Source organism: Salmo salar, chromosome 23 (genome assembly GCF_965601325.2).
Source record: "Salmo salar chromosome 23, fSalSal1, whole genome shotgun sequence".
Taxonomy (NCBI): domain Eukaryota; kingdom Metazoa; phylum Chordata; class Actinopteri; order Salmoniformes; family Salmonidae; genus Salmo; species Salmo salar.
In genome coordinates, this window is record NC_138313.1 from 40,070,531 (window position 1) to 40,142,619 (window position 72,089).

Below are 72,089 nucleotides of genomic sequence, written 5' to 3' on the forward strand. Positions count from 1 at the left end.
AGAGATAGGCTTGGCGATGATAGGGGCAGCATCCTTAAAGAATAAAGCGTCAAACCATCTGACCAAGATGTTTTTTGTGGGGTCAAGTTTAAGAAGCTCCTTTAGCACCTCGGACTCAGTGACCACCTGCAGGAAGAAACTTCGTAGCGGGCAGGGGGAAAAGAGGGAGGAGCATCAGGGCTAGTCACATTAGAAGGGGTTGGACATGAGGAAATGTTGGACAGGCAAGAGGGCATGGCTGAGTCAAATAGGAATCCTGACTTAATGAAGTGGTGATTTAAAGAGCTCAGCCATGTGCTTCTTGTCATTAACAACCACATCATCAACATTAAGGGACATTGGGAGGAGCTATGAGGAGAAGGGTTTATTCTCCAGGTATATTTTCCAGAACTTCTTGGGGTTAGACCCACAGAGAGAGAACTGCTCCTTAAGGTAACTAACTTTGGCCTTCCGATTAGCCTGAGTGCGCTTATTTCACATTTTCCTGAACGAGAGCCAGTCAGCCTGAGTATGCTTGTGCCGAGCCTTTCGCCAAATGCAATTCTTGAGGTGGAGTAACTCTGCAAGAGTCGAGCTGATCAAGCTGATTCTATTCCATTTTACAGAGGCCAGTTCATGAAGGCCCAGCGTCATCCAGGTTTGGCCGGGGTAGGCCGTCATTGTAAATAAGAATCTGTTCTTAACTGACTTGTCTTGTTAAATAAAGGTTCAATTAAAAATAAATACAAAATAAAAATAAATAAAAAATAAATGAAGGAAGGCTTGGTCATGAAAGTTTTTTAGCAAATCAGGACAGGCCGTTTCACTGAGCAGCCAGTATGAACACAGGCTGTAAAACAGTGATCACTAAGGTCATTACAGAAAACACCAGACTGATATCTGTCAGGATTATTTGTGAAGATAACATCAAGGTGAGTACCTTTTCTGGGTGTTTGGAGTAATACCTTGTGGGATTGGTAATAATCTGAGTTTTAGGGAGTCCCATTGCTTTAGGACTTAGGTTTAAGCATGTCCCAGTTTAGGTCACCTAGCAGGACAAATTCAGACTTAGTGTAAGGGGCCAGGAGAGAGCTAAGGGCAGGTAGGGTACAGGCCGGTGCTGATAGAGGACGATAGCACCCAGCAACAGTCATTAAAGAGCTATTTGAAAGTTTAATACTTAAAACCAGCAAATCAAATTGTTTGGGGACAGACTTGGTGGAGACAATCGAGCACTGAAGGTGATCCTTGGCAAAGATTGCCACTCCCCCATCTCCCCCATGAGCTAGTTACTGTTCTTAAACATGTGTACAACTGCTAAATACTCTCCATTGTTGTTTTCCTTCAAGTTGTGTATTTATGACAACTGTCAAGTGCTTAGTTTGGTTGTTTTGTGTTAGTTCCCGTGACTCGGAGCTCAGCTCATCCACACAATTAATTATTTTCTTTAATGATATCTGTCCTATTGAAAATGTAAACCGGTTTAATTGAGAAATACCTGTGAATATTATGTGACGTTTGTGTTCTTCGGCTGCGTTTACAGGCAGCCCAATTCTGATCTTTTGCCCAATTAATAGCGAAAGGGCTGATCTGATTGGTCAAAAATACCAATTAGTAAACAAAATATCAGAAAAGGGCAGCCTTATTTGCATATCTGATACCTATCTGCTATTTTCCCTAATGTGCAAACAGAAACAAAAAGAGCACATGGAATCTGATCTTTTGACTTCGGTTTATTCCACCTCCATATGGCTCCATTTACACAGGCAGCCCAAATCTGATATTTTTTCCACTATTCGGTATTTTCACATCAGATCTTTATCAGAGCTGATCTGACTGGTCAAAATACCAATTAGTGAAAAAAAGATGAGAATTGGGCTACCACACAGCTTTAGTTGATCTGAATCCTGATACAAACCCGATCCTCCCTATGGGACCTCTGTCTGGACATTCAGATTAGATTTTTTTCCTCTGAAGTGGTTTTGTTGCACATGACCTACCATTACCATTAGAACTACTCTAAAATGTAAAGAAACTGTGAAGGGAAATGAGTAACTATCTGTGAGCAACTTCAGTGGCTACATCAGTGTGAATGTGCATATCTGATATGGTTCACATGTAAAACTATATGTGGACAGTTAGAAAAAAATATCAGATATAGAATTTAAATCAGATTTCAGTTCAGCTTGTAAAGAAGGTTTCAACCATTGCTTAGGTGCACCCCTTCTTGTTGAGGCAATGGATTTGCCCAGGACACAAGGTATATGTATTTGACCAAAGAGTATCTATTATATTGACAAGATAGTCGAGTGACCACTCTAACAAAATAAATACATGTCCTCAAAGATGGAAGGCAGGCGGAAGGAGGCGACAGATACAGTATTTTTGGCCCAGCTCAACACGTAGTGATGGCGGCGAGTAGTGACAATGTCGCGATGGAGGACAGGGAGAGAGGTTTGGAGAAGCAACAGCTGCGCTGGAATGCAATCAATATGGTTGATGATATGCGTCGGGAGGATGATGGTCAAGGACCTGAATGGCCTGTAGTGGAAAGTAACACGAAAAAGAGAGACCATGCTACTGAAAGCAGTGGCGCTTCTAGTGCAGAGAGAGTGAAGAGGGTAAAGGTAGGGAACAAGAATAATGATGTGTCGGTGTGGAAATTTCCACTCTAAAATGTGCCGTTTAGTCACCCAAGACAATGCCACAGATGTGTCAAGTTTTGAGCTGTTGCCAGAGAATTTAATGTTCTCTATGATAAGCCTATGTTCTCTATCGCAATGTCGTTTTTGATAATTTGACAGTACGTCTAAACAGTCTCACAACCACAGACCACGAGTAACCACGTCACCCCAGGACCTCCACATCCAGCTACTTCAGCTGCGGGATCGTCTGAGACCAGCCACCCGGACAGCTGATGAAACTGTGGGTTTCCACAACCAAATAATTTCTGCACAGACTGTCAGAAACCATCTCAGGGAAGTTCATCTGCGTGCTCATCGTCCTCACCAGGGTCTTGACCTGATGGCAGTTAGGCTTCGTAACCGGCTTCATGCCGGAGAAGTGTGCTCTTCATGGTTTTAACTGTACCGGGCAGATGGCAGACGTATGTATGGCGTTGTGTGGGCGAGCGGTTTGCTGATGTTAACGTTGTGAACAGTGTGCCCCATGGTGGTGGTGGGGTTATGGTATGGACAAGCAAAAGCTACGGACAACGAACACAATTGCATTTTATCGATAGCAATTTGAATGCACAGAGATACCATGATTAGATCCTGAGGCCCATTGTTGTGCCATTCATCCTCCACCATCACCTCATGTTTCAGCATGATAATGCACGGCCCCATATCACAAGGATCTGTAGACATTTCCAAGAAGCTGAAAATGTCCCAGTTCTTCTATGGTCTGCATACTCACCAGAAATGCTACCCATTGAGCATGTTTGGGATGCTCTGGATCGACGATACTGCTCAAATTCCCGCAAATATCCAGCAACTTTGCACAGCCATTGAAGAGGAGTGGGACAACATTCCACAGGCCACAAACAACAGCCTGATCTACTCTATGCGAAGGTGATGTGTCACACTGCATGAGGCAAATGGTGGTCACAACAGATATTGACTGGTTTTCTGATCCACACCCCTACCTTTTAGGTATTTGTGACCAACATATGCATATAAACTCAGCAAAAAAAGAAACGTCCCTTTTTCAGGACCCTGTCGCTCAAAGATCATTTGTAAAAATCTAAATAACTTCACAGATCTTCATTGTAAAGGGTTTAAACACTGTTTCCCATGCTTCCCATAAACAATTAATGAACATGCACCTGTGGAACGGTCGTTAAGACATTAACAGCTTACAGATGGTAGGCAATTAAGGTCACAGTTATGAAAACTTAGGACACTAAAGAGGCCTTTCTACTGACTCTGAAAAACACCAAAAGAAAGATGCCTAGGGTCCCTGCTCATCTGCGTAAACGTGCCTTAGGCATGCTGCAAGGAGGCATAAGGACTGCAGATGTGGCCAGGGCAATAAATTGCAATGTCCGTACTGTGAGACGCCTAAGACAGCGCTACAGGGAGACAGAACGGACAGCTGATCGCCCTCACAGTGGAAGACCACGTGTAACAACAACTGCACAGGATCGGTACATCCGAACATCACACCTGCAGGACAGGTACAGGATGGCCACAACAACTGCCGAGCAACATCAGGATTGCACAATCCCTCCATCAGTGCTCAGACTGTCTGCAATAGGCTGAGAGAGGCTGGACTGAGGGCTTAAAGGCCTGTTGTAAGGCAGGTCCTCACCAGACATCACCGTCATCAACGTCGCCTATGGGCACAAACCCACCGTCACTGGACCAGACAGGACTGGCAAAAAGTGCTCTTCACTGACGAGTCATGGTTTTGTCTCACCAGGAGTGATAGTCAGATTCGCGTTTATCGTCAAAGGAAGGAGTATTACACCGAGGCCTGTACTCTGGAGCGGGATCGAATTGGAGGTGGAGGGTCCGTCATGGTCTGGGGCGGTGTGTCAGAGCATCATCGGACTAAGCTTGTTGTCATTGCAGGCAATCTCAATGCTGTGTGTTACAGGGAAGACATCCTCCTTCCTTGTGTGGTACCCTTCTTGCAGGCTCATCCTGACATGAGGCTCCAGCATGACAATGCCACCAGCCATACTGCTCGTTCTGTCTGTGCATGATTTCCTGCAAGACAGGAATGTCAGTGTTCTGCCATGGCCAGCGAAGAGCCCGGATCTCAATCCCGTTGAGCACGTCTGGAACTTGTTGGATCGGAGGGTGAGGGCTAGGGCCATTCCCCCCAGAAATGTCCGGGAACTTGCAGGTGCCTTGGTGGAAGAGTGGGGTAACATCTCACAGCAAGAACGGGCAAATCTGGTACAGTCCATGAGGAGGAGATGTACTGCAGTACATAATGCAACTGGTGGCCACACCAGATACTATTACTTTTGATTTTGACCCCCCTTTGTTCAGGGACACATTATTCCATTTCTGTTAGTCACATGTCTGTGGAACTTGTTCAGTTTATGTCTCAGTTGTCGAATCTTGTTATGTTCATACAAATATTTACACGTTAAGTTTGCTGAAAATCTCACTGTCAAATCTCACTGTCAACTGCGTTGATTTTCAGCAAACTTACGCAGTTGACAGTGAGAGGACATTTCTTTTTTTGCTTAGTTTATGTATTCCCAGTCATGTGAAATCCCTAGATTAGAGTCTAATGAATTTATTTCAATTGACTGATTTCCTTGTATGAACTGGAACTCTTTGAAATTGTTGCATGTTGCGTTGATATTTTTAGTTCAGTGTACTAGGCTGATGGAGTTACCATGGCTGTAAGTGGACCTACTGTCAGAACTGGTGCTTCTACTAGTCTGATGGTTTCTGCTGTGTCAAACTTCGATTGTAAACAAAATTGACTTCATAGCTTTGATTGGAAAGTATGTTCGAAGATTATTGTCAATACAGCAACAGAGTTATTAGGGGTAACAGAGGTCACAATTTAACAATATTTTTTAACTGCTGAATATTCCTAAAGATGTATTGTCTCTGCATGAAATAGATAACTTTTGAAGAATTTGTTAGAAGTTATTAGGGATGTGTTTGGTTTTTCTTAGTACTACAGAACTAGACAAATCATAATTGATTGTGTAAAGGATGTCGCACTGTTTGCATACCTTTTCACAAGGACTATAACCAACCTAAGAAGAAAATTGTTCACACACATGGGTAGGCATACACATCATGTTTTTTACCCTCAGATTAACTGGCTAAAACACTGAGAACCACATGATGTGTAAGTCCAAGTAGGCAAGAGATGATTCTGTCATCCTAGAGACATCTCCCTTTGTGGCTGATTGGCACACGCAATGCCATAGTGGGACCACAGGCATGTTGCACAACACGTGAGACCTGCCTCTACAAACAAGGTCCTTCCTGTCACCTGACACAGAAAGGGAAGCCATATGGCAGAAAACACAATGGTTCATTGCCATATAAATTAGATATATGTGGCTCAGTTGGTAGAGCATGGCACTTGTAACGCCAGGTTTGTGGGTTTGATTCCCATGGGGCACCAGTATGAACAAATACAAAAATGTAAGTTGCTCTGGAAAAGAGCGTATGTAAATAATACAAGTATAGTTTTCTGATCCTTATACACCTATTGACCAACTTTAGATACTTTCCCCTGGCTCACCTCTTCGGGAGGTCGAACCATCCCACTAAGTGAAATACTGGCTAAATGCTCGATACTGATGCACAGGCACTGGGCTCTTCCTCAGTGAAATTGCCATTGAATTTTGATTATGTGGCCCTAATAGAAAGTCATGAGAAGGGATTCATGCTCTACTGGCTATGCTTTGAGCAGCATGTGGACCAGTCCTTAGACACAAGCCCCAAGCAAAGAACACCTGATTGGGAGAGACACTTGGGTACAGAGCAGCCCATGCTCTTTCTTCATGGTCGTTCCCTCACAGGCTCTCATTCTGATTGGCTGAAACCTCTGTGGCAGGAATGTGAATTCTAAATACTGCCATCTTTTCCCTCCTCCTCCTTCTCTGCAGTTAGTAGATGAGGTAAAGAGGTCAATGGAACACAGGACGCTGTGAAGCTGTCATTGGCGTACATTCAATATATGTGATTTAACAAAGTGGATTTTTGTCAAATCCATAATGATTTGTGTATTGTAACAGGCCCATAATGTTCTTACTAAATTCTGATTTTGAGATATTGGGCTGTTTTTGCTGCATAATATTTAGAAGTTGTTCCTTTTCAGGTTTTGAAGAAGTGACTGCTAAATGCTAACTCCAATTCGTATGAGCTGGTAGCATAGCTAGCATACAAAAAATTGGTGGTGGTAGTCAAAGCTGTTTTTAGCTGTAATTCAGTTGATTGGTGATGATGACATGAACATACAGTTGAAGTCGCAAGTTTACATACACTTATGTTGGAGTCATTAAAACTCGTTTTTCAACCAGTCCACAAACTTCTTGTTAACCAACTTTTGTTTTGACAAGTCGGTTAGGACATCTACTGTGTGCATGACACAAGTCATTTTTCCAACAATTGTTTACAGACAGATTATTTCACTTATAATTCACTGTATCACAATTCAAGTGGGTCAGAAGTTTACATACACTAAGTTGACTGCCGTTAAACAGCTTGAAAATTCCAGAAAATGATGTCATGGCTTTAGAAGTTTCTGATAGGCTAATTGACACTATTTGAGTCAATTGGAGGTGTACCTGTGGTTGTATTTCAAGGCCTACCTTCAAACAAAGTGACTCTTTGCTTGACATCATGGGAAAATCAAAAGAAATCATCCAAGATCTCAGAACAATTATTGTAGACCTCCACAAGTCTGGTTCATCCTTGGGAACTATTTCCAAACGCCTGAAGGTACCACATTCATCTGTACAAACAATAGTACGCAAGTATAAACACCATGGGACCACGCAGCCGTCATACCGCTCAGGAAGGAGACGCATTCTGTCTCCTAGAGATGAACATACTGTGGTGCAAAAAGTGCAAATCAATCCAAGAACAACTTCAAAGGACCTTGTGAAGATGCTGCAGGAAACAGGTACAAAAGTATCTATATCCACAGTAAAACGAGTCCTTTATCAACATAAACTTAAAGGCCGCACAGCAAAGAAGAAGCTTGGTCTGATGAAACAAAAATAGAACTGTTTAGCCATAATGACCAATGTTATGTTTGGAGGAAAAAGGGGGATGCTTGCAAGCCGAAGAACACCATCCCAACCGTGAAGCACGGGGTGGCAGGATCATGTTGTGGGGGTGCTTTGCTGCCGGAGGAACTAGTGCACTTCACAAAATAGATGGCATCATGAGGTAGGAAAATTATGTGGATCTATTGAAGCAACATCTCAAGACATCAGTCAGGAAGTTAAAGCTTGGTCGCAAATGGGTCTTCCAAATGGACAATGATCCCAAGCATACTTCCAAAGTTGTGGCAAAATGGCTTAAGGACAACAACGTCAAGGTATTGGAATGGCCATCACAAAGCCCTGACCTCAATCCTATAGAAATTTGTGGGCAGAACTGAAAAAGTGTGTGCGAGCAAGGAGACCTACAAACCTGACTCAGTTACACCTGCTCTGTCAGGAGGAATGTGCCAAAATTCAGCCAACTTATTGTGGGAAGCTTGTGGAAGACTACCCGAAAAGTTTGACCCAAGTTAAACAATTTAAAGGCATTTCTACCAAATACTAATTGATTGTATGTAAACTTCTGACCCATTGGGAATGTGATGAAAGAAATAATAGCTGAAATAAATCATTCTCTCTACTATTATTCTGACATTTAACATTCTTAAAATAAAGTGGTGATCCTAGCTGACCTAAGACAGGGAATCTTTCATAGGATTAAATGTCAGGAATTGTGAAAAACTGAGTTTAAATGTATTTGTCTAAGGTGTATGTAAACTTCCGACTTCAACTGTATATCGGGGTTGACATCCATATAAACATTTTACTCAGATTTTTTCCTCAACATAGTGTGAAATACACAAATAAACAATGGCCTAAATGTAGGCCAATTTTGATGGGGGGCAATGAGGATATTCAGAATCTTTCCCCCACACGTTTCCATGTTATTTCCATTGTTTTGGTCAAGCTCCATTGACCTCTTTACCTATACTAGTGATCGATCGGGCTAACCAGCTCCTTCCAGAGCTGTTCCACTGCGCAAAAACTGTTCGAATCAACATTGTTTCCATGTACTTTCATCAAGAAAAAATCTGTGACGTTGTTGAATTGAACGTGGAAAACTGATTGGATTTACAAAAAGTCATCAATGTAAGAGAATTGCGTCTTGTTTACACCCAACTTTCATCCTAAATCCAATGACATGGTCAAATTTTTTGTTGATTTCACATTGAATTCACGTAAGTTGATAAATATAAATCAAAAACTAGATACTGAAATGATGTCTGAGCCTAGTGGGGTGGCTCACTGTAAAATATCACAGTCTAGAAAACTGAACAGAATGAGAGAAGAACAACTGGGAATTCAGAGCCTTGTTACAGTTGAACATAAAAGTCTTTGAGGTATGTGTTAATTCTAAACAATCTGTCACTGTAACTATAGGAATTAGCATCTGTATTTAATCAGCAATTAAGTAACACAGGACTTTACCTATTTAGGGAGTGGGAACTGAAAACGGGTTAAATTAAGACGAAGGGTTGGAACCGGTTCAGGGAACAGAACCCAAAAACTGAAAAATAACTAAATTATTTGAGGAACAGAACCTAAACCGAAAACTAAAGTAATCTATACTGTTCTATAACAGAACTGTTATTTTAAAAGCATGGGAACCGATTAATAACATTATTTTACATTCTGGGCATTTTTTTCCAGGCCCACAAAAATCGCAACAGAGCTCCTATGGAAAGCCCTCACTCTGTCACTCAGAAACTTATTGCAAAATACAAAATGCTCTTAACGACTTTCCTATACAGATTAAATCGCTTACCCGCTCCACAGCAAGCTGCTCTATCCGCACTGATTGGTTAAGTCATTTAATGTAAAGCTAAGTAAAAAACTATACAATCTGAGGTTTTAAAAGGAACCGAAATGAACGATATAAACCAGAATAATTTTTTGCTTCGACCTGGTTCAGAACCTTTTTTTTTCGGCGCAGTGGAACATAATGTCAAAATAATGGTTTTGTTCTGATTGAAAAATTATTTTGGTTCCAACCCCTGATTAAGACCAGCAGCTACTCACTCCATCATAGACCGGTGGACAAGATCCAATGCAGTGACCCCCTAGCTGAAGACCAAACGGATTAAGGCGGCAGCCCTATTCACTATATTAATCATGGGATCAACTGGGTTTTTCAATTGGCTGTGGCTATGCTGCTTTTTCTCCATCTGAATGTGCGGTGATTTCCTGTGAAATCACTAAGCAGGGTCAGTCTTAAGCATACATTAAGCTAGCATAATTACCTCTGCCTTATTAAAGGTCCTCCGGACTCAAAGCTTTTAATGAAGGCTCCAGCGGCAGATAGAGAAAGACGCTAAATCAGTGGAGGCCCTGAGGTGAGGTCTACGTTCACACACCCAAATGTCTGCAGACAGAGAGATATTGATACACGCACACACGCACAAACACACACATGGACACACACATGGACACACACACACACACACAGAAATGCTCACATGAATTTGTTGGATAAAATGTGTCTGCTAAATGGCATATATTAAAAGCATAAGCAGACCCACACACACAGTCATAGTTTTTAGTAGAACCTCTTATCCAGAGCAACTTACAGGAGCCATTAGGGTTAAGTGCCTTGCTCAACAACAGATTTTTCACCTTGTCGGCTCTGGGAATTGAATCAGCAACCTGTCAGTTACTGACCCAAACAATCTTAGCCACTAGGCTACCTGCCACCCAGTCACATGAATGCAAACACAACACAAACATTAACACATGAACACGTTGACATACTTATACATAAGTCATATGGCCATGTGCAGGCAAATATCTTGCTCTCACATATACCCCAGCTATCTTTTGATGAGAAGGCAGTTTCAAGGTTAAAACTTGTATGGCTCTGTTTGCAGCCCAGATGCTTATTAACTGGGTCACTGGGGTGCATACCTCACCTTTACCCTACACTTTAAAAGTAGCATTGTAAAACTGGAGGGCTATCTGGACCCGGGGCACCAGTGAGACCACTAAAGAGACAACCAGGAAAGGCGGAGGCAAATAAAACCCCATGTCTCTGGTGTGAATCGATTCCACAACCTTCGAATCTCTTCACCAATCAAGTGTAGAAGTCCAATGTTATCCATTGCGCCACAGAGCCTATGAGCAGGAAAGGCCAAATAGATGTCCACTAGAGAGAAGATTGAGGGGGAGAGAACACTTCAATAGACAGCTGTAGTTAGGCTCAGTGCCTCTGGCTTCTCCTCATGGCTTCCCAGGGTTTCTGAGATTATACCTATCACTGGCAGGAGAGAGCGAGAGAAAGAGAGCATCTGACAAGATGAAAGAGAGCAACAGAAACACATTGTCAATATTGGCATGGTCCAAATGGTGTTCTCTGGACAGTCCCTGCCCTGCCAAGCCTTTTTACAGACACAGGGCAACACACGTGTACCCACACACACATACACACGCACGCACAGACACACACTCTCACATTGCCTGTAATAAACCCTCTCAAGCAAACAAAGCTCCACCTCCCACTGCCATGATAGCAGTAGACTGCTATCACACAGCCAGGGAATCCATTTTACCAGTCAATCATCTGTGGGATAAATACAGTCCGGGAACAAGTAGTAAATTACACACTGAAAAAAATTACTGTTGTTTTTATGGTAAGCCAGTAAGTTACTGTAAAAAAAAAAACGTTTTACAGTGCACATACAGGTGGACTCCAATGAAGTTTGAGCCTGTGCTAGATGCGAGCGGAGAGCTAAGTAGTAGGGTTCGCAAAGTACGTCTTTAGGTGTGTGTGGCATAGTGAACATCTGTGTATGCCTTTGTGGATGTACTGTGCATTCAGAAAGTATTCAGACCCCTTGAATTCTTCCACATTTTGTGACGTTACAGACGTATTCTAAAATGGATTTATTTCCTCATCAATCTACACACAATACCCCATAATGACAAAGTCGAAACAGGTTTTTAGACATTATTGTAAATACCTTATTTACATAAATATTCAGACCCTTTGCTATGAAACTCGAAATTGAACTCAGGTGCATCCTGTTTCCATTGATCATTTTTGAGATGTTTCTACAACTTCATTGGAGTCCACCTGTGGTAAATTCAATTGATTGGACATGATTTGGAAAGGCACACATCTGTCTATATAATGTCCCACAGTAGACCATGCATGTCAGAGCAAAAAAAAAGCCATGAGGTCGAAGGAACCACCGTAGAGCTCCAAACCAGGATTGTGTCGAGGCACAGATCTGGGGAAGGATACCAACAAATGTCTCCAGTATTGAAAGGTCCCCAAGAACACAGTGGCCTCCATCATTCAGTCACGACTTTCGCCGAGGTCGGTCCCTCTCCTTGTTCGGGCGGTGTTCGGCGGTCGACGTCACTGGCCTTCTAGCCATCGCCGATCCACTTTTCATTTTCCATTTGTTTTGTCCTTGTCTTACACACCTGGTTTCAATCCCCCAATTACTTGTTCATTATTCAACCCTCTGTTCCCCCATGTTTGTTTGTGAGTGATTGTTTATTGTATTGCGGTCCGTTATTGTGGCCTTGGATTTATTTGACGTGTATTTGTGATTATTGTTGAGTAAAATTGCGTACATTACTCATATCTGCTGTCCTGCGCCTGACTCATCTACACCAGCTACACACAGACGCAATACACATTCTGAAATTGATGAAGTTTGGAACCGCAATGACTCTTCCTAGAGCTGGCTAAACAGAGCAATGGGGGAGAAGGGCCTTAATCAGGGAGGTGACCAAGAACCCGATGATCACTCTGACAGAGATCTAGAGTTCCTCTGTGGAGATGGGAGAACCTTCCAGAAGGACAACCATCTCTGCAGGACTCCACCAGTCAGGCCTTTGTGGTAGAGTGGCCAGACAGAAGCCACTCCTCAGTAAAAGGCACATGACAGCCCACTTGGAGTTTGCCAAAAGTTCCCTAAAGACTCCCAGGCACCTCAGATTGCAGCACAAATAAATGCTTCACAGAGTTTAAGTAACAGACACATCTCAACATCAACTGTTCAGAAGAGACTGTGTGAACCAGGTCTTCATGATCGAATTGCTGCAAAGAAATCACTACTAAAGGACACCAATTAGAAGAAGACTTGCTTGGGCCAAGAAACAAGAGCAAGGGACATTAGAACGGTGGAAATCTACTTTAGTCTGATGAGTCCATATCACACCTCCTCCAACCCTGTGTCTTTGTGAGACGTAGAGTAGGTAAACGGATGATCTCCGCATGTGTGGTTCCCACCGTGAAGCATGGAGGAGGAGGTGTGATGGTGTGGGGGTGTTTTGCTGGTGACACTGTCAGTGATTTATTTAGAATTCAAGGCACACTTAACCAGCATGGCTACCACAGCATTCTGCAGCGATACACCATCCCATCTGGTTTACGCTTAGTGCGACAATCATTTGTTTTTCAACAGGACAATGACCCAAAACACACTTCCAGGCTGTGTAAGGGCTAATTGACCAAGAAGGAGAGTGATGGAGTGCTGCATCAGATGACCTGACCTCCACAATCACCCGACCTCAACCCAATTGAGATGGTTTGAGATGAGTTGGATGCAGAGTGAAGGAAAGCAGCCAAAAGTGCTCAGCATATGTGGGAACTGCTTCAAGACTGTTGGAAAAGCATTCCAGGTAAAGCTGGTTGAGAGAATGCCAACAGTGTGCAAAGCTGTCATCAAGGAAAAGGGTGGCTACTTTGAGGAATTTAAAATCCCCCCAAAAAACCTACCGTTCAAAAGTTTGGGGCCAGTTAGAAATGTCCTTGTTTTTGAAAGAAAAGCAATTTTTTTTGTCCATTTAAAATAACTTCAAATTGATCAGAAATACAGTGTAGACATTGTTAATGTTGTAAATGACTATTGTAGCTGGAAACAGCAGATTTTTACTGGAATACAGTGGGGGGGAAAAGTATTTGATCCCCTGCTGATTTTGTACATTTGCCCACTTACAAAGAAATGATCAGTTTATAATTTTAATGGTAGGTTTATATGAACAGTGAGAGACAGAATAACAACAAAAAAATCCAGAAAAACGCATGTCAGAGGTCAGACGTTTCTTGTAGTTGGCCACCTAAGTTTGCACACATCTCAGGAGGGATTTTGTCCCACTCGTCTATGCAGATCTACTCCAAGTCATTAAGGTTTCGAGGCTGACATTTGGCAACTCGAACCTTCAGCTCCCTCCACAGATTTTCTATGGGATTAAGGTCTGGAGACTGGCTAGGCTACTCCAGGACCTTAATGTGCTTCTTCTTGAGCTACTCCTTTGTTGCCTTGGCCGTGTGTTTTGGGTCATTGTCATGCTGGAATACCCATCCACGACCCATTTTCTATGCCCTGGCTGAGGGAAGGAGGTTCTCACCCAAGATTTGACAGTACATGGCCCCGTCAAATGATGCGGTGAAGTTGTCCTGTCCCTTAGCAGAAAAACACCCCCAAAGCATAATGTTTCCACCTCCATGTTTGACGGTGGAGATGGTGTTCTTGGGGTCATAGGCAGCATTCCTCCTCCTCCAAACATGGTGAGTTGAATTAATGCCAAAGAGCTCCATTTTGGTCTCATCTGACCACAACACTTTCACCAGTTGTCCTCTGAATCATTCAGATGTTCATTGGCAAACTTCAGACGGGCATGTATATGTATTCTTGAGCAGGGGGACCTTGCGGGCGCTGCAAGATTTCAGTCCTTCACGGCGTAGTGTGTTACCAATTGTTTGCTTGGTGACAATGGTCCCAGCTGCCTTGAGATCATTGACAAGATCCTCCCGTGTAGTTCTGGGCTGATTCCTCACCATTCTCATGATCATTGCAACCCCACGAGGTGAGATCTTGCATGGAGCCCCAGGCCGAGGGATATTGACAGTTCTTTTGTGTTTCTTCCATTTGCGAATAATCGCACCAAATGTTGTCACCTTCTCACCAAGCTGCTTGGCGATGGTCTTGTAGCCCATTCCAGCCTTGTGTAGGTCTACAATCTAGTCCCTGACATCCTTGGAGAGCTCTTTGGTCTTGGCCATGGTGGAGAGTTTGGGATCTGATTGATTGATTGCTTCTGTGGACATGTGTCTTTTTGACAGGTAATAAGCTGCGGTTAGGAGCACTCCCTTTAAGAGTGTGCTCCTAATCTCAGCTCGTTACCTGTATAAAAGACACCTGGGAGCCAGAAATCTTTCTGATTGAGAGGGGGTCAAATACTTATTTCCCTCATTAAAATGCAAATTAATTTATAACATTGTTGACATGCGTTTTTCTGGATATTTTTGTTGTTATTCTGTCTCTCACTGTTCAAATAAACCTACCATTAAAATTATAGACTGATCCTTTTTTTATCAGTGGGCAAACATACAAAATCAGCAGGGGATCAAATACTTTTTCCCCCCCACTGTATCTACATAGGCCCATTATCATCAACCATCACTCCTGTGTTCCAATAGCACGTTGTGTTAGCTAATCCAAGTTTATCATAGAAGGCCAGCATCCCGGAGTTGTCTCTTCACTGTTGACGTTGAGACTGGTGTTTTGCGGGTACTATTTAATGAAGCTGCCAGTTGAAGACTTGTGAGGTTGTCTGTTTCTCAAACTAGACACTCTAGTGTACGTGTCCTCTTGCTCAGTTGTGCACCGGGGTCTCCCTCTCCTCTTTCTTTTCTGGTTAGAGCCAGTTTGCGCTGTTCTGTGAAGGGAATTGTACACAGTGCTGTACGAGATCTTCAGTTTCTTGGCAATTTCTCGCATGGTATAACCTTCATTTCTCAGATGAGTTTCAGAAGAAAGTTCTTTGTTTCTAGCCATTTTGAGCCTGTAATTGAACCCTCAAATGCTGATGCTCCAGATACTCAACTATTCTAAAGAAGGCCAGTTTTATTGCTTCTTTATCAGCACAACAGTTTTCAGCTGTGCTAACATAATTGCAAAAGGGTTTTCTAATGATCAATTAGCCTTTTAAAATGATAAACTTGGACTAGCTAACACAACATGCCATTGGAACACAGGAGTGATGGTTGCTGATAATGGGCCTCTGTACACCTATAGTATGTAGATATTCTATTCATAATCAGCCGTTTACAGCTACAATAGAGTCATTTACAACATTAACAATGTCTACACGGTATTTCTGATCAATTTGATGTTATTTTAATGGACAAAAAATGTGCTTTTCATTCAAAAACATTTCTAAGTGACCCCAAACGTTTGAACGGTAGTGTATGTTGATTTGTTTAACACTTTTTTTGTTACTATATGATTCCATATGTGTTATTTCATAGCTTTGATGTCTTCACTATCATTCTACAATGTATAAAATAGTACAAATAAAGAGAAACCCTTGAATGAGTAGGTGTGTCCAGACTTTTGACTGATACTGTATTTCTGGTTGTGTTTGCATGTACAGTATGCTTGTTAAAGTTTTTATTGTCATAATAAAATGTGTTATTGTTTTATTCACAAGTACAGTGAAATGCTTAACTTGCATGCTGTACCTGCAAGCTACTACTTGCAAGCTCTATCTTATCCACATGCCCATACTCTGACACAGACCTGTGGGTGGCAGCAACAATACCACATGGAGGTCAAAGCCCTCCCCTCCACCTCCATCCCCGTACGGTATACCCGAAGAGGTCAGGATGAGATGCCAATCAATGCTATCCATGAAACAAATGCACCAACAGGTTTCCAGAAAAGTGTTCGAGCGGGAGCAGATCTCCATAAGTCATTAACATGTTGGCCCTGCTGCCTATGTCAATAAACCTCTTGGGCCTGGCCCACAGAATTGTTTGCCAAATCGAACGGGTGGGGAATGGGATCATCATCTGTGGCCGCTTTATCAGTTTAATTTCATCTCTCAATGAACACATGTTAATCTTCTATTGAGTGATTGTAGAAAGGGCAACCTAATTGAGATACAAATGGTTGTCTCGTCAAATCAGGATGATGTTCCCACTTCACAAAGCCAACTTAAGCAGATGCTTTTAAATCTACAGGTTTGGGATCAGTTCTTCCTGACCAGGAACAAACAACACTCTGACATCACCAAAGAGCATTGACCAATCACAACGCATCATCAGCAAGAAGGCAGTAATGCCCCTGGTGCACTTAAGATAAATAAGGTCTGCTTAAATGTGCTGTTATCATCACCAAATTGGCTGTTTTGAGAAAAAACTCAATGACGTCCGTGCAAAAACCTCTTGCGACATTGAGCTAAATGGTTGCCCTCTTTTTTCCCCTTTCAGTTAGCGAATAATAAATAGGCTGAATAAGCTGCGAAACCTCATTAATATCACTGAAGGTACATTTCAGCGCCTAAGAGCCCCACGAGGCTGCTACTATTTATTGATGAAATTAATACAGAAGGCAGATCAGCCCTGTTTCTCGGACCGTTGCAAATGCTGCAATCTGTCCGCAGCAGCGGTTTATAAATTTTTTGGGGGCGACCTGATTTGAGCCCCACCACCAGTAGGGGCTGTGTGTGTGTGTGTGTGTGTGTGTGTGTGTGTGTGTGTGTGTGTGTGTGTGTGTGTGTGTGTGTGTGTGTGTGTGTGTTCGTGACCTTGGCTCTGGCTAATTATATAGAGGACACTGGGGGAAAACCACGTTTCCCAACCCCTAATGATTCATAAACAATTTTAACAGGCTTGAACTCCATTATGACCTTAATTAGTTTGTGATCTTTCAGTCCAACGAGTCCAATCCCCCCCTCTCCTCGTTTCTCCACCCTTGATCCCACAGCTGGAGGGAGTGGGGGCTTCTGTGGTAGGACTGGTAATCTTACTCAGCATGCAGGAGGGCTGCCTCTATGCACACCTGCAACAGAACTTCAGGCTGCTGACGCTATATCTAGCAGCCACTCTGCCCTCGCTACAACCCTCAGCTTGCTGGTTTCTGTAGGGGGCTAGGCAGTGTCAGGCCTGGTCAGGAGCTGGATGGGGGTTGGAGGGCCAGTAAGGGGCCTTCTGGCCTAAAGCTGAGATCCGCGATAGGTGAAACAGCACACTGGCCACCCCGGGCACATTTGTTATTGTTTTGAGGACATGAGCATCCAGCATTGTGGTAAAAAAAATACAATCGTAGTACATATTCTGCTGTTCAATCGAGCGTGCAATGATGTCAGACGGGGAAAAAAACTGTGTTCGTTGTTTGAAGTAACGTCTTTGTTGTTGTAATATTGCAAACGGACGTGGCAGTTTTCCTGCTATGGATTGCAGCTTTAATAAGTGATCACAAAGCCCTGAGGGCAGTGGCAGGGACCCGTTCTGTACATGTAGTGTATGTTAGCCAGTGTGTTGTTGCCTTTGTTGATCTGTTGGGTGGATGACGGTTGGATAGTTTTGACCTTGTTATGTACGAGAGAATGTAGTCATGTGTGTCCGTTGAGTAAATGCGTATGTTAGTTTGGGTGATCCCAGGATGGGAGACTCTGTATTTGATGTTTTAGGGCATGTGTGCATATGTGTGTGTATTCTCACAACCACTATGTTTGCCTGAATACAAAGCTAATAATCCCCCAGTAACGCTCCCCCTCGCAACACACACACTTCTTGCTGGGAGTCATCTCCTGTATCGACATGAAAAGCAAAGCACTAGCTCTACAGACGACCCAGCATACACCCCCTGGGAATTCTGCCTCCACCTAGCTCTGTGCACTTTAAATATAATGGCATATCGCTTTAGTCCCAGCCAACCACCTACCTGGCAGCACTGTCTATCCAGGAAGTCTCATGGGCCCGTTACATCAAGGCAGGACACAACAGTACGGATGCCTTTATAGGCTTCAATCAATTAGAGACAGAGCGGGGGAGAGAGAGAGACGGAGTATGGAGCAAACGGGCGTCTCACTCCCCCGGGCAAGTGTTTGTGCCCAGTCCTCCTGGGTAAAGGAAACAGCTCCTGACTCAAGAGCAGGAGAGGAATATTCATCAGAGGGAGTGAGAGAGAGAAAAAGAAAACAGGATGGCACACCTCAACACAGGGGACCTTAATAAACACAGGGGACCTTAATAAGCACAGGGGACTTTATTAAACACTACTTTCCTTCGGTCCTTTCTTCTTCTTCTCAATTTCTGGTCAAACACTCACACACAGAGATGGGCAGTATTTAAGTTACATATTTAATTACTTCTGAGTATTTTGTCATTTGTGTTTTTATTTAACTAGGCAATTCAGTTAAGAACAAATTCTAATTTACAATGGCAGTCTACCAGGGAACAGTGGGTTAATTGCCTTGTTCAGGGGCAGAATGACAGATTTTTACCTTGTCAGCTCGGGGTTCAATCTAGCAACCTTTCGGTTACTAGTCCAATGCTCTAACCACTAGGTTACCTACCTGGCCTGAACTACAATCCAATGTATTTTGTAACAAGATTCTTCAAGGCCTGTAATTTGTCATTTTAATATGCTAAATACTTTTCTATGCTGAGAAGAAGGCAGTGGGAATGTAGGCCCCTAAATGGCAGGTAATCCAAAGAAAAAAGAAGAGTGGACGGCCGGTACTTGCAATACATTTTAGTGAACTATTAACATAATATATATACAAAAGAATACATATGGGAGCAGTCAGCCTAGTACATCAGAATGCACAACTGCAATGCATTTCGACTACTAGAGTCTTCTTCAGACGGCTGACTGCTCCCATATGTATTATTTTGTAAATAATTGATGTTAAGTTTATTGCAATTCTATTTAAAAAAAAAATAAAAAAATGTATAGCGGTTCAAAATTGTGTGGCCCCCTTTCACCCTGCATTGGTATCAGAAGTCTGATGGCACTATGGTGTGATAAGAGTACCTGCTAAATGACAAAAATGTTCATGTAATTGTAAAAAACAAACACTTGGGTATTATTATCATGAGCTCCACCCCAAAATGGAAAGACAAATAATAATACCCAGAGCCATATGAAGAGAGAGTTAGGCCAGGTTTTAGAATGGTCGCCATGTTAGAGCCCATATAGAACTTTATTCTTGAAATGTTGGCGATGTAACAATACGAGAGCACCTCCAACAGTTCCCTGTTAAATGACCTGCTGTAAACAAGCAAAACAGAGCAGCAAATTTAACAGACAAATGTATTGATTAGCATTCAGGATAATGTGTATCAAAGTCTTTTGTGTTTGTAGTGTCAACAAATTGCATATCTGCTTTTCACTGAATATCTTCATAGGTTTGGAAAACTATCGGGAGTGTTAATTATCACTTAGCAATGGCTATGGAGGATAAATTGGCGCTCTCAGAACGTTCAACCGCATTGGCCTAACTCTCTTTATATGTCTCTGATAAAACCCAGTGTGCTTTGCAATTGTTCATTTTTACATTTAGGTCATTTAGCAGACACTTTCCTCCAGAGTGACTTAGGTAGATAAACAACCACATGCTGTATCACAGTCATAGCAAGTTGTAGTGAACACGAATACTTGCAAATGTATTTAGTATTTTGTACATTTGAAAAATACAAAATACCTGTATTTTATCTAGATACAATACTTTGCAAAAGTATCTTTTATTTTAGTCTGATACACTGGTTTAATAGTGTATCCTCTACAGGATTCGTGTCCCCCCCCCCCCCCCCCTCGGGACGGTTGAGATAACGTAGGCTAATGTCATTAGCATGAGGTTGTAAGTAACAAGAACATTTCCCAGGACATGGACATATCTGATATGGGCAGAAAGCTTGAATTATTGTTAATCTTACTGTACTGTCCAATTTACAGTAGCTATTACAGTGAAAGAATACCATGCTACTGTTTGAGGAGAGTGCAGAGGTTGAACTTTAAAATGTATTAATAAACCTATTAGGCACATATGGGCAGTCTTGAACAGAAATACAATGGTTCATTGAATCAGTCTAAAACTTTGCACGTACACTGCTGCCATCTAGTGGCCAAAACCTAAATCGAACCTAATGTGGAATTGTACATTGTGATCTTTCTCTTGCATTTCAAAGATGATGAAAAAATGTAAATAAATAAAACACATTATTTTTTCTTTATTATCTTTTACCAGATCTAATGTGTTATATTCAGATTTCCACAAACTTCTAAGTGTTTCCTTTCAAATCGTATAAAGAATATGCATATCCTTGCTTCAGGTCCTGAGCTACAGACAGTTAGATTTGGGTATGTCATTTTAAGCGAAAATTGAAAAAAGGGTCCGATCCTTTAACGTATGTTTTGCCCATTTCTTCTCACACACTAGGTAACACAAACACACTCACATATTTTCACTCAAGCACACAATGTTAAATACACAGGCGCAAGGGCACACACACACACTTCTCTCCAGGGGCCCTCCACACAGTTGTGGCATTAATCAGCCTGTATGCTGGTGGCAGACAGAGGGGGAATCAATTTCCCTTCCTGCCGCCGCTCTCGTCCACTCACTCCCTCACTCGATTCCGCAGCCTCAGTGTTCCGCAGCGCCTCACCCTGCAACACTGGCAACATCCAAATGTTCCAGCTATTTCCTCAGGGAGGACACAAAAGACACAGGGCAGAGAAAAGGGAGGGAGAGGGGATAGGCCAGGGAGAGTATAAGATTTTATCTTGGTCATGATGTGATGACCAACAGACTGTACATATTTAGAACCCTACTGAATGTGTTAGGTGTGTTAATGTTTTTTTTTAATTGTTGTCATGCTTAAGCCAATGCGGAGCTTTTGATGTTGTTATGCCATTATCATCCTGCCGTTCTGATAATGGAACATTTCTTTAGTGAGTTTCTTTGTCTCTTTGGTCTACTTGGGTCCAAGGTCAGTTGAGATTTTGAAGTCAGTTGAGATTTTGAAGGTCAGTTGAGATTTTGAAATGCTCTGAACACTGGCAAAACAAGGGCAAATAAGTTCCACCCTGTCACCTTGATACTTACAGGAAGTGTGGAGCATGCCCAGATGGATGTCTCTGTAGAGAAGTTACCTATTTAATAGTAAGAAAGCAATAACAGCACAACAGAAGTTATACTATTCAGTTTACAATAGGTATTCTAAGGACAATAGCCCAAATAACACGTTTCTCTTCAAGGGGCAAGCTGATTCGACATCATTTTGGACATAATAAACTAAATGCACATTATTGCATGGAGAAACAAAAACCTTGTCCCTGAAACCCAGTTACCGGTTGATTCAGTAAGGCTTTTAAAAGGTTGTTGAGTCACTGGTGGTTTACTCATGCAAGAGTCAAACGCAGTGTCTTCAGAGTTCCTCCTAAGGGCTCATGCTCACTCTCCATCACTTCAGCTCTCATTACAGAGATATGTCAGTAGGGCTCTCACTGTATCCAACTTGACATGACTTATCGGGGGCCTTGGGTTACTCTCATTCAGGAAGTAGGTCAGCCTTCAAATGACGATGAGCAAGACACTTATTAATACATCACTCCTCATGATCTCAGGAAGAGGATGAAACGAGGGAGGCCCTTGTCATGGAGAAGAATCTCGTTGTGCCCTGATCATCATTTTTCAGTGTGAACTTCCACTCCCAGGATTCACTGCTGCTAATGGGGAGGTCCCATGACACCTGAAGCAGAGTGAGAGGAGATTGAGGAAAAGTGGATTAAGTGAATGTTCGACACACAACGTCATTAAGACTGTTCACTGGGGTCTGCAACTCTGGACTTAACGTTTTACGTGTCCCCAACCTATTGTTTTTTTTGTTCGTTTATAACTTATTTGTTTACTTATTTTGTACATAATATTGACGCTACCATCTCTTTTGACCAAAAATAACTTCTAGATTATTCATGGACTAGCAGAATCCTTTTTTTTCATTTCATGACTTTGACGAGCCCGACGCAAAGGATATACTGCTTTCTCGGGAACAGGCCCAGATCCCCGCAATTTGCGTGAAGAGGCGACAGAGAAAAAGTGGCCAAAGGGCGGACTGCCTTCTGAGAATTCATAGGCAATTGAATAAACCCCCACTTCCCTCCATTCTGCTAGCAAACGTGCATTGAGGAGTACACCACATCAGTCATTGGCTTCATCAACAAGTGCATCGATGACGTCATCCCCACAGTGACCGTACGTACATACCCCAACCAGAAGCCATGGATTACAGGTAGCATCCGAACTGAGCTGAAGTCTAGAGCTGCCACTTTCAAGGAGTGGGACTCCAACCCGGAAGCTTATAAGAAATCCCGCTATGCCCTCCGATGAACAATCAAACAGGCAAAGCATCAATACAGGACTAAGATCGACTCATACTACACTCATACTCTGACGCTTGTCGGATGTGGCAGGGCTTGCAAACCATTACAGACTACAAAGGGAAGCACAGCCAAGAGCTGCCCAGTGACACGAGCCTACCGGACGAGCTAAACTACTTCTATTCTCGCTTCGAGGCAAATAACACTGAAACATGCATGAGAGCACCAGCTGTTCCGGAAGACTGTGTGATCATGCTCTCCGGAGTCAATGTGTGTAAGACCTTTAAACATGCACAAGGTAAACAGGTCAACATTTACAAGGCCGCAGAGCCAGATGGACTACCAGGATATGTACTGCGAGCAGGTGCTGACCAACTGGCAAGTGTCTTCACTGACATTTTCAACCTCTCCCTGTCCGTGTCTGTAATACCAACATGTTTTAAGCAGACCGCCATAGTGCCTGTGCCCAAGACACTAAGGTAACCTGCCTAAATTACTACCGGCCCATAGCACTCACATCTGTAGCCATGAAGTGCTTTGAAAGGCTGGTCATGGCTCACATCAACACCATTATCCCAGAAACCCTAGACCCACTCCAATTTGCATACTGCCCCAACAAATCCACAGATGATGCAATCTCTATTGCACTCCACACTACCCTTTCCCAAAAGGACAAAAGGAACACCTATGTGAGAATGCTATTCATTGACTACATCTCAGCGTTCAACACCATAGTGCCCTCAAAGTTTATTAATAAGCTAAGGACCCTGGGACTAAACACCTCCCTCTGCAACTGGATCCTGGACTTCATGATGGGCCACCCCCATGTGTTAAAGGTAGGTAACAACACATCTGCCACGCTGATCCTCAACACATGGGCCCCTCAGGGGTGCATGCTCAGTCCTCTCCTGTACTCCCTGTTCACTCATGACTGCATGGCTAGTCACAACTCCAACACCATCATTAAATTTGCCGATGACATAACAGTGATAGGCCTGATCACCGACAATGACCAGACATCCTATAGGGAGGAGATCAGAGACCTGGCCATGTGGTTCCAGGAGAACAACCTCTCCCTCAACATGATCAGGGAAAAGAGATGATTGTGGACTACAGGAAAAACAGGACCGAGCACACCCACATTCTCATCAACGGGGCTGCAGTGGAGCAGGTCGAGAGCTTCAAGTTCCTTGGTGTCCACATCACCAACAAACTAACATGGTCCAAGCACACAAAGACAGTCGTGAAGAGGGCATGAGAAAACCTATTCCCCCTCAGGAGACTGAAAAGATTTGGCATGGGTCCTCAGATCCTCAAAAGGTTCTACAGGATCACCATCGAGAGCATCCTGACTGGTTGCATCACTGCCTGGTATGGCAAGGCACTACAGAGGGTAGTGCGAGCGGCCCAGTACATTACTGCGGCCAAGCTTCCTGCCATCCAGGACCTCTATACCAGGCAGTGTCAGAGGAAGGGCCTAAAAATTGTCAAAGACTCCAGCCACCCTAGTCAGACTGTTCTCTCTGCTACCGCACAGCAAGCGGTACCGGAGCGCCAAGTCTAGGTCAAAGTGGCTTCTATATAGCTTCTACCCAAGCCATAAGACTCTTGAACATATAATCAAATGGCTACCCAGACTATTTGCATTGCCCCCCCCCCCTCCCCCCAGTGTGCTGGGGCCAGTCTAGCATCTTATCAAAAAGGAAGCTAATTACTGTAGACGTTAGGTTACGAGAGAGAGACGTCATCAGAGCGCACAACAGGACACTGTATTGTCTACACTCGGTTTGTTGTTTACATTAAAACTATCATTCAATTGATTTTAATCCTAACTAAAGTTTTGTTACTAAGGATTCCACAACGCGGTTAGCCTTTTACGGCTGGGACTGCAAGTGTGTGTTCCTTTTTTTGTTGTTGCGTGGATTCTGCGAGTGCTAGCTGGCTGTACTACAGACACCTGTCATCGTGGGAAAGACTCATTGTTATCTTTTCGTAAAACAACTGGTTGCAGTATAGAGCCAATCTGGATACCAAGCAGATCCTGAGGGAAATCGACGAGTACCAACAGCTTTACGCTATGGAGGAACAACATACCCCTTCGTGGAAAGATCCGACCACCTCACAAAATAAATTTAACCCGACAAAAAAAATTAAAAACAGATTCATCTACTGACACGTACGAGTTACTTACTATTGAGGTAGAGGCTAGTGCTCTTGCTGGAATCCATGCAACAATGGGAAAGTTGTATGAGGTAGCAGGGCTGAGGGGGAGTTTGGAGTTCAGCCAGAGTGAAATTCTCAAGCTCCAAAGAGAAAACAAGAAACTCACAGCCAAGGTAAAAATACACGATTCCAACATGGATTGTCTACTCAGGGAAAACAGCGTGATGAAGGAGACGCTACTAGACATACAAAGTCGTAGCATGCATGAAAATCTAATTTTATCAGGTATTCCTGAGGACGTGTCCAATAATCCAGAGGGTGCGATCAGAGAATTCATAAAATCCGCATTGAAACTTCCTATAGAGTGTCACGGTTGTCATCGGGAAATGAGGACCAAAATGTGGATGCTCATCTTTACGCTTTATTAAACTCCAAATGAACATCAAAATAACAAAACGAACTCACGATCACAAAACAGTCTTCTCAGACTCACACACGCTAGACAAGAAACAATCTCCCACAAAACCTACACCAAACAATTACCCATATATAGGACTCTCAATCAGAGGCAACGAGGAAGCACCTGCCTCCAATTGAGAGTCCCAAACCCCCCATTAACCTAACATAGAAATACACTCACTCGACTAAACATAGAAATACGTAAACATAGAACATAAACCAAAACCCGGAAATAATAAATCAAACGCACTTCAACAAACACACCACCCCGAACCACATAAAACAAATACCCTCTGCCACGTCCTGACCAAACTACCATAACAATTAACCCTTATACTGGTCAGGACGTCACATAGAGACTGTAAACAAGGTGGCTTTCCACCGAGTACACAGACTTGGAGCTCGGAGCGACAAGACCAAGGGTTCCCGATCGATCATCGCAAAATTTGAACACTACCAAAAAAAGGAGCTGATCAAAAGCAGAGAAAGGGAGCTTAAAGGGACCAAATTCGGTCTCAATGACCAATTTCCAAAGGACATAAACGAACGTCGTAAGAGACTGTATCCGGTACAAAGACAACAAAGGATGGATGGTAGGCGTGCCTTTATCATTGTGGACAAACTCTTTATAGATGGACAGCTATTCCGAAACAGCTCCATAACACCGTGGCTGTACTAAATTTGATAGGGACTTCAGGTTACAAAAAAAAGGTATGGGAACTGTTTAAATATCTGAACATTATGAAGTGGATATGAACACACACGTACTCAACTACATGCTTGCTTACACATACGGACTTATACATACACACACACACACACACCTGATCTCGCTCTCTTCTCTCACTCTCTCTTTCTCTTCTCTCCCTCTATTGTCGAGAACTGCTTTATAATTTAATGTGTTTATTGTTTGTCTATCTTTTTATGTATTTGTCTACAAGTTTATATATGTTTACAACAAGCAAGGGGAAGATATGAAAATAGGGGCACTGGGGAATAATAACATATTGTACGGAATACATTTGTACTGTAGTGAAGCCGTCTATAGAGTAATTCAAGGTCTCTTTCATGATCATGTGAAACGTCAATTGCTATGGAAATGCTGGGATGTGTTTTTCAATTATGTTAAAGGTAATTATGAAGCAACTATGATGGTGATACGATATGGATTACAATTGTGAATAATAAGGCTATACGCACTACATGTTACACACATAGACACTCAAACATGCAAATTGGCAGAGTTATTTATTTGGACATCACACATTATAGTCTTACTCTTATACAGACATCATACACATTCTCATTATATCATATCCAATATCATACACATCAACCTACTCAGATTTGTTACACACATATGTCGTGTCTTTGGGGGTACCATTAAACTGAAGATATGTTTATCAATTAGCTCCCTGTAATTATTATCACGCGATTAAACTGATTAATCGTTTAATTGTAATTAACTAGGAGATCGGGGCACCAAGGAGAATATTCAGATTACAAAGCTATAATTTTCCTAATATAATTTTCCTGTACTATAATATTATATTCTATTATAGTATAGGCCGATTATCTTCTGGTTTAAATGGTGTATTTTACCTTTAGTCCAGTCTCATTCCAAACGTCGTAAATTGTTGTATCTGCACGAACCCAGTCTTTACTAAAATCATCCATACATCAATTGTCTTAAAATCATTTATTTACTACACTAAGTAATTAACAGAAAACATACAAACAGTAATTATCGTCACAAAGGATTGGTAGAGGAATGTGCCCTTGTGGGCTAAACAGGCAGGTCGGCCTGTTGAACAATGGGTCATAAACGGTCTGCTGAGAAGTTACACAGAGTTCATTAATATTAACAATTGACAATTGAAGGCTCACTCATTCGGGAACAATTGCAATCAATATATATTTACGCTCAGTGTGTCGTTCTGATGGAGAGTTTTGTCCGCGTTCTCTCTCTCTCTCTCTCTCTCTCTCTCTCTCTCTCTCTCTCTCGGTTAGAATGAATCTTTCAGAGCGACATTCATTAATGTCGTCATAGAATGGTTGTTTCGTTGGTCTTCGCGTTCAATGATATATAATTTAATTAGCTGCAGACTAATAATTAATATCAAAGACTTGTTCTTATTCTGTCGGTATCAATAGTCTAAAAGTTAACCACGTGGTATGGTTCACTTTCAGTCGAGGAATTGGATGGTAAAACCTATAGGCCACAGAGTGTAGGCCTGGTCTGAAGAAATGTAAATCGGGGGGTGTTTTATAGTGCCCATCGAACAGGCTTGTCAAATGACGCCTGGTCCTGTATGTGTCCCTGGGGCGTGCCTATGACTGAGCTAGACTTGGTTACAGAAATACAATTCTATCACATTACATCAGTACAATAGCATCTCAATGTATTATAAAAGCTTTATCCTTATTAATACATTCTATACACCCATTATGATGCGAGTCTCAAGCTGAGGCTATTATATAAACAGTTTTATGGTAATATGGCTGTATTGTCTCTTCTGAGTATCACAAAATTGTACCAAGCGGATCAGTTCGTAGCTGGATTCTTCACCAATCTTACATACCTTCTCCAGCACACACATGTCGCTCGGTTCTCCAATTCTATGAGTTGGAAGAATTTCCTTTGTCTCTCTATGGGCCATGTGGCCAGAGACTCTCCTGGAATTTTAGAGTTTTTACAACCCTTTACACACAGGGTGGATTGGGGGGAAGGTAGGTTGGGTGGTGGTGCAAAAGGGAGGGGGTCAACTGTCCTCCCTGTACCAAAAGAGGCCAACGTCATGACACATAATTGGTCTCAATTTTCTAACATCTGTGGCAATGGCTCACAGGTAAACAGGCAAGGGAATAAACCAAATATTGCTAGAAACTATTTCTTGAATTCTAAATATCAGACATTTGAAAGCTCAGGTTTTGACCTTCATAATACCTCTGATGGCAGTAACCTTACAAGCACTAATTATGGTCAATTTAGCCTGAGAATAGTATCTAGTTATGGTAAGGGGTGAAATAAGTATAGCTAGTTATAATTGTAACGGTTTGGCAGATTATAAAAAAAGATCAGTCTTTACAAGGCTAAAAGAAAAGGAATATAACAGACTGTTTACAGGAAACTCACTCTACATCCTTAGATGAAGTTGCGTGGAAAAAGGAATGGGGTGATGAAATAATTTTCTGTCATGGACAAAGGAACTCAAAGGGTGTGACGATATTAATTAACAAAAATGTAGATCTGAATGTGCAAATAATCAGGAATGATTCGCAAGGAAGGTGGATCCTTTTGAATATGAAAGTGGACGAAAAAGAGATTTGGCTCATTAAACTATATGGTCCAAATCAGGATGATCCACACTTCTTCGAAAACATTTATACCAATTTATTGAACTTACAGGCAACAAATGATCTAATCATTATGGTAGGAGACTATAACACAGTGTTAAATACCTCAATGGACCGTAAAGGTAATCACTCTACAAACTATCATCACCGTACCCGGAAATCACAAATATGGACACATTAGAAATAGTGGATATTTGGAGACTAAAAGACCCCGACCTAGTGAGATATACATGGAGGAGACTTAATCAAGCTAGTCGTCTTGACAACTTTCTTATCTCTTTCTCTCTTGCGTCAAAGGTTAAAAAAGTTTTAATAGGAGACAGAATGCGATCGGATCATTATCTAATTGGCATTCACATAACTCTTATAGATTTTCCACGTGGATGGGGATATTGGAAATTTAATCAAAGTTTACTGGAGGACAACTTATTTTTAACTAAGACAAAATCATTTATAACTGAATTTTTCCAGCATAATATAGGTTCAGCAAATCCCGTTATTGTTTGGGATACCTTTAAATGTACCTTCAGGGGTCATTCAATTCAATATTCATCAATAATAAAAAAGCAGTTTCTGGCTAAAGAAACAAGACTAACAAGGGAAATCCATGAACTAATAGTACAGGTAGATAGCAATAAAAACGATACTACAGAGATAGACAATAAGTTAACCTCTCTGGGCTAGGCGGGACGAATTCGTCCCACCTACGTAACAGCCAGTGTAATCCAGTGGCGCGATTTTCAAATACCTTAAAAATCCTATTACTTCAATTTCTCAAACATATGACTATTTTACAGCTATTTAAAGACAAGACTCTCGTTAATCTAACCACACTGTCCGATTTCAAAAAGGCTTTACAACGAAAGCAAAACATTAGATTATGTCAGCAGAGTACCCAGCCAGAAATAATCAGACACCCATTTTTCAAGCTAGCATATAATGTCACCAAAACCCAGAAGACAGCTAAATGCAGCACTAACCTTTGATGATCTTCATCAGATGACAACCCTAGGACATTATGTTATACAATACATGCATGTTTTGTTCAATCAAGTTCATATTTATATAAAAAAACAGCATTTTACATTAGCATGTGACGTTCAGAACTAGCATACCCCCCGCAAACTTCCGGGGAATTTACTAACAATTTACTAAATTACTCACGATAAACGTTCACAAAAGGCATAACAATTATTTTAAGAATTATAGATACAGAACTCCTCTATGCACTCGATATGTCCGATTTTAAAATAGCTTTTTGGTGAAAGCACATTTTGCAATATTCTAAGTACATAGCCCTGCCATCACGGGCTAGCTATTTAGACACCCGGCAAGTTTAGCCTTCACCAAAATCAGATTTACTATAACAAAAATGTTCTTACCTTTGTTGTCTTCGTCAGAATGCACTCCCAGGACTTCTACTTCAATAACAAATGTTGGTTTGGTCCCAAATAATCCATCGTTATATCTGAATAGCGACGTTTTGTTCGTGCGTTCCAGAAACTATCCGAAATGGTAAATAAGGGTCGTGCGCATGGCGCAATTCGTGACAAAAAAAATCTAAATATTCCATTACCGTACTTCGAAGCATGTCAACCGCTGTTTAAAATCAATTTTTATGCCATTTTTCTCGTAAAAAAGCGATAATATTCCGACCGGGAATATCCTTTTAGGTAAACAGACAAAGGAAAAGAAAGCTTTCGGTCGACGCGGGCACGAGCCTGAGTCTCACAGTACTGTAACCAGCCACTTCCCAAACGCGCTACTTTGTTTCAGCCAGTGCCTGCAAAGCCACGATTCAGCCTTTTGCCGCCTTCTGAGAGACCATGTGAGCCGTAGGAAGTGTCACGTAACAGCAGAGGTCCTTTGTAATGGATAGAGATGGCAAAGAAGGCCAAGAAATGGTCAGACAGGGTACTTCCTGTACAGAATCTTCTCAGGTTTTGACCTGCCATTTGAGTTCTGTTATACTCACAGACACCATTCAAACAGTATCAGAAACTTTGGAGTATTTTCTATCCAAAGCCAATAATTATATGCATATTCTAGTTACTGGGCAGGAGTAGTAACCAGATTAAATCGGGTACGTTTTTTATCCAGCCGTGTCAATACTGCCCCCTAGCCCTAACAGGTTTTTAAGAGGAAAAACAAAAAGAACTTGAGGAACTTATTCATGAACGATCTAATGTAATCTATTACAAAAATAAAGCAAATTGGATGGAATATGGAGAAACATGCACAAAATTCTTCCGGAATCTCCAATACAGGAACGCTATTAAAAATAATTTACAGAAACTGGTTACTGAAGACGGAGTCATCTATGATTCTCTGAATTATATTTTAAAAGAGGAAGCTAATTATTTTAGGCAGATGTTCTTTTTTCCGTCTCATCCTCTCCCACTGAATGAAGATTACGGTAAAGAGTTCTTTCCAAATAATATAAAAAATGGAAAATTAACAAATGTACAGAAAGATCAGTGCGAAGGCCAAATTACAGAGGAATAACTTTTTGAGGGTATTACATCCTTTCAGTCTGGAAAAATCCCAGGGCTTGATGACATGCCGGTAGAGGTTTAAATCAAGTATTTTTTGATATACTAAAAGCTCCATTGTTAGATTGTTTTAACTACTCCTATAGAAATGGTAGTCTGTCAGGTACTCAGCAGGAAGGTCTGATTTCTCTATTATTAAAACTAGACCCAGATGGTAAATAAAAACACCCGGTCTATCTAAAAAAGAACTGGAGGCCCCTTACACTTCATTTTTGTGATGCAAAAATACTAGCAAAATGCATAGCACTCAGAATTAAAAGGGTTTTACCAGGTATTATTCATCCTGATCAGACAGGTGTTTTACATGGACAATACATTGGAGATAATATATGACAACTACTAAAAATAATAGAACATCATGAAACATATAAGAAGCCAGGAATGGTATTTATAGCGGATTTTGAAAAGGCATTTGTTAAAGTAAGACTGGATTTTATTTATTTTTTCAATTTCGGTAATTCTCTTATAAAATGGATAAAAATAATGTATAGCAACCCCAGGTGTAAAATAGTAAATAACGGCTACTTCTCAGAGAGTTTTGAATTGTCAAGAGGAGTTAAACAAGAGTGTCCACTGTCACCATATCTATTCGTTATGGCCATCGAAATGCTAGCTATTAAAATCAGATCCAATAACAACATTAGAGGATTAGAAATCCAAGGCTTAAAAACAAAGGTGTCCATGTATGCCGATGACTCAAGTTTTGTGTTAAGTCCGCAAACTAGATCCCTGCAATGTCTCATTAAAGATCTAGATAACTTTTCTGTACTCTCTGGACTAAAACCTAATTATGATAAGTGCACAATATTACGTATTGGATCCTTAAAAAATACAACTTTTACATTACCTTGCAGCTTACCTATAGAATGGGCTGATGGTGAAGTAGACATACTCGGTATTCATATCACAAAATATATAAATAAGCTCTCCACAGTGAATTTCAATAGAAAACTTGTAAAAATAGACAAGATCCTGCAACCATGGAGAGGTAAATACCTGTCTATTTGTGGAAAATTGCCCTGATTAACTCCTTAGTCGTATCTCAGTTTACTCACTTACTTATGGCGCTGCCTACTCCTGATGATTCATTTTTCAAATCATATGACCAAAAAATATTTCGCTTTATCTGGGACGCTAAACCAGACAAAATAAAACAAGCTTATCTATATAATGAATATGAATTGGGTGGGTTGAGATGATTAAATATAAAAAACACTAAACCTCTCTCTAAAATCTTCACTCATTCAAAAGTTTTATTTGAACCCTAAATGGTTCTCAAGTAGATTAATAAGAAAAGCTCATCCATTGTTTAAAAATGGCCTTTTTGCCATTGTGCAGATTGCCATGTCTCATTTTCGATTAATTGAAAATTATACTTTTTTCAAAGTATCTGTCTTTTTCAAACAAGCATTGCAGAGCTGGCTACAATTTCAATTTCATCCCCCTGAAAAGATAGAACAAATATTATGGCTGAACTCAAATGTGCTGGTTGATAAAATACCTGTATTTATGGGAAAGATGTTTGAAAAGGGTATTTTGTTCTTAAATGATATTGGAAATTGTAATGGTAGAGTTATGTGTTTCATGGAGTTATCAGAATTGTACGGGAAGGTCTGCTCAATCCAAGAGTACAACCAATTGATTACAGCATTGCCCCAAAAATGGAGGAGGCGGGTGGCAGCGGGAGGAGGTAGGGAACTGGTCTGTCTGCCTAATATAAAGGTTCAAAACTGGCGGAGGAATAAAAGTAGCATAAATAGGAAAGTATACCAGTTTCATTTGAGGACCAGGATGTTGACAACTGTGCCATACAGATTGCAAAATAGTTGGGAAGAGATTTTTGATGTACCAATTCCATGGTACAGGGTGTATGAGTTGATATATAAAACAACGCAAGATTCAAGACTTCGTGCTTTTCAGCTAAAATTATTATATAGAATTCTTGACACCAACAAAATGTTGAATATTTGGGACATAAAATCATCGAAGCTCTGCAGATTTTGTTGTGAGGATACAGAATCAATAGACCATTTATTTTGGTATTACCCTCAGGGAGCCTGTTTCTGGTTTCAGGTTCAGGAATGGCTGAAAATGCATAGCATTGATCTAAAATTGACCATAGAAATAGTACTGTTAAGAGATCTGGAGAGATCCTGTTAGTCAATAAAGTATTTATCTTCAACACACAATCTGTAGATTCTATTCGATTAGATAAATTTAAATTGTACGTTAAACATCATAGCATAGTTGAAAGGTATGTGTTGCGTAGAAACACGAAGTGAGTGGCCAGCAGAGATAGATGGGATGGGCTGAGGGAAGCTGAGGGTTGGTATGTGGAATTGGAGACAAGTGGGAGTGGAGTTGCTGTGTGAGAGAGAGAATGACGGTCAAAAGATAAAGGAAAAAAATACAAAATAAAACATAATAAAAGTACATTTGTATGACACTATGACTGGGGTTTTTACAACTAATGCTGGTTTGCCTGAGGCTGATGCCGTGCAGGTGTTTGTACACATGCATATAGACACACTCTCATTCAAATAAACACATACAAGAACACACACATACATGTAATAGTGCCAGACATGCACACAAACATATAAAGTAGGCATTGCTGTTTTGATTTCAGTTGTCCTTGATGTCCTTTGTTTAAAAAACTTTTTTTTGCATTGTTGTTTGCTGTTTTCTTCTGTCTTTTCCTTTTTTCTCTTTAGTTCATTCTCTTGGTTGTTGGTGCATTGGGGGGTTCTTGGGGGTGGGGAATGGAATTAATTGTATCTTACATTTTTTTTCCGGGGGGGGGGGACTGTGGGAGGGGTCTCGAATGGTTGAGGGACAGCTATTGGGGAACTGTGGGGGGATCTTGGAGAGTTCGGGTTTCACAAGATTGTGATCTTGAAAAAGGAAACTATGACATATATTTAATATCACTATCATGCACATGCACCCTCACACATAAGGATGTCTCTGTTGCGTAAAAGACTGATACATGTTTGATAGTGTCTTGATGCTGTAGTGTTTGTCCTTCATGCTCTAATACTTTAATGTCACCCCTTCCTTGTGTTTTTGTAATAAATAATTATTTAAAAAATACATTAAAAAAGGAAGCTAATTAGCACATTCGACAAACAGTAGCACCGTCTCTGTGACACTCACACATCAAGCCTGACACTTACGAGTCTGGAGCTTAATTATCAAGAAGGAAATAACAACAGCACGCTTCATGCAGTACAAACAACTTCATAACTCCTTTCACACTCCCTGACAGGGAAGGAACACAAACACCATTTCTTTTTCTCTTTTTTTTCATCCCTATTTTCCCCACAGATGTAATTGTTCTGTGTTGTGTTGCACTCGAGTGTGCTGTGATCAAAACTGTGGAAGGAAGGAGGAGGCTGAGAAGGATTACAATGCCAGCTGAGGAGAAGAGCAGATAATTAAAACACCAAATCCAAGTTTCCACGGCAATGAATGTTGTCATGAGTGCCTGGATGCCTCAGAGGCTGTAAAGTAAGGGGACTAGGCTAGGCTAAGTCAGGCTGCACCATCAAAGCCTTACAGATGTAGGATCTTAATTTGAGCCAGTTTGATACAGCAGGAAAAGAATCCTGCTGCAACAGGAAATCTGAATTGTTATGTGGATTATAATTAATGGAGATATTTGTAGGGGTTGATACATTTTTCATAAGGGTAAATCAAGTAAGACATTTAAAAGTGGAAATTACAAATTTCTGAAGCCTTTTTAATCCTCAAATACACTACAAGTTTTAAATGTCCTGCATTGGGTGATCAAATTAAGATCCTACATCTATCTGTACACGAGCCTTCCATCTGCCCAGGGCCTGTTTCCTCTCCACCCAGGGAGCATTTCCTGTTGGCCAGGGCAATGGGCTAACGATGGGGTGGATGGTCTGCCTCAGACTTAAAGCCTGGCCATCTGTCCCTAAGCCAAACAAGGGATACTGGCTGCCCTTTCCAAACACCTGTGTCAAAGAATCAAAGCCCCCGACCCCCACAACCGCCATAGCCAAGGGAGGCCAGAAAAAGCATGCAGTTAAAAAGGCCATTAACAGGCACTATAATGAGAGTCAGTAGTCTGTTCAATCTACAGCGGAGTTCAATTCCACAAAGCAGAAATAATATGTTCGATATTTGAAAAAGAATCGCCAGCACACTGTTATGCTATTAAAAGTACACCCTTACTCTCAACCAAAATTCAATGAACCAGTGAAGGGATGGGTCTGTGTGTGTACTTGGATGCGTGGGCATGCATGCATTTACCTATAGCCATGTGTCAGCCTGAGTCATAAACTCCAACCCAGAAAAATATTAAAATAGGCTCATGAAAGTATATTCTCAACAGCACCACACCCCTTCCAATCACCAAGTTGAATGAAGCTGACACTTGTAATTACTGGTGCTAAATATTAACTGGTTTCATTTAATGGAATGTGAGTGGTGGATAAAAAAGGACAAATAAAAGTGGTAAAGAATATAAATGAAATAAATAACAATCTAATCAGATCTTTATAATCAAAACATTATTATGTTCCACTTTCATTGTTATTAGACCAATCGGTTCACTGAATAAGAAAATGCTGCTGATGCAGTATGGCATTCCCTTTAGGAATCAAAGAAATCCACTGTGCTGAATCAGCCAGAAAACAATGACTCACTAAGTCATAGCAGTACCCTTCGGCATGTCTGGACCAGATAATGACTGTGAAATCCCATTATTACAGTAGCTTTATTTGATGGTGGATAAAGTAAATGGACCAAAGGTCTGTGAGAATGAATTATACCTTACCATAAGCCTTTATCCAATGCTTTGTGATAAGGTTGGAGATGTCTGCCTGATTTTGGCCCTTTTAAAAGACTATAGTCATACAAGGATGGCTTCATTACATGGCTGCAGTCTACTCTCATGTCCTTATCTTCTCCTTAAATATGTGCTACATAACTGGAATAGCCTTAATGCAATGTTATTACCTTGGTAGCTTTTTAAACTGGTCCTGTGGAGCCCCTATGCATGCAGATTATTGTTCTAACCTCCACTAAGGTAAGAATCTTGATTTGTGAGAAGCCTTTACATTTGAGCTCTCCATGCACATCTGAAGTAAGGATTCACCTATTAATCATCATAAATTGAAGGTAGTGGAAGTTGGAATGAAGACCTAGCCTACACACAGAAATTCCCAAGCACTGACTTTTAAGAACCTCGGCTTGTTAATGTGGAAAGTGAGGCCGCAGAAGTTAATTTTGCCGCTGAAAGTTAGACAATTACTTTGAAAACCACGGGGGAGGGAAAACAAAGTTTAAAATGAATTCCAGTCAAAGGATAGAAGTGAAAAGTTCTAGTAAGAGAGATTTGAGGAAAGATAAGTCTATTATAAAAACACATGATTAAAAATCTGCCTCCGTTGAAATATCATCACTTATTTGGGTGCCATGTAATCAGATATACAGTGAACTCTACTAGTATTGGGACAGTGACACATTTGTTGTTGTTTTGGCTCTGTAATCCCGCATTTTAAATAATACAATACCTATGAGGTTAAAGTGGAGACTGTCAGCTTTAATTTGGGGATATTTTCATCCATATCGGGTGAACAAACTAGAAATTACGTCGCTTTTTGTACGTAGTCTCCCCATTTTAGGTGACCAAAAGTATTGGGACAAATTTTCTTGTGTATTAAAGTTGTCAAAAGTTTAGTATTTGGTGCCATATTCCTAGCACGCAATGATTACATCAAGCTTCTGACTCTAAAAACTTGTTTGTTGTGTTTCAGATTATTTTGTGTCCAATAGTAATTAATGGTCAATCATGTATTTTGTCATTCGAGTCATTGTTATTGTACACTGAACAAAAATAAACGCAACATGCAAAAATGTCTACGATTTTAATGAATTACAGTTCATAAGGAAATCAGTCAATTTAAATAAATGAAGTAGGCCCTAATCTAGGGATTTCACATGACTGGGAATACAGATATGCATCAGTTGGTCACAGATGCATAAAAATACAAATAAAGTAGGGGAGTGGATCAGAAAACCAGTCTGTATCTGATGTGAACACCATTTGCCTCATAACACATCCCATTCGCATAAAGTTGATCAGGCTGTTGATTGTAGCCTGTGGAATACTGTCCTACTCCTCTTCAATGGTTGTGCAAAGTTGCCGGATATTGGCGGGAACTGGAACACGGTGTTGTACTTGCCGATCCAGGGCATCCCAAACATGCTCAATGGGTGACAGTTCTGGTGAGTATGCAGGCCATGGAAGAACTGGGACATTTTCAGCTTCCATCAATTGTGTATACAGTAGATCCTTGCAACATGGGGCTGTGCATTATCATGCTGAAACACGAGGTGATGGCGTCAGAATGGCACTACAATGGGCCTCAGGATCTCGTTCTGTAATTTTCTCAGTTAGCATTACTCACGATTCATTCAGGACTATCCATAATCATGGTAGCATCAGCATTCTTGTAGAAGTGTTTAGAAACATACTCTATTCTTATTTACAATAAAAGTGACTCCAAAATGACACAATACATTATTTACAGGCACAAAATAATCTGAAACACAACCAAAACAAACAGCAAATACAACCAACAAGTTTGTAGAGTCACAAACTTTATGTAATTATTGCGTGCTAGGAATATGGGACCAAATACTAAACTTTTGACTACTTTAATACAAATATAAGTGAATTTGTCCCAATTCTTTTGGTCTCCTAAAATGGGGGGACTATGTTCAGAAAGTGCTGTTATTTCTAAACGGTTCATCCGATGTGGATGAAAATACCCTCAAATTAAAGCTGACAGTCTGCACTCAAACCTCGGCCGTTATACCATTTCAAATACAAATTGCTGAAGTACAGAATCAAAACAAACCAAATATGTGTCACTGTCCCAATACTTTCGAAGCTCACTGTAATTTGCGGTAGTTGAAATGATTAGCACATACAATAAGCTACTTTGAGATTCAGTAAGTCCTATTTGTGTAACTACCATTGCATGATAAACCAATAAAAAGCCATTGTTTCATTAAATCAGAGGAAGTTGTGTCATCATTAATTGCATTGTCTAACCTGGGGCCGAATATACATTTGGTTTTACAAATTCAACTGAACAAAGTTTATAATACTAATAAATACACTATTTTATTTATTTAACCTTTATTTATCCTTTATTTAACTAGGCAAGTCAGTTAAGAACAAATTCTTATTTACAATGACGGCCTACCAAAAGGCAAAAATTATCCTGCGGGGATGGGGACTGGGATTAAAAATAAAAATAATAATAAAAAAAATATAGGACAAAAAACACATCACGACAAGAGAGACAACACAACACTACATAAAGAGAGACATAAGACAACATAGCATGGCACTTAGATTCAAATGAAGAAAGTCAAGAATTAGACATTAACTAAGCACTGATCTGACAGTACTAGATGGGCATGGATGGTGAAAAATGGGGGAAGCCTACTCTAAAAGGCTGGGGTTTGTTCACTAGGAACCAGATGGAAGCATACAGAATGAAACATGGAGGAACCTACTGTACCTGAATTTGTCCAATAGAAACTTTCCGTTTGCAGTAATGATTAAACCCCTGGACAGAGTTGCTGCCATGTTACTTTTTCCTATCCAGTCATTTAACGTTAGTGAGGAGTATGAGATGTGTCTCTCGGTGGTATTCGTTAGTTGTATGCCATAGCAAATCGTTTTGCACTATAGCAAAACGTTTTGCAACACAAATGTTTTGCACTATAGCCAAACGTTTTGCAACAAACTGTTTACTCCAAATGGAAAACAAGAGTTTCTTTCGGACAAATTCAGGGGTGTATTCATTAGTCAGACACCGTTGCAGAACGTTTCGAAAAAGACAACTTTTTGCAATGAAAATATGTGTTTCTATTAAGCAAATTCAGGTATGTCCCTCCCTGTTTTGTTATTTTTGCTTCCGTCTGGTTTCTAGTGAATATACCCCAGGTTGGTCCCATTGTGTTCTGTTTGGTTCCTAGTGAGTACACCTAGTGATGTTACGTTTGATACTGGAGCGCTGAGGCATGCATAAAAATCGCTAAGCAGTTTACTTTCAAAGCAGTGTTCTGATACCTGTTTCAGGAAGAAGACAAACTACCTCTGGGGGATGGCCACCAGGAGAGGGGAGCTATCTATGAACGAACCATTAAGACGGTGACAAATCTGGGATTTATGTTATAATTTAAAGATAATCGTCTTGTGTTCCTTTTCCGTGTAAAGAAGAAGATTTATGTTTTCTTTGGGAGATCCTCATTGATTGTGTTGGAGTGTTTGAGTTGAAAGAAATCCCTCAATAGAGAACTTTGTTCAATTAAGAAAACCTACTCCTGAATCGTTTATTCCACCTTTCCGCTTTAGAGTAACACCAAATTACTTGGTCAGCTCACAAATATTATAGAATATTATATCTACCCGCAAAACACCAGTCTCAACGTCAACAGTGAAGAAGCGACTCCGGGATGCTGGCCTTCTAGACAGAGTTCCACTGTCCAGTGTCTGTTTTTTTGCCCATCTTAATGTCTTATTTTTATTGGCCAGTCGGAGATTTGGCTTTTTCTTTGCAACTCTGCCTAGAAGGCCAGCATCCCGGAGTCGCCTCTTCACTGTTGATGTTCAGACTAGTGTTTTGCAGGTACTACTTAATGAAGCTGCCAGTTGAGGGCTTGTGAGGCGTCTGTTTCTCAAACTAGACACTAATGTACTTGTTCTCTTCCTCAGTTGTGCACCGGGGCCTCCCATTCCTCTTTCAGAAGGAATGGTAAATTGCATGTCAATAAATAAACCATGTGCCATTGAATCGGTACATCGAAAAATATCTTCCCAACAATTTTGCAATCTATATGGCACAGCTGTCAATTTTTTGGTACTTAAATGAAACTGGTGTATATTTTTATTCATCACAATTTTCATTCACCAATTTTGGTCTTTAATGCAGTTCCTTAATTTTTCCCCCTTCCAATTGATGAAGTAATTTCTCATTTCTGTTCTCCGAATTCATTATATAAATAGGCCCTTTTAATTTTGTTGAATATTTTTTTTGCTCATACAGTAAAATTTAAACAGGTCACTAGGTGTAGGCAAAACCATAAGCAAATAGGTAAACTAATTTAGATTTTTCCACAAATAGACAGGTATTTTCATCAAAGACACGTTGTTTGCAGAGTCCACAAACAGGAGGTGGAGTTCCAGAGCTCACAGGTGTGCCTGGCACGGATTGTGACTCCATCTCATTCCTTGTTCTCTTCAACGTGTCATTCTCCGCCTGACTCTCCTCCAATGACGTGACTCTCCGCCAATACCACCTGCCTCTGGACCAATGCATCAGCTGATTAATTTTACAATCATGGCTAAAGCGATTTAATTAAGAGTTTGGTTAGGAAAATATGGCACTGTACAACGGGACCGGTCGAGAGTACTGTAGGCCTAAACTACTAAGTGACTGCAAGTGAAGAGCAAAATAATCCTAACATTTCCAAATAAAAATATTATTGATTTATCAAGACAAGTCCCCATGCTGTCATTCAGTAATAATATTTGGATAACAGATTATAGAAAAATATATAGATTTAAAGGTTTTTGTCTTCAGTTCCTTTTGTTAATTTACTAGTATGACCCAGGTCTAAAATGAAGTACCTCAACTCTCTGATCCAATGTGAAAAGGAGAGCAGGGTTCTTACGGGAATTCACAGTAGGTGAAAAGGGAAACTATTTGGCTCAACCAATGGTATGACTGGGTGAAATCACAAGCTGTGCAACCAAGTAGGGAATGACTGGCTATCGGTGTTGCCGCTTCAGCCCAGCATGATCTGGCTTAGCCTTACTGCTGAAGTTGACTGGAGAAGGTAACATTTCAGATCTTGGAATCGTCCGGTTTGATACCTTATTACCCTCACACACAATATTGGTTATGCTTAGAATACCACTCAAAGATGACACACAGGAAGCATCGGGTAGAATGTTCAATACAAAAACATGATTTACATAATTTCCCATGAGCCTCAAGGGGGAGGGCATAGAAGTGGTCTTTTCCAATGTACTACATCTAGCCCTTAGATGTGTTCTGTGGTAATCTCTGCACTGCAAATTACATAGAGCATCACATATTCTACAATAAAAATAGTAGCCTATACCACACCATTACAGGCTGCATGTTTACGTGACTGAACTACTGGTGTTCAATATGGTTTTCTGGACATAACGACAGGTGTCCCGCAGGTGTCAGTTCTGGGTCCTGTACTGTTTACATTGACTTGTCTGTAAAACAATTGTAATCTGCACTTGCATGATACTGTTATATATGCTATTTCCCCCACGGTTGACCAAATTAAAGTGTATTTGTCACGTGCGCTGAATACAACCTTACAGTGAAATGGTTACTGACAGGCCCAAACCAACAGTGCAATTTTTAAGTACAAAAATAGGTATTAGGTAAAAAATAGATAAGTAAAAAAAAAACAACTGTGAAAATAACAGCAGCGAGGCTATAAACAGACACCGGTGAGTCGGGCTAATTGAGGTAATATGTACATGTAGGTACAGTTTAAGTGACTATGCATATAAGATAAACAGAGACTAGCAGCAGCGTAAAAGAGGGGTTGGCAGTAGGGGGGTGGCAGGACACAGTGCAGATAGTTCGGGTAGCCAATGTGCGGGGGCACCGGTTATTCGGGCTAATTGAGGTAATATGTACATGAATGTATAGTTAAAGTGACTATGCATAGATGATTAACTGAGTGTAGCAGCAGCATAAAAGAGGGGTGGGTGGGTGGCGGGACACAATGCAAATAGTCTGGGTAGCCATTTAATTACCTGTTCAGGAGTCTTATGGCTTGGAGGTAAAAGCTGTTGAGAAGCCTTTTGGTCCTAGACTTGGCGCTCCGGTACCCCTTGCCATGCGGTAGTAGAAAGAACATTCTATGACTGGGGTGGCTGGGGTCTTATAAAAATGTTAGGGCCTTCCTCTGACACCTCCTGGTGTAGAGGTCCTTGATGGCAGGCAGCTTAGCCCCAGTGATGTACTGGGCCGTACGCACTACCCTCTGTAGTGCCTTGCGGTCGGAGGCCAAGCAGTTGCCGTACCAGGCAGTGATGCAACCAGTCAGGATGCTTTTGATGTTGCAGCTGTAGAACCTTTTGAGGATCTGAGGACCCATACCAAATCTTTTTAGCTTCCTGAGAGGGAAATAGGCTTTGTCGTACCCTCTTCATGACCAAGCTCTGAACTACAGTCTGCCTTCCTATTACGGAAAAACTTTATTAACGTGAAATAAGTATTGAATTTAGGTAAAAATAAGTTTGAGAATGCATTCAAAATAACTGATTTAAGCATATGGATGGTGTCCATACTGATCATGTCCCTGCTTACAAATATCTGGATAGATGAAAAGCCGTCTTAAAGCATATTGTGATGTTTGTGCGTACGAATTGATTCCATGACAAGGATATTCGTTCAGGTGGTTTACTGATGATCAGCTTCTAAAGTAAATAATACATAGCACTAAACTGTCTCATACAGAGTGTGGGCTAGCCATCTCTGGCGCAAAACCAGGAGATCCATCATCCATGCAGTGAGATACAGTGGGAACATAACATTAGTGAACAGACCTGCACTCCATCCCACAACAAGCTCTTATGCTGCCTTATGCAAATGACTCAACACTTGAGCATACTTGACTGGGTGGCCAGCACTACACTCCCCTCTTAACAATGCTGAGTCCTTTCAGCAAACATTTTAATAGACTACACATAATGCTTCACTACAGTCAATATCCTAATGCCAAAACCTGTCCTTTTACTGTAAACATGAACTACAGCGCAATAATTTGTCCTTTAAGTACATCAACAGTATGTTTCTTTGTGTCACAACAGTCTTGCCAGAGTTAGCTCTGTAGCGAGCAGATCTTTTTTTACACCTTCCTCTCAAGTCTACATCTCTTCAGTCTCTTTCTCAGAGGTAGTGTTTGGTGGGGCTGTGAACTATACGTTTGGTTTTGCTCTTTGGCGCCGGTGTTGTGCAGCAGGTCTAGTGGTGTGGTGCAGCCCTTTGTGTGAGGAGTGGCAGGCCATCCATAACATCAGTGTGGGAATAGGAGGGGGTCACATTGGGAGACCTTACATGTGCAGCTTTGCTTGTGGAGGCAGTTGGTGCTTCAGAGTCCCTCTCCAGGTTGATTATTGGAATCAGGTATGTTAGCTGGGGCAAAAGTGTGACGCCACTCAGGCCCCCGAGAGTTACCCATCCCTGTTATAAAAGATACTTTAAAGCAGAGCTCTCCAACCCTGTTCCTGGAGAACGACTTCCTGTAGGTTATCGCTCCAACCCCAGCTGTAACTTACCTGATTAATTTGATCAACCAGCTAATTATTAGAATCAGGTGTGCTAGATTAGTGTTGGATTGAAAACCTACTGGATGGTAGTTCTCCAGGAATAGATTTGGAGAGCCCTGGTTTAAATTATTGAGATACATTCAGTTCCGATTGTAGTCATGTGCAGCTGTGTAACATGTCTGGAAGATCATTCTGTAAATCAAACAATGGGTGGTCAAACTAAGACAAAGGGATACAAAATGGCAGTTCAGTGACACTATGGTTGTTGTTAACATATAAGAATAATCAAGAAATATATAACATAGCGAAAAAAAAGAAAACGAATCGTGATCAAAATACAGAACAATGGAATTTTGTATTAAAATCCTTCTGCTTCTTACCGTTAGCTGTATAGCTAAAGTTGAGAAGATTTATCGGGGTGAAGAATCACACAGTCAAGCTGCACATGCCCCTGGGAGATTTGTTCCACAGTATAAGCCTGCACCAGAACCAGCCAGCTTTCAACCAAGGCCTGTGCAATGGCCCGCCAGGGTCCAGACACCGACGCAAGTTCAAAACCCTTTCCTCCAGTCAAAGCAGAACTTCAATGAGTCTTTGACCTGGAGATTTCCTGAAGATCCAGTCAAAGAGGTGCAGCTGGCTATTGATGAGCAGAGACTGCTGCCTGGACCTGCCAATAGTGTGGCAGTTCAATGTGGGGAGACTGCTGCCCATGTGGAAGTCAAGCGAGATCTGCTCGGTATCGGCCAACTCATTCACCCAGCGGATCTTACCTTGGGAGGCTGTGCTGTCACTGGGGAGGATGCTTCCGCTCAAGTTCGGATCTTTGTCACTGAGCTGCACGGATGTGGCAGCACTCTGACGGTAACATTGAGTATTAGCATCGTTGTGACTTTTCTAGGTTGACTACCATTGATTTTCTCACAATGTCGTTTCCTGCTCTGATCCCAGTTGACTGAAGATTCACTTGTCTATGTCTTCACACTCCATTATACACCAGCCACTCTGGGCAGCAGCCCCATTGTTCGGACTAGGGAAGTGGTGGTCTTGGTTGAGTGCCACTATCAAAGGTGAGTTGACTACACCTGCATTGTGTTTTTTTGTCAGTTCAATCAACTTTGGAAACACTTCCTTGGACATTAGGTTTCACATTTAAAGACTCCTTTACAGAAATCATGATGTGAGCAGTGATTCAGTGAAGCCCACCTGGAATCCCTATGCCTCCACTAAGGTTGCAGAGGAGCTCCTCTACTTCTCCCTGAGGATGGTGACTGGTGAGTAACGGCTTGTCCTTGCCTTATTGTCATTGATCGTGACAGGCACTGACTTAAGTTTTGTCTCTGCACTTGTTTGTGAACTGTTGGTGAGTCTTGCCAACTGGGAAATGTAACCGCCACTGAGTTATTAGAATGAGGTGGCTACCCCAGAAAAGAAAATGACAGCAATTAACTTGTATTCACAGACAACTGGCAGTTGGAGAGACCCAGCAAAGAGTACGTCCTTGGAGATAATATTAACTTTGAAGCTTCTGTCGTCCAGTTCTACCATGTGCCCCTCCGAGTCTTTGTGGACAACTGTGTAGCCACAGTCATCCCAAACACCAACACTGTCCCAAGATATGCCTTCATCGAGAACCGTGGGTGAGTATCCTTTGTAAGTTACTTGATCTAGATCAAAGACTATTTGCTTAAATACCCCCCCCCCCCACCTGCCTGCCCACGCTTCAGCTACACGGCCCTCCAGAGGTTCAGCAGTGTAGGTAGTCTAATTTTGATATTTTTGTCGCCTTCAGGTGTCTGGTCGACACCAAGCTGACAGGCTCCAGGTCCCAGTTCAGACCTCGCACCATGGATGACACGCTCCAGTTCCAGATAGAAGCCTTTAGGTTTCATGTTGTGAACACTGGCTCAGTGAGTAGTTAATCCTGACATCTTCTGCAAATTAGCTTCGGAATGTCCAAATGTATAGAATTGGCTGTTTTGATGAACTTCAATCATAAATTAAGTATGCTATGCCCAATATGGCTGGTGTTGTACCCAACATGACGTTGCTTTGAATTAATGTCAAATATACTAATTCTTACGTGGTACCAATGCTGCGACATACTATATGCAACACTGTTTTCCATAGATGGAGCGAGGCCAGTAGGAAAGACCAGGTGTGTGGCTGTTGTGACACAGACTGTGGCATGAGAAGGGAACCGGATCCAGGTACATGGGCACTACAGTCCAGTGTTTGTCATTCCTGTTGATTGCCTGGGGTGCCATTTTTGTCCTACTCAAGTACCTACAGACTTGATTCACCTACGCCCTTGGCTGCATTCAGTTAGTGCTGGGCTGGAATTAAGTGCACCCTCTGCGTAATGTATGTAAAGTATTTTGTCTGTTTTTTTTCTCGCTATGTTAGACCCCAGTAAGACTAGCTGTTGGTGTCGGCTAATGCATCCTAATAAATCAAATCAGGATGGTTTTCTGTTCTTCCTAGGTTTCCGGTGGGAGCAAGAAGCGTCAATTGGTCCTCTCAACATCAAAGAAAAGCTTCTTGACTGATGGCCTATTTAATAATTTGGACTGACTTTCCTGCTGAAAAAATACATTATGGATGATTAAAAAAATATGTGTATGGATTTGAAGGGTTTTGTCTTGAGTGTGTTTTGTTCATGAGCTTTTGTAACATGTACAGTGGGGAAAAAAAGTATTTAGTCAGCCACCAATTGTGCAAGTTCTCCCACTTAAAAAGATGAGAGGCCTGTAATTTTCATCATAGGTACACGTCAGCTATGACAGACAAAATGAGAAACAAAAATCCAGAAAATCACATTGTAGGATTTGTAATGAATTTATTTGCAAATTATGGTGGAAAATAAGTATTTGGTCACCTACAAACAAGCAAGATTTCTGGCTCTCACAGACCTGTAACTTCTTCTTTAAGAGGCTCCTCTGTCCTCCACTCGTTACCTGTATTAATGGCACCTGTTTGAACTTGTTATCAGGATAAAAGACACCTGTCCACAACCTCAAACAGTCACACTCCAAACTCCACTATGGCCAAGACCAAAGAGCTGTCAAAGGACACCAGAAACAAAATTGTAGACCTGCACCAGGCTGGGAAGACTGAATCTGCAATAGGTAAGCAGCTTCGTTTGAAGAAATCAACTGTGGGAGCAATTATTAAGAAATGGAAGACATACAAGACCACTGATAATCTCCCTCGATCTGGGGTCAAAATTATCACAAGAACAGTGAGCAAAAATCCCAGAACCACACGGGGGGACCTAGTGAATGACCTGCAGAGAGCTGGGACCAAAGTAACAAAGCCTACCATCAGTAACACACTACGCCACCAGGGACTCAAATCCTGCAGTGCCAGACGTGTCCCCCTGCTTAAGCCAGTACATGTCCAGGCCCGTCTGAAGTTTGCTAGAGAGCATTTGGATGATCCAGAAGAGGATTGGGAGAATGTCATATGGTCAGATGAAACCAAAATATAACGTTTTGGTAAAAACTGAACTCGTCGTGTTTGGAGGACAAAGAATGCTGAGTTGCATCCAAAGAACACCATACCTACTGTGAAGCATGGGGGTGGAAACATCATGCTTTGGGGCTGTTTTTCTGCAAAGGGACCAGGACGACTGATCCGTGTAAAGGAAAGAATGAATGGGGCCATGTATCGTGAGATTTTGCGTGAAAACCTCCTTCCATCAGCAAGGGCATTGAAGATGAAACATGGCTGGGTCTTTCAGCATGACAATGATCCCAAACACACCGCCCGGGCAACAAATGAGTGGCTTCGTAAGAAGCATTTCAAGGTCCTGGAGTGGCCTAGCCAGTCTCCAGATCTCAACCCCATAGAAAATCTTTGGAGGGCGTTGAAAGTCAGTGTTGCCCAGCGACAGCCCCAAAACATCACTGCTCTAGAGGAGATCTGCATGGCGGAATGGGCCAAAATACCAGCAACAGTGTGTGAGAACCTTGTGAAGACTTACAGAAAACGTTTGACCTGTGTCATTGCCAACAAAGGGTATATAACAAAGTATTGAGATAGACTTTTGTTATTGACCAAATACTTATTTTCCACCATAATTTGCAAATAAATTCTTAAAAAATCCTACAATGTGATATTCTGGATTTTTTTCTCATTTTGTCTGTCATTGTTGAAGTGTACCTATGATGAAAATTACAGGCCTCTCTCATCTTTTTAAGTGGGAGAACTTGCACAATTGGTGGCTGACTAAATACTTTTTCCCCCACTGTAACTAGGTCTAAAATGAAGTACTTATCTTTTGCTTGCTAGCTACTCTGACAGTTTAACAAGAGGTGGTAGCTAAGCTTGTTTACAAACAAATTGGTGAATGTGCTAAAGGGCTACCTAGCTAGGTTACTGCTAGCCAAAAAGAGCTTGTTTTGAAAGTTAGATTATGTCCTTTGAATAAGTATTTTCACCATAGGATTTGTAACATTCAAAGCAACTGGTTAAAGTCCATGGCAGGCATTGTCACCTTAGCTTGCTACAGAACTTCTGAGTTATTGGCGGTACTTGTGTCTTATCAGCCTACAACACTGCACAAACCTGTAACTATGACAACTAGTGTTGCCTTGTCAGCAAATGACTGCGGTCTGAACACTTCCAATTTGCAACTTGTTTGGACAGTCTGTAGTCAAACTGATTTGAGCATTAAGGCCTGCAGTGTGAATAAGGCTTTAGGCTATTACCATCCACAAGAAACATCTTAACCTTTTAATACCAAACGATGACTTGCACAATTTCCCATCAACCTCTGGGGGCGGGCATTGAAGCAGTCCTTCCCAAAGTATTGTAGCTAGCCCCTAGAAAATGTCCTGTGAATCGCTGGACTGAAACGATGCAACTTACGTTATAGAGCATCACACATCCTATAGTAAGAATAGTAGCCTATACCACACCATTACAGGCTGCACTGAACTACTGGTGTTAAATATGGTTTTCTGGTCATAATGAAGGGTGCAGCTGGCTTCCGAGTTAAGAAGCAGTGTGGCTTGGTTGGGTTGTGTTTTGGATGGACAAATAGCTCTCAACCTTCACCTCTCCCGAGTCCATACGGGAGTTGCAGCGATGAGACAAGACTGTAACTACCAATTTGGGGGCCTTCCCTGTAGCTCAGTTGGTAGAGCATGGTGTTTGCAACACCAGGGTTGTGGGTTCGATTCCCACGGGGGGCCAGCACAGAAAAAAAAAAAAATATGAAATGTATGCATTCACTACTGTAAGTCGCTCTGGATAAGAGTGTCTGCTGAATGACTAAAATGTAAATGTAATTGGATACTATGAAATTTGGGAGAAAAAGGGGGGGAAATTATTTTGGTATATATAATAAAAATGATTCAGACCCTTTGCTATGAAACTTGAAATTGAGCTCAGGTGCATCCTGTTTCCAGTGATCATCCTTGAGACGTTTATACAACTTGATTGGAGTCCACCTGTGGTAAATTCAATTAATTGGACATGATTTGGAAAGGCACACACCTGTCTATATAAGGTCTCACAATTGACAGTGCATGTCAGAGCAAAAAACAAGCCATTAGATCGAAGGAATTGTCCGTAGAGCTCCGAGGCAGGATTGTATTGAGGCACAGATCTGGGGAAGGGTACCAAAAAATGTCTGCAGCATTGAAAGGTCCCCAAGAACACAGTGGCCTCCATCATTCTTAAATGGAAGAAGTTTGGAACCACCACAACTCTTCATAGAGCTGGCCCCCCAGCCGAACTAAGCAATCGGGGGAGAAGGGCCTTGGTAAGGGAGGTGACCAAGAACCTGATGGTCACTCTGACAGAGCTCTAGAGAGATGTGAGAACCCATCTGTGGAGATGGGAGAACCTTCCAGAGGGGCAACCATCTCTGCAGCTTTACACCAATTAGGCCTTTCTGGTGGCCAGACGGAAGCCACTCCTCTGTGAAAGGCACATGACAGCCCGTTATGAGTTTGCTAAAAGGTACCTAAAGACTCTCAGACCATGAAAAACAAGATTCTCTGGTCTGATGAAAGCATGATTGAACTCTTTGGCCTGAATGCCAAGAGTCATGTCTGGAGGAAACCTTGCACCATCCCTACGGTGAAGCATGGTGGCAGCATCACAGATGTTTTTCAGTGGCAAGGACTGGGAGACTATTCAGGATCGAGGCAAAGATGAACGGAGCAAAGTACAGAGAGATCCTTAATGAAAACCAGCTCCTGAGTGCTCAGGACCTCAGACTGGGGTGAAGGTTCACCTTCCAACAGGAAGGTGAACCTAAGCACATAGCCAAAACAATGTAGGAGTGGCTTCAGGACCAATCTCTGATTGTCCTTGAGTGGCCCAGCCAGAGCCTGGACTTGAACCCGATCAAATATCTCTAGATAGACCTGCAAATAGCTGTGCAGCAACGCTCCCCATCCAACTTGACAGAGCTTGAGAGGATCTGCAAAGAAGAATGGGAGAAACTCCCCAAATACAGGTGTGCCAAGCTTTTGCGTGATACCCAAGAAGACTTGAGGCTGTAATCGCTGCCAAAGGTGCTTCAACAAAGTACTGAGTAAAGGGTCTGAATACTTATGTAAATGTGATATGAGGGTTTTTTTGTATATAAAATTGCTAAAATTAAAAAAAAATGTTTTTGCTTTGCCGTTATGGGATATTGTGTCGCTTGATGAGGGGGAAAAAAATATTTTATCTATTTTATAATATTGGTCTAACTTAATAAAATGTGTAAAAGTAAAGGGGTCTGAATACTTTCCGAAAGCACTGCATGTACTTTGGATGGTGTCACTGCTTACAAATATCTGGGCATCTGGATAGCTGTCTTTTAATAGCATATTGCAGAGTTAGGCTGACGTGTACTCAGAGCATGTGCAGACCAACTGGCAAGTGTCTTTACTGACATTTTCAACCGTGACCGAGTCTTTAATACATACATGTTTCAAGCAGACTGCCATAGTCCCTGTGCTCAAGAAAGTGAAGGTAACCTGCCTAAAAGACTACCGCCCCATAGCACTCACGTCGGTAGCCATGAGCTGCTTTCAAAGGCTGGTCATGGTCTAGGGTTTCTGGGGTAATGGTGTTGATGTGAGCCATGACCAGCCTTTCAAATATTTTCATGGCTACAGACGTGAGTGCTACGGGTTGGTAGTAATTTAGGCAGGTTACCTTAGTGTTCTTGGGCACAGGGACTATGGTGGTCTGCTTGACAGTCTCAGACAGGGAGAGGTTGAAAATGTCAGTGAAGACACTTGCCAGTTGGTCAGCGCATGCTCCGAGTACACGTCCTGGTAATCCGTTTGGCCCAGTGGCCTTGTGAATGTTGACCTGTTTAAATGTCTTACTCACATCGGCTGCGGGGAGAGCGTGATCACAAAGTCGTCTGGAACAGCTGATGCTCTCATGCCTACCACTTTGAAGATACAAAATATTATTTATTGTGAAACAAACAAGAAATAAGACAAAAAAACGGAAAACTTGAGCTGCATAACTATTCACCTCCAAAGTCAATACTTTGTAGAGCCACCCTTTACAGTAATTACAGCTGCAAGGCTCTTGGGGTATGTCTCTATAAGCTTGGCACATCTCGTCACTGGGATTTTTGCCCATTCTTCAAGACAAAACTGCTCCAGCTCCTTCAAGTTGGATGGGTTCCACTTGTGTACAGCAATCTTTAAACATAAGATATTACAGTTTTTAGTGTCCCGTTGGTAGGATATACGTGCTTTCAGTTTGTCCCATTTATTTTCCAGTGATTGAACGTTATCTAGAAAAACGGAAGGCAAGGGAAGATTAGCCACTCGTTGCCTGATCCTTACAAGGCATCCTGATCTCTTTCCGTGAAACCTATGTTTCCTTTTCCAGCGAATCACAGGGATCTGGGCCTGGTCTGGTGTCTGTAGTATACACCTTGCGTCCGACTCATTGAAGAAGAACTCCTTGTCCAATTTGAGGTGAGTAATCCCAGTTCTGATGTCCTGAAGCTCTTTCGGTCATAAGAGACAGTACCAGCAACATTATGTACAAAACAAGTTACGAATAATGCAAAAACAAACAAAATAGCATGGTTGGTTAAGAGCCTATAAGACGGCATCCCTCCCCTCCGGTGCCATCTTGAACAATATGACCATCCATGGAGATCACATCACTCAAGTCGAAGAAAGCGTCCTCTAGCAACAGGGTTCTCCTTGGAGATGTTAAGCCCAGACCTGACACCGACCAGAAATGGTTTTGCCGCCCTGGATCCAGAGGTTCCGGCACATTCTTCCTTAGGGGCTTCCCATTCGAGATCAGATCAGGAGGTACCTGCATCTTCATCCTCTGGTTTGTCTCCCTTTCCGGTGGCTTCTACCTCGGGTACAGACCCTGAACACTCCCAACCTCATTAGACCGTGAGATTGCCCTAGAAACCGGCCCAGTCAACATCACCAGATGTCATTATCGGCAGCTCTATGGTGAGAAACATCTCGGTTCCCAATGCAAAAACCCTGTGCTACACAGGAGAACAAGTACAGGACATCACAAGGCTGCTTCCGACTGTCCTACGGCAGATGCCGGGAGCTGACGCTGTCATAGTCCATGTGGGGTCAAACGACATCAAGAGGGCTAGCTCGGAACATCTGAAAATAGATTTTAAAGAACTGATTTTAGCATTAAAAGACAAAAAAAAACAGACAATCATTTCAGGTCCAGTACCATCACTGGGCCGCGAGTGTGAAAGATTCAGCAGGCGACTGGTATAACACATCTGGCTAAAATATTACTGTAGCTCTGCTGGAATCACTTTTATAGATAACTTTGCCACCTTCTGGAAACAGGTTCCCAAACTTTTTATAGTCCCGTACCCCTTCAAACACGCAACCTCCAGCTGCGTACCCCCTCTAGCACCAGGGTCAGTGCACTCTCAAATGTTGTTTTTTGTCATCATTGTAAGCATCCCACACACACTATACGATACATTTATTAAACATAAGAATAAGTGTGAGTTTTTGTCACAACCCGGCTCGTAGGAAGTGACAAAGAGCTCTTATAGGACCAGGGCACAAATAAAAAATATATATCTTTATTTAGCCATCTTGCATATAAAACCTTATTTGTTATTTGAAAATGGTGAATAACTAACCACAGGTTAATGAGAAGGGAGTACTTGAAAGGATGCACATTACTCTGCAATGTTGGGTTGTATTGAAGAGAGTCTCCGTCTTAAATCATTTTCCACACACAGTCTGTGCCTGTATTTAGTTTTCATGCTAGTAAGCGCCGAGAATCCAGTCTCACATAGGTACGTGGTTGAAAAGGCATCAGTGTTTTAACAGGCAGGATACTATGAGCGCAGCCCAATCCAGAAATCTGGCAGTGGCTTCTGATTAAAATACATTTTCACAGAACCGCTTGCTGCAATTTCGATGACGCTCTCTTGTTCAGATATCGGTAAGTGGAGTGGAGGCAGGTCATGAAAGGGATAACAAATCCAGTTGTTTGTGTCATCTGTTTCGGGAAAGTACCTGGGTAATTGCGCACCCAAATCACTCAGGTACTTCGCTATATCACATTTGACATTGTCTGTAAGCTTGAGTTCATTTGCACACAAAAAAATCATACAATGATGGAAAGACCTGTGTCTTGTCCTTGATAATGCAGACAGAGAAGAGCTCCAACTTCTTAATCAATTTTGTCCCGCACATTGAATATAGTTGTGGAGAGTCCCTGTAATCCTAGATTCAGATCATTTAGGCGAGAAAAAACATCACCCAGATAGGCCACTCGTGTGAGAAACTCGTCATCATGCAAGCGGTCAGACAAGTGAAAATGATGGTCAGTAAAGAAAACTTTAAGCTCGTCTCTCAATTTAAAAAAACGTGTCAATACTTTGCCCCTTGATAACCAGCACACTTCTGTATGTTGTAAAAGTGTTACATGGTCACAGCCCAAATCATTGCATAGTGCAGAAAATACACGAGTTCAGGGGCCTTGCTTTAACAAAGTTAACCATTTTCACTGTAGTGTCCAAAACGTCTTTCAAGCTGTCAGGCATTCCTTTGGCAGCAAGTGCCTCTCGGTGGATGCTGTAGTGTACCCAAGTGGTGTTGGGAGCAACTGCTTGCACGCGCGTTACCACTCCACTATGTCTCCCTGTTATGGCTTTTGTGCCGTCAGTACAGATACCAACACATCTTGACCACCAAAGTCCATTTGATGTCACAAAGCTGTCCAGTATTTTTAAAATCTCCTCTCCTGTTGTCCTGGTTTCCAGTGGTTTGCAGAAGAGGATGTCTTCCTTAATTGACCCCACATAAACGTAAAGGACATATACCAGGAGCTGTGACAGGCCCACCAATGTATGTTGACTCATCCTGCTGTAACGCATAGAATTCACTGGCTTGTATGCGAAGCAGTAATTGTTTCAAAACATCTCTACCATGTCACTGATGCGGTGTGAAACAGTGTTGTCTGATGAAGGAATTGTCTGTATAGTTTTTTTGGCCTTTTCCCCCAGCATTGTCCCAGCCATATCTGTGGCAGCAGGAAGAATGAAGTCCTCCACAATAGTATGGGGTTTGCCTGTCCTAGCAACTCGGTAGCTCACCATATAAGATGCTTCTAGAATCTTCTTATTAACCTGTTAGGGCTAGGGGGCAGTATTGACACGGCCGGATAAAAAACGTAACCGATTTAATCTGGTTACTACTCCTGCCCAGTAACTAGTATATGCATATAATTATTGGCTTTGGATAGAAAACACCCTAAAGTTTCTAAAACTGTTTGAATGGTGTCTGTGAGTATAACAGAACTCATATGGCAGGCCAAAACCTGAGAAGATTCCATGCAGGAAGTGGCCTGTCTGACAAGTTGTTGTTCATCTTGGCTCTTTTTATTGAAGACTGAGGATCTTTGCTATAACGTGACACTTCCTACGGCTCCCATAGGCTCTCAGAGCCCGGGAAAAAGCTGAATGATATCGAGGCAGCCTCTGGCTGAAACACATTATCGCGTTTGGCAAGTGGCCGATCAGAGTACTATGGGCTTAGGCGCGTGCCCGAGTCGACCCCATGCTTTATTTACTTTCGTCTGTTTACCTAAACGCAGATTCCCGGTCGGAATATTATCGCTTTTTTATGAGAAAAATTGCATAAAAATTGATTTTAAACAGCGGTTGACATGCTTTGAAGTACGGTAATGGAATATTTAGAATTTTTTTGTCACGAAATGCGCCATGCTCGTCACCCTTATTTACCCTTTCGGATAGTGTCTTGAACGCACGAACAAAATGACGCTATTTGGATATAACAATGGATTATTTGGGACCAAACCAACATTTGTTATTGAAGTAGAAGTCCTGGGAGTGCATTCTGACAAAGAACAACAAAGGTAATAACATTTTTCTTATAGTAAATCTGACTTTGGTGAGTCCTAAACTTGCTGGGTGTCTAAATAGCTAGCCCTGTGATGCCGGGCTATCTACTGAGAATATTGTAAAATGTGCTTTCACCAAAAAGCTATTTTAAAATCGGACATATCGAGTGCATAGAGGAGTTCTGTATCTATAATTCTTAAAATAATTGTTATATTTTTTTGTGAACGTTTATCGTGAGTAATTGAGTAAATTCACCGGCAGTGTTCGGTGGGAATGCTAGTCACATGCTAGTCACATGCTAATGTAAAAAGATGGTTTTTGATATAAATATGAACTTGATTGAACAAAACATGCATGTATTGTATAACATAATGTCCTAGGGTTGTCATCTGATGAAGATCATCAAAGGTTAGTGCTGCATTTAGCTGTGGTTTGGGTTTATGTGACATTATATGCTAGCTTGAAAAATGGGTGTCTGATTATTTCTGGCTGGGTACTCTGCTGACATAATCTAATGTTTTGCTTTCGCTGTAAAGCCTTTTTGAAATCGGACAGTGTGGTTAGATTAACGAGAGTCTTGTCTTTAGAATGCTGTAAAATAGTCATATGTTTGAAAAATTGAAGTTTTCATATTTTAGAGGAATTTGTATTTCGCGCCATGCCCATCATTGGATATTGGAGCAGGTGTTCCGCTAGCGGAACGTCTAGATGTAAGAGGTTAAGGAGAAGTTTATCTATAATTCTGTGCATAACACTTGTATCTTTTATCAAAGTTTATGATGAATATTTCTGTAAATTGATGTGCTCATTCACCGGAGGTTTTGGAGGCAAAACATTTCTGAACATAACACGCCAATGTAAAATGGGGTTTTTGGATATAAATATGAATTTTATCGAGCAAAACATACATGTATTGTGTAACATGAAGTCCTATGAGTGCCATCTGATGAAGATCATCAAAGGTTAGTGATTAATTTTAGCTGTATTTCTGTTTTTTGTGACGCCTCTCCTTGCTTGGAAAATGGCTGTGTGTTTTCTCTTGTCTAGGTGCTGTCCTAACATAATCTAATGCTATGCTTTCGCCGTGAAGCCTTTTTGAAATCGGACACTGTGGTTGGATTAAAGTGAAGATTTTCTTTAAAATGGTGTATAATACTTGTATGTGTGAGAAATTTAAATTATTCGATTTTTGTTGTTTTGAATTTGGCGCTCTGCTATTTCACTGGCTGTTGCTAGCGTGCCACATACCCTAGAGAGGTTTTAACCATTTATCAATTTTCGAGCAGCAGCTACATTTGGCTACATACAAACCATTAGTGGAATTCCTGTCACGCATGCTATCTTCGAATTCCCTGTCATAAATCAGCCAAGGCGCAGCGTGCCGGTTGTTCCACATATTCTATTAGTGAACCCGAACAAAACATTAAACAGGGGAAACTGAAACAAACGTGACGTTCTGGGGCTGCATAAACACAGCTGCACAAAAACAAGATCCCACGAAAACACAGGGAAAAACAGGCTGCCTAAGTATGGCTTCCAATCAGAGACAACAAATGACAGCTGCCTCTGATTGGAAACCATACCCGGCCAAAACATAGAACACAAAACATAGAATGCCCACCCACCTATCACACCCTGACCTAACTAAACAGAGAAAACACAGCTCTCCTAGGTCAGAGCGTGACAATTCCCATGAAAGAGTAAGGGTTAATGTGATTGGATGTTAATTAATTGACTAGGCTACCTCAATTTTACATTGTGTTGTTATTTTGCTGAACACTAGATGGTTTCATTTTATTTTGGGCAGTGAAATGAGGCTACTCAGGCATGAAAAAAACCTCACCCAAATGTATAGCCCCGTTGGAAAATATAAATGGACTGTTTGAAAATGTAAATAAAAAAATAAAAAATATGTGTATATATATATATATATATATATATATATATATATATATATATATATATATATATATATATATATATTGAAAGAAAAATGTGAATCACGTTTTTTTTGGCGTACCACTGTCGGCATTGCGCATACCCCAGTTTGGGAATACCTGCTCGAGTCCATCCAAATCATCTTGGCTCCTGGACTCTGTCCACGCATTTCAAGGCTCCGTTGAAACAATGACTTATCAATGACCCAAGAACAGCTCAGTTAAGCCCTGCCATTGTGACAATGAGTCGTCATAATGCTGCATCAAATGTACATTATCCTAGGGGCATTGGCAGACACAATGTAAGTAATGTAAATTATGTCCCCCTAATTGCCCTGAATACCTCTGTTGATCCTACAGCCATTGTATGCAGTAATCATGAGCCTATGAACCAGAGTTATACTGTTAGTATTGAGGCGGTGTGACATAGTAGGAAGACAACTGTGTGCAGCTCACCCTGCACAATCAGCTCCAATTTAAATAACATGAGCAAGTCTACTTCTGATAAGCTTCCAAGATAAGCATTAAAAATAATCACGCAACCCAGAAAAGTGCTAAAAAATAGCCCATATTAACATATGCAGCCTGAGAAACAAGGTTCATGAAGTCAATAACTTGCTTGTAACAGATGACATTCATATTCTGACTATTTCTGAAACTCACTTAGATAGTACCATTGATGATACAGTGGTAGCAATTCATGGTTATAACATTTACCGAAAAGACAGAAATGCCAACGGGGGTGGAGTTGCTGTCTTTATTCAAAACCACATTAATGTAAAGTTTAGAGACGATCTCATGTTAAATACTGTTGAAGTAATATGGCTACAGGTTCATCTGCCTCACCTTAAACCCATTTTTGTGGGAAGCTGCTATAGACCACAAGTGCTAACAGTCAGTATCTGAATAATATGTGTGAAATGCTTGATAATGTATGTGATATCAACAGAGAAGTATATTTTCTGGGTGATTTAAATATTGACTGGCTCTCATCAAGCTGCCCACTCAAAAAACTGCAACCAATGCCTGCAACCTGGTTTAGATTGTCAGTCAACCTACCAGGGTATTTACAAACAGCACAGTAATGAAATCATCAACATGTATTGATCACATCTTTACTAATGTGTAATGAACACGAGGGACCACAGGAGGAGGCAGGTAGCTGGGTCCAGGGGCAGGCAGAAGGTTAAACACAGGGGGTCCAAAAGGGCAACGGTACAGACAGGGAAAAGGCTAGTAACGTAGTCCGGGAGATCAGCCAATAGCTAGATAACAGGAAGTCCGATAGGCTAAAGTACTGGCAGGGAATAGGCAAAAGGCGTTGTTAGTGAGGCAGGCAAAAACTATCGTACACGGGAGGAGTAAATCACAGGAAAAACAGAGCTCTGAAAGGCATGTCACAAAACAAACAATACCTCACAGTGATGGGGTGCAAAGAACTGAACTAAATAGTGTGTGATAATGACATACAGGTGTGTGAATATGTGATTAGAATTCAGGTGATTGGGATCTGGAGAGTGAGCTGCATTCATGGGATCTACATGTTTGAGGGTGTGAGTTGGACGCAGACGTTACATAATGCTGCAGATATTTGCTTTAAAGCAGTATCCAAATCCATAGTGATCACAATATAGTAGCCATATCTAGGAAAACCAAAGTTCCAAAGGCTGGGCCTAATATAGTGTATAAGAGGTCATACAATACGTTTTGTAGTGATTCATATGTTGATGATGTAAAGAATATTTGCTGGTCTGTGGTGTGTAATGAGGAGCAACCAGACGCTACACTTGACACATTCATGAAATTGCTTATTCCAGTTGCTAATAAGCATGCACCCATTAAGAAAATGAATATAAAAATTGTTAAATCCCATTGGTTTGATGAGAAATTGAAAAAGTGTATTGTTAGAGAGGGATGAGGCAAAAGGTATGGCAAATAAGTCTGGAAGCCCAACTGATTGGCAAACATACTGCAAACTAAGAAATCATGATACTAAACTAAATAAAAAATAAATAAAAACTATACTATGAAACAAAAATAAATGATATAAAGAATGATAGTAAAAAGATTTGGGGCACCTTAAATTACATTTTAGGAAAAAAGGCTAACTCGACTCCATCTTTCATTGAATCAGTTGGCTCATTCATCACAAAACCCACTGATATTGCCAACTACTTTATTTACTTTTTCATTTCGCAAGCTTAGGTATAACATGCCAGCAACAAACATTGACACTACACATCCAAGTATATCTGACCAAATGATGAAAGACAAGAAATTTAGGAGGGAAGCTAAAGTCATTCCGCTACCCAAGAATAGTAAAGCCCCCTTTACTGGCTAAAATAGCCGACTAATCAGCCTGTTACCAACCCTTAGTAAACTTCTGGGAAAAAATTGGGTTTGACCAGATACAATGCTATTTCACAGTAAACAGATTGACAACAGACCTTCAGCACGCTTATAGTGAAGGACTCAACAAGCACAGAAGTTACAGAAATGAGAAATTGATGATAAAATTATTGTGGTTCTGTCTTGTTAGACTTGTTAGATTTTGAACAATATCGATCATAGTCTGCTGCTGGAAAAACGTATGTGTTGTGGCTTTCCACCCCCTGCTATAATGTGGATAAAGAGTTACTTGTCTAAAAGAACACAGAGGGTGTTATTTAATGGAAGCCTCTCAAACATAATCCAGGTAGAATCAGGAATTCCCCAGGGTAGATGCTTAGGCCCCTTACTTTTTTAAATCTTTACTAACGACATTCCACTGACTTTGAGTAAAGCCAGTGTGTCTATGTATGTGGATGACTCAACACTATACACATCAGCGACTACAGCAACTGAAATGACTGCAGCACTTAACAAAGAGCTGCAGTTAGTTTCGGAATGGGTAGCAAGGAATAAGTTAATCCTAAATATTTCCAAAACTAAAAGCATTGTATTTGGGACAAATCATTCACTAAACCCTAAACTTCAACTTCATCTCGTAATGAATAATGTGGAAATTAAGCAAGTTGAGATGACTAAACTGCTTGGAGTAACCCTGGATTGTAAACTGTCACGGTCAAACATTGATACAACAGAAACTAAGATAGGGAGAAGTCTGTCCATAATAAAGCGCTACTTTGCCGATAGGGAGAACAACACTATCAACAAGGCTAGTCCTACAGGCCATAGTTTTGTCCCATCTAGACACCTGTTCAGTAGTGTGGTCAGGTGCCACAAAGAGGGACTTAGGAAAATTGCAGTTGACTCAGAACAGGATAGCACAGCTGGCCCTTAAAAATACATAACATTAATGACATGCATGCCAATCTCTCATGGCTCAAAGTGGAAGAGAGATTGACTTCATCACTATTAGATTTTGTAAGAGGTGTTGACAAGCTGAATGTACCAAGCTGTCTGTTTAAAATACTTGCACACAGCTCGGACACCCATGCATACCCCACAAGACATCCACAAATCCAGAACAGACTATGGGAGCGCACAGTACAACATAGAGCCATGACATGAAACTCTATTCCACATCAGGTAGCTGATGCAAGCCTTAGAATCAGATTTTAAAAAACAGGTAAAAATACACCTTATGGAACAACAGGGCCTTTGAAGAGACACACACAAAGGTACAGACACATGTATATGCATATGTTGTGATATTGTTGTATGGTGGTATTAAACATTTTGTATTGTAGATATGTGATGGTGTAATAATGTTATGTACTGTTTTCTTTTGTTTTATATGTAATGTAAGTCCTTTAATATGTTTGGACCACAGGAAGAGTAGCTGCTGTCTTGGCATAATAAATATGACACCTTTTCCCCCTCGGGAAACTGAAAAGATTTGGCACCGTCAAGAGCATCTTGACCGGTTGCATCATCGCCTGGTATGGCAACTGCTCGGCATCCAACCGTAAGGCGAGGGTAGTACATACGGCCCAGTACTTCAATGGGGCCACACTTCCTGCCATCCAGGACCGAAGAACTAGGCGGTTTCAGAGGAAGGCCGAAGAAAATTGTCAAAGAGTCCAGTCACCCAAGACTAACTGTTCTGCTATCGCATAGCAAGCAGTACCGAAGCATCAAGTCTAGGTCCAAAAGGCTCCTTAACAGCTTCTACCCCCAAGCCACAAGATCTGAATTAATCAATTGGTCACCCGGACTATTTACATTGACCCCCCCCCCAAATGTTTAACCCCTGTATATAGCCTCGTTATTTTGTGTTACTTTAGTTTATTTAGTAAATATATTTTTTAACTCTATTTCTTGAACTGCATTGTTGGTTAAGGGCTTGTAAGTAAACATTTCACAGTAAGGTCTGCACCTGTTGTAGTCAGCGCATGTGACAAGTCAAATTTGATTTGATTTTGATTAGAGTTGCTGTCACAGTTTAGTGTGAACCCCTTTACTCCACCCGACAAGAGCCATATCCCCACTAAATAAAATAAACATTTCTGTATGGTGATATCCAGATCCGCACAGCTCCCTGTCCTGGAACCCGCCCAGTCAGACTCTGCTAGGCGACATCAGCGATGGCCCCACCGCCAGTGCTAAACAGTAGTGTCTTTCAGTGGCGTAGCAAAACGGTCCAGAGAGAAAGAGTAGTGTAAGGGGAACAAAGGAAGAATCACATCCTTTACTTGGCAGAGCTAAAGCTCCTAGATGTGTGTTGTACCAATGCCTCTCGGTCCTCTGCTCTCGGGTCACCACTCAGCTCTACAGCCCCAGTTCATCATCAACGCTGCCACGCACTTCCTAACTCAGATTTGCCAGTAAGACTTCTCGTCCCGCAGACACCGGTCCAGTGCGATCACAGCAACCGCCCCAGAGATGGACACTTGCATAGAGGCCCGATCCCCACAGAGAGACATTCTCCGCTCAACTCCCAGCCCCGAACATGACAAAACACAGGGCTTTTAAAGGAAATTATAGCCAATCCCTAGCTACCTGTCTGATTCGCTAACAGTCTGCAGGTGCATCTTATCACACCAGCCCCGCCATCCACTTATCTACCGATCCATCTCGTGACATAGCTATAGTATAAAAAAAAGCTGTAATGGTATTGATTTACAAACCTCTGAAAGGGTGGCCTTGCAGGCTTTGGCGCTGTGAATGCATTGTTTTACAAACTCAAATAATTGCTGGTATTTTCAGTGTGCGGATGTTTTAAAGCATATGGTCTGTTTGGACCATGGCACTGCTGCTTTGTCCTGTCAGTAATGTACTCTAATAATTCCATATTAAACTGATTATGGCAGTAGGCCGAGTATGGCATTAATCAAGTAAATACCTTACTCTGGTTATCTTAATTGGCGTAAGGTCATAATCGAATTAAGCATATTCCAATTAAAACACTTGGTTTTCTGAGCAGTCTTTCAAATGATTAGGACATGTAGAAGCCTTAATCAGAGTTCCAGCTGTGTATTTGATATGTGCATGTACTAGCACAAGCAGAGCAAGCTTCCTTCATTTCCTTGAGTGAAGTGAGTTTGGAAAAACAAATTATGCATCTTAGAAATAGTTTTCACATACACACTTTATGTGTCTGAACGTCAAATCGTTTTTCACAAAGAGAACATGGCCACTGTTGTAGAAATGTTATTTTGGATGTATGTATTAATCCCATCAAGTAGCCTGATTTCAGATGTGTCCATGTAAGCAGGATTATTAGGGAAATCGTTCTTCTTAAAAAGCATGTAAACGTTGAAATTGAACTATTATATTAATCTGACTATTAACAATAATCGTATGATTGTGTGAATGTAACCGTACTGTTACCACAGTGTTACATCTGAAACAAACCTTTAGTTGGCCTTTAGATCCGGAGTGACTGCAATTTGTACATTTTCGTAAAAAGGTTTATGTTGATCCTTTTGTAGTGTGTGTTGAACTAGTGCTGAAGGTATTGGGTATTAATGATTTACAATCTGGCTGGCTTTTTATTTTGTGTCAGTAATGTTGCCAATATGCCAATTCCATTTCAAATCGTGTTTGACGCTCTATTTGATGCATTTCACACAACTCCATGAAACACATCTTATTCCTCCACACATTCATAAAAATCCATTCATATTATTTATCCACCCTAATTGAAGTGGAAAGGGTCCAACGGATTTGCAGACTTCCATTCTTCTGGAGTTCCCCAGCTGTAAAAAAAATTATGCAATATTCAACTTCAAAGCATGGTGAAAACTTGTAGACAAAAAATAAAACAATTAAATACTTTAATAACTTTTGATTTACAGTAAATACTGTGAAGGACTTCGAAAAGGTTATAAAATAATTACATTCAGCATTTGTTTGCTATGTTCTGTGTAATTGTTATTACAATGAAAGATCTTTAAAATTAATGAGATTCGTTTAAACTTTCATAACTGAGCAGTGGGTGTAGCAAGAAACTCAATCTCAAAGCAACCCTGAACCCATTATTACCTTCATTAACCCTTATGGCTTTGCCTTTTGCAGTGATAGAAAACTATTACAATGTTACAGTACTTCTACTGTAACATCATCAAAATTATTCAATTGAACATTTATTGAGGTAGACCCGGAACTTGTACAGTGTTAAGTGCATGCTAACAAAGTTTTCAGAATTTTTTTACGCTTTTGAGTAATTTTTTGAAAACTTTTCGATGGCTCTAATTTACACCTCTGGGGTGTTGCGTCTGTCATTGTGTTTATTGCTCTCTGTTAAAGACACTCGCTCTGATAAAGCCACTCTAGCAGCCGAGGTAAGAAAATAAGAGATTTTTTTTAAACAAATTAGATGGTGTTGATCCAACAGGCACCTCAGACAATAGACTTCATCAGTTCATCACAGAGATAATTCCAACCCATTTCCTGGCCTCCCCCTCTGGTTGTCAGTCAAAGTCTCATTTACACCTCTGTAATTGGGCTGTGTGAGTGGCTTACTGCATGGCTGACATTCGCCTAATGAGAAATCCCATGCACTGCTGCCCCTCTTTCTGCCTCCCCTGGGGGAGTTCTGCAGGAGATTCTGTGTGTGTGTGTGTGTGTGTGTGTGTGTGTGTGTGTGTGTGTGTGTGTGTGTGTGTGTGTGTGTGTGTGTGTGTGTGTGTGTGTGTGTGTGTGTGTGCCTGCCTGCATGCAGGGCTGGCTCTAGCCTTTTGGGGGCCCTAAGCGAGATTTGATTAGGGGGCCCAACATATCATGTCCAAACATTTTAGTGGCCCCTCTCTTCACCTGTGGAGAGAATTTATTTTCTTTAAAGTTAATTTCTTGCAATTCTGCACAGACTGAGTTCCTAGCAGCCAGGGGCACTAAGCTACCGCTTATGTTGCTTATGCCTGAAACCGGCCATGCGTGCATGTGTGCATGTGGTGGGTGTGTAGCAGATGGGGATGTGTGATTAGCTAGCATTTGAGGTTTTGCGATTGGCTAGTACGCTTGAGGAGGGCGGTCACGTGTGGTTGTGAGGCACAGTTCCCGAGTTCGAGCCAGGTATGAGCCAAATTGGGAGGAAGTGGTACTTGCTAAGTAAGCAGCGTAACATCCTTTACAGGTGCATGTGTGTGAAGACGGGATATGGTAAAGGATTCATCACTTGTCAACCCCATAGCTAATTGCCCCGTAAAAGAGCACACACTTCACATGCCAATGGCTACTCCAATCCCAGGTTTATGGTGATCCAGTGAAAATACCACCTGCCCAGCATAAATTAGGTCCTAAAATATATCCTTGCTTAGATCTCCAACGGACAGAAATGTAAGGTTAATTGTAAACCATTTCTGCTTATGTAACAAAATACAGGGAAAAACACTGAGTTAGTCTTATAATGAAAGAGACAAAATCGAAATAGCTGTTACAAATTGTATTAGAGCAACAATCTGTAACATCTGTACATTTCCAGTGAAAAGTGCTGCCCCCACTTATTTGTAAACAGATACTGTAGTAAGATAAAAATGACAGATATTTTTTTTACAAAGGGTTGATATAATAAAGTGTTACTGCCTTTTTTCTCTCAATCACTCCCGGCCCAAACCCAATGGCTGGAAACAGGTACTAGCCAACCTGCAAACGGTAAACTTAATAAAGTGCTGAGGCCATAGAGTATTATAGAGGAACAGCAAACCCCTGGTGGCAGAGGTAATCCCGTGAGCTAGTATTGTCACTGGGCATTGGGCTGTGGATGCTACCAGTGCATCTGCCTGCCTCTCAACTCAGTTGAGTTTGTTTGTTTGTGTGGTCGCTGGCTCAGAGAAGAGGCAATTAAAATTGGGACCACAGCCATTCAAAAATAAATAAATAAACAGTCATTAAGGCAGCCATTCAAAGTCATCAGATGTAACCAAAGCATTGGGCTGTCAAATATCCAAACGTTTCAATGAAGCTGGGGACATGGCAGTGAACAAAGTTGCATACCGTAACTATATGATAACATGCTATACTGACTTAGGAAGGCATCCTTCATGTATTATCCACTAGTCTGGCATTGATTTATGCATCTAATGGCACTTACAAACAAACACAAGTGACCAGAAACTAACAACAAAAAATTATTTCCTCTTCTTTTTGGTATTTCCTAGCAGGTATACTTGCCAAAACTTTCCCATCAGACCCCTCCAAAAAAGTGCCTGTCAGATCATCAGAATAAAAGCGTTGGAACAAAAGTTTTCACTGGAAAGAAGGAGTTTGCCTCCCCCATCTAAATGCATCTGAAATAGAATTAGAAGGTAATGCAATGAAGTAGGGAAGTCCTTCATCAGAAAACACGCTTCCCAAACTACAGTTCTCCACACTACAACATTGTCAATATCAAATTCTACTGTCACAGTCAGTCTTTGTTCAGTTAGCTAGGTGGCCCAATTACTGTTCTGTCTGAGCTTTAAGAACAACCTTGGCAACAAAGTGTATTAGGTAAACCAACTGTATATCAGAGAAGAATTATATATTTTTTCATGCAGGCTTGTGACTAGTTTGCACACTGTAAAAAAATTATAAGAATCAAATGCACAATTGTGAGGCAACCAGCTGCAATATAATTGTCAGTTTGCTCAACTTTTGGGCATATAGCTGAACCAACATACAGTGTTAGCAAATATGAACTCGTAATTCGAGTACATTTTTTTTTCTTCACATTCAGCTCACTGTGTGCAAAGTTTGTTGAGTGAGCAAACGTTCACACATCAGCTCAATTTGTTGTCCTTAAGTCCACCCAACTCACAGAATAACGGTGATTAAGCAATTGGTTAAGTTGGCTTTTTTATAGTGCATGAACGTATGCATGAATTTCTGTATTTACAGTCTTAGGTCAAGGTAAATGAAGGTTTATTTAATGGGTCCAGGAATTTGCAATTTAGGAGGAAATAAATCATCCATTTCACTATCAATTTTCATCAGTATTTTGAGCCTGCTTTTGCTGTCGCCTAGCAAGGACATTCATTTGACTTCAGCTTCCTTCCTCCTTTTCATCTTTCCAAGCAAGGAAAACACTTCCATCTTCATTAAAGCCAACGTCTACTATAGTTTTTTTCATGTTTCACCCTAGCTCTTGTCAACTCATGTGAATTAATAGGAAAAACTCATCTGAATTAAAAGTGGCCTCAGATTTCCCCTACCTTTTGCTCGACTCGTACAATGACATGTAATGCGTGTTACATGCTTTAAGTTCTTACATTTGCATGTAACTTCCATGAATAAAATCAGGAATAAATATCAAATTTGTCACTTAGATGGGAGCTTTCAGCACCTGTACTCAATGCCTGTAACATAAACATTACTCTAGTCTCAAATGTTCTTTTCCTCATCATCAATGTCCCACTTACCCTGTATTGGAGAAGCGCTAGGAGGGCTTTCTGATGTGAACTGCCTTTCAATTAACCTCCTTCCCCTTCTCCATCTCCTCCTAGGAATTCACCAGCAGAATGTTCCACTCCACTAATCTGTCAAAGGCGAGAAATGAGACACTGAACCAGGTAATGGAAATCAATGACCAGTTGGAGTATACTGAGGGTGAAGGAGCAAGAAAGTGGCCACTGCAGCGCATTATCATCAGTCATTATCATAAGTCATTATCATCAGTCATTTGCCTAACTGATGCCTCATATCCAGTGCACACAACGATTATTCCAGTATAAATTGTAGTTGTGCTGTGAAAGGGTTATGTGGCTATTGCTGTGTTTCATCAGGAGCATTTGAAATGAAGGACTTTTCTGAAGGACACACTTACTGATTAAAGCCACTCATTCTGTTGGTAGTCTAATCAGGACTGTGCGTCTGAGGGAATGTTACAAAAACAACCTAGCTAGCTAAATGTTTTCAGGTATGAGTAACATGTTAATCAAAACCACAAAAGACATTATCCTCCCAGGTATTGTCTGTGAAGTTATTATCAGATGCAGCCGAAAATCTGTTGTTTAAAAAATGAAAAATAAGATATTGTAATTACCTGAAGTTTGCATTGGCATACAATGGTCACATTCCCATGTTTATCACCAGGGACGTTATACAGTTGTTCTCTAATATATTGACACATGTGCACAATACACTATTTCTTCTCAAATAAGTTGAGATTGAAAAGACTTTTAGTGTTTACACGTGTATTTGTTTGATTTACAACTGCACAGGATCAAAAATAAAGAACTAACAAAAACTGAAATTGAGATTTTTAATTTCAAAGTAAAACAGAAATGGCCTGGATTAAATTATTCATAGTTCAAATTAATTTGGTTGAAGGCGTGTGATTCTAGTTTACTGTGTAGTTTATCTTACCTCTGGCAAGATTTTACAGGGTAAAAATAGCCATTCAACCAGTTTTGAAAGAAAAGTCTGCTCCATTGCAGGCTTTGCTCAAAACAAATCCTTTAAATAGTCAATAACAGACAAAACCAACGACATTAACGATCTCTTACTTTCACAAAGTACAATTTCAAAGTAACATTTTAAATCTTTTCATCAAACTAGTCAATCGAAAGTACATTTTTTGGGTAATTCCACTCATAAAGTTTTGGCATATTGAGCATAAGCATAATTTGTATTTTTCCTTACCTGAGCCCAATCCACTACACCTCAGATGAAAGAAAGAAAGGCGGTGCCACTTGCGCAGGTTTAAGTCATGTAAAAAATCCTGAACAAGGCACAGCTTTTTATTAATATTCTTTCCCTGCTGTTCACAGGGAGTAAGGCCATTTGTCAAATAGTCTCACCATCAAAATTAACTACACAGGAAACATTGTTTAATCGCCTGCACCCGTTTGTCCTTCAGAATAATGAAATGTGGCCCACAATGCAGTCTCAGTGGCCTTCATTAAAGAGAACACAGGACAGTCTCAAGGGTTTAGCTAGACTCTGCAAGTAAATACACTGTTCCAGAAACGTTTTAACCACAGTCAACAAAAACTGCCAGGTCTCTAGGCATATTTAGGCTAAGATAAAGATTTGATCTAAGCAGTGTCAGTGTTTCAAAAGTCCTATGATGACACTTCTTCGAGTTAAACAGCCAGTACGGTGAACAAACATTGTCCAAAATAAGTGTAACATTTCAAATGCCTAGATGACAAGTGACAAAGTTTTATAAATACAGTCGTGGCCAAAAGTTTTGAGAATGACACACAAATATTAATTTTCACAAAGTCTGCTGCCTCAGTTTGTATGATGGCAATTTGCATATACTCCAGAATGTTATGAAGAGTGATCAGATGAATTGCAATTAATTGCAAAGTCCCTCTTTGCCATGCAAATTAACTGAATCCCCAAAAAATATTTCCACTGCATTTCAGCCCTTCCACAAAATGACCAGCTGACATCATGTACGTGATTGTCTCGTTAACACAGGTGTGTGTTGACGAGGACAAGGCTGGAGATCACTCTGTCATGCTGATCGAGTTCAAATAACAGACTGGAAGCTTCAAAAGGAGGGTGGTGCTTGGAATCATTGTTCTTCCTTGCACAAAAAGGGCTTCACAGGCAAGGTTATTGCTGCCAGTAAGATTGCACCTAAATCAACCATTTATCAGATCATCAAGAACTTCAATGAGAGCGGTTCAATTGTTTTGAAGAAGGCTTCAGGGCACCCAAAAAAGTCCATCAAATGCCAGGACCGTCTCCTAAAGTTCATTCAGCTGTGGGATCGGGGCACCACCGGTACAGAGCTTGCTCGGGAATAGCAGCAGGCAGGTGTGAGTGCATCTGCACGCACAGTGAGGAGAAGACTTTTGGAGGATGGCCTGGTGTCAAGAAGGGCAGCAAAGAAGCCACTTCTCTCTAGGAAAAACATCATGGACAGACTGATATTCTGCAAAAGATACAGGGATTGGACTGCTGAGGACTGGGGTAAAGTCATTTCCTCTTATGAATCCCCTTTCCGATTGTTTGGGGCATCCGGAAAAAAGCTTGTCCCATTGAGAACTTGTGGTCAATCCTCAAGAGGCGGGTGGACAAACAAAAACCCACAAATTCTGACAAACTCCAAGCATTGATTATGCAAGAATGGGCTGCCATCAGTCAGGATGTGGCCCAGAAGTTAATTGACAGCATGCCAGGGCGGATTGCAGAGGTCTTGAAAAAGAAGGGTCAACATTGCAAATATTCACTCTTTGCATCAACTTCATGTAATTGTCAATAAAAGCCTTTGACACTTATGAAATGCTTGTAATTATACTTCAGTATTCCATATTAACATCTGACAAATATCTAAAGACACTGAAGCAGCAAACTTTGTGGAAATTCATATTTGTGTCATTCTCAAAACTTTTGCCCACGACTGTAGATGGCAAGAGGTTGGAATTGTAACGTTCGTCATTAGAAGGAGAAGTGGACCAAGGCGCAGCGTGGTAAGTGTTCATGATACTTTATTTCAAGAAACACTCAAACAAGAATAACCAAAAGCAACAAAATGAAAGCGAACAGTTCCGTCAGTCACTAAACAGAAAATAACCTCCCACAAACACAGGTAGAAAACAGGCTGCCTAAGTATGATTCCCAATCAGAGACAACGATATACAGCTGCCTCTGATTGGGAACCACAGTCGGCCCACAAACAAAGAAACAGAAAACATAGACTTTCCCTCCCGAGTCACAGCCTGACCTAACCAAACATAGAGAATACTAAGGATCTCTATGGTCAGGGTGTGACAGGAATACTGCAGCCAACTAAATCAGTCAACTAAATCCAGTTACTTTTTCAAAGCATTACATACGGTATAGCGTCACTTTAGATAATGAAAACGTATAAAACTTCCTTCACTCAAGGTTAATTGAGAACTTACGTTAGAGGAATTGTAGAGGCCTATTCTGTACTTTGTCAGGTTTTTATTGAACTGTAACTGTCTGTGTTGATAGAGCAGCAACCACAATTCCAGAGAATTACCTCCAATGTCTTAAAAAGAAAATAAGTAACCCAGACGGCTAAGGAATAAGGAGTAGACACAGTGCCAGCCAAGTCTTCCCCAGACCCATCCTTCCAAACACTGAGTTATCCCCTTGACACTAGCTAATCTTTCACAGACTCCTCAAGCTAATGGACTGAACTACTGTAAACAGATGATCACTTCTTCTCCTTATCTGGAGACCAAAAAAGAGGCTTGGAGAAATCAATTTTTAGGGTAGTAAATGAAATCTGTGTTTTTTCTTCAGGGGAACTGACAAACAAAAATGATTAGTGCTTAGGGTAGCGTTTGATTGGGCTTGCCTGGGGCGATGTTCTGCAGTTTGTGTGAAGTCAGCAGGACGGCCTGCGATTGATCAGGTATTAAAAACAAGCAGCCTCTGATGAAGACACGGAAACCAGGGCTCCTTACCCAAAAACAACAGAGTTTTGTAGTTTAAGAACCGTTGCTGCGGGTGCCATGTTTCATCTACACTGAACAAAAATATAAACGCATCATGCAACAATTTAAAAGATTTTACTGAGTTACAGTTCATATAAAGAAATCAGTCAATTGAAATAAATCCATTAGGCCCGAATCTATGGATTTCAAATGACTGGGAAAACAGATATGCATCCGTTGGTCACAAAATAAGAATACCAGTCAGATTCTGGTGTGGCCAGAATGAGTACAAGTGAGGCTGGTTGGACATACTGCCAAACAAATACATTGGAGGCGGCTTATGGTATAGAAATGAACATGAAATTATCTGGCAACAGCTCTGGTGGACATTTCTGCAGTCAGCATGCCAATTGCATGCTACCTAAAAACTTGGGACATCTGTGGCATTGTGTTGTGTGACAAAACGGCCACATTTTAGAGTGGCCTATTATTGTCCCCAGCACAAGGTGCAACTGTGTAATGATCATGCTGTTTAATCAGCTTCTTAAAATGCCACACCTGTTAGGTGGATGGATTATCTTGGTAAAGGAGAAATGCTCCCTAACAGGGATGTAAACAAATGTGTGCACCAAATTTGAGAGAAATAATACTTTTGTGCGTATGGAACATTTCTGGGATCTTTTATTTCAGCTCATCAAACATGGGACCAACACTTTACATGTGGCAGAAACTCAAAATAATACTGCCACAAACAATACATATTTTGGCAACAGTATGAATATGTTGCACTGATTGCTGCTCACAGGAGAGTAGATCTTGCTGCAAAACCATCCAAAAGCTGTCTAATTAAGGGAATAGTGCTTTTTTAGGTGTTTGGTGACAATAGGGCTCTCTCCCCTTGACATCTTTCATTTTCAAAACAGATGAAGATGAAGGGAGACGTAGTGAGCAGAGATGAGGAGCGGAAGCTACCTTGGACAGCTGAGACACAGCAGTATCGATTGCCATTAGTGAGGAGAGCTTTCCAAAGCAACAATAGTTCAAGGAGGAACACCATTTTTATTTACGATAATAATCCATCAACAAGGAACCAAGGCTTTTACATTTGGGCACACAATAGTGTCTTACTGTATTGCCACCAAGGCTGTGTAAAGAAGTTGTTTAATTTTACAAGATCAACCCCCCATCAATGTACATGAAACCACCTAGGATACAGAACGTGTGAAACCTTACCTCTTCAAAGAGTATCTTAATCCTTAGGCTGCAGTTTCTGCAGAACATAATAACAAAATCCCCCATCAAAATCTGTCTGTTTCA

At 41.2% G+C, this 72,089-nt stretch overlaps 1 protein-coding gene across 1 annotated transcript; it reads left to right on the forward strand.

Annotated features, from left to right (window-relative positions):
• Window positions 1–44,011: 44,011 nt before the first annotated feature.
• Window positions 44,012–52,332, forward strand: LOC106584578 (zona pellucida sperm-binding protein 3-like). The gene is made up of 6 exons (XM_014170015.3): window positions 44,012–44,628; window positions 44,716–44,834; window positions 44,935–45,038; window positions 45,227–45,404; window positions 45,557–45,674; window positions 52,258–52,332. The coding sequence occupies exons 1-6, from the start codon at window positions 44,110–44,112 to the stop codon at window positions 52,330–52,332; spliced, it is 1,113 nt and encodes a 370-aa protein (XP_014025490.2). The 5' UTR covers window positions 44,012–44,109.
• Window positions 52,333–72,089: the final 19,757 nt, after the last annotated feature.

What these genes read in the sequence shown, in the direction of transcription:
- LOC106584578 (XM_014170015.3), top strand. Translation starts at nt 44,110, where the DNA reads ATGGAATTTTGTATTAAAATCCTTCTGCTTCTTACCGTTAGCTGTATA. An exon ending in CTCCCTGAGGATGGTGACTG is followed by an intron (nt 45,039 to 45,226) that starts GTGAGTAACGGC and finishes TTGTATTCACAG; the next exon opens with ACAACTGGCAGTTGGAGAGA. An exon ending in GCCTTCATCGAGAACCGTGG is followed by an intron (nt 45,405 to 45,556) that starts GTGAGTATCCTT and finishes TGTCGCCTTCAG; the next exon opens with GTGTCTGGTCGACACCAAGC.